The 71,818-nt window shown below is 40.3% G+C and overlaps 2 protein-coding genes, 1 long non-coding RNA gene, 7 other non-coding genes and 1 pseudogene across 11 annotated transcripts; 7 read left to right on the top strand and 4 right to left on the bottom strand.

The window, feature by feature from the left end:
- Positions 1-12,295: 12,295 nt before the first annotated feature.
- Positions 12,296-22,111, top strand: LOC146661045 (uncharacterized). Its single transcript, XR_014913470.1, has 3 exons — positions 12,296-12,409; positions 18,002-18,149; positions 20,682-22,111. It is a non-coding gene; the product is annotated as an uncharacterized LOC146661045 (long non-coding RNA).
- A 20,112-nt stretch (positions 22,112-42,223) lies between these two features.
- znf346 (zinc finger protein 346) lies at positions 42,224-49,684 on the bottom strand. 2 transcript variants are annotated; one of them, XM_085421141.1, is made up of 7 exons: positions 49,407-49,684; positions 47,667-47,770; positions 46,897-46,992; positions 46,016-46,163; positions 45,699-45,926; positions 45,471-45,570; positions 42,224-43,891 (listed from the first exon to the last, which is right to left on the bottom strand). In XM_085421141.1, the coding sequence occupies exons 1-7, from the start codon at positions 49,462-49,464 to the stop codon at positions 43,690-43,692; spliced, it is 936 nt and encodes a 311-aa protein (XP_085277267.1). In that variant the 5' UTR covers positions 49,465-49,684; the 3' UTR covers positions 42,224-43,689. The 2 variants fall into 2 exon arrangements, with proteins under 2 accessions (XP_085277267.1, XP_085277268.1); XM_085421142.1 differs by having other exon boundaries at positions 49,478-49,684.
- Positions 49,685-50,284: 600 nt separating this feature from the next.
- Positions 50,285-50,357, top strand: trnav-aac (transfer RNA valine (anticodon AAC)). Its single transcript has one exon. It is a non-coding gene; the product is annotated as a tRNA-Val (tRNA).
- Positions 50,358-50,953: 596 nt separating this feature from the next.
- trnav-cac (transfer RNA valine (anticodon CAC)) lies at positions 50,954-51,026 on the top strand. The gene has a single exon. It is a non-coding gene; the product is annotated as a tRNA-Val (tRNA).
- Positions 51,027-51,725: 699 nt separating this feature from the next.
- On the top strand, positions 51,726-51,798 carry trnav-aac (transfer RNA valine (anticodon AAC)). The gene has a single exon. It is a non-coding gene; the product is annotated as a tRNA-Val (tRNA).
- Positions 51,799-53,407: 1,609 nt separating this feature from the next.
- On the top strand, positions 53,408-53,480 carry trnav-aac (transfer RNA valine (anticodon AAC)). Its single transcript has one exon. It is a non-coding gene; the product is annotated as a tRNA-Val (tRNA).
- Positions 53,481-53,961: 481 nt separating this feature from the next.
- Positions 53,962-54,880, bottom strand: LOC146661039 (uncharacterized; annotated as a pseudogene).
- A 2,393-nt stretch (positions 54,881-57,273) lies between these two features.
- trnav-aac (transfer RNA valine (anticodon AAC)) lies at positions 57,274-57,346 on the bottom strand. Its single transcript has one exon. It is a non-coding gene; the product is annotated as a tRNA-Val (tRNA).
- A 2,613-nt stretch (positions 57,347-59,959) lies between these two features.
- LOC146661037 (15-hydroxyprostaglandin dehydrogenase [NAD(+)]-like) lies at positions 59,960-63,747 on the bottom strand. Its single transcript, XM_085419680.1, has 7 exons — positions 63,626-63,747; positions 62,175-62,298; positions 61,979-62,085; positions 61,601-61,697; positions 61,400-61,476; positions 60,354-60,511; positions 59,960-60,242 (listed from the first exon to the last, which is right to left on the bottom strand). The coding sequence occupies exons 1-7, from the start codon at positions 63,716-63,718 to the stop codon at positions 60,107-60,109; spliced, it is 792 nt and encodes a 263-aa protein (XP_085275806.1). The 5' UTR covers positions 63,719-63,747; the 3' UTR covers positions 59,960-60,106.
- A 5,912-nt stretch (positions 63,748-69,659) lies between these two features.
- Positions 69,660-69,732, top strand: trnav-cac (transfer RNA valine (anticodon CAC)). The gene has a single exon. It is a non-coding gene; the product is annotated as a tRNA-Val (tRNA).
- A 976-nt stretch (positions 69,733-70,708) lies between these two features.
- On the top strand, positions 70,709-70,781 carry trnav-cac (transfer RNA valine (anticodon CAC)). Its single transcript has one exon. It is a non-coding gene; the product is annotated as a tRNA-Val (tRNA).
- The last annotated feature ends 1,037 nt before the right edge of the window (positions 70,782-71,818 follow it).

Genomic DNA, 71,818 nt, shown 5'->3' with positions numbered 1-71,818 from the left:
AAGTGATTCAGCCGCAGCGCTCTGTGGACATGGGAAGCACAGCGGGTGAGCAGTTTGTGGTGGATAGATATTTCAGCTTGCAGGAAATCCAGAACCGCTGTAGGGTTATTTTGCGATTCAACCGAATCGCTTGTCAGTCAGATCACGCAAAGTCAAAATAATTTATTCGATAAATACATTGCTTTGACCTCTGGATACATACCTCTGTTACTCACAGGCATGTTTGAGGGATTGAGGAAACTGAATATTGACGTCTGGTATCCCTTTCACCCTTTCCTAATTCACTATAATTCAGTCAATAAAGTTTAGAGGTAGATTACAATGTGCCAAAATATTTTCTGTAATTCAAGGCAGGAAACACAGCATCAGTATTTCAACATTAAGTGGCTTTCAGTCTAAAAATTACACAGTGCTCTTGGGTTACGTCTCCGCAGACTTACACATTTGTTCAAGCAAGCCTTAGTGTCATTTTTTTTGCTGACTGAAATTCCCATGTCAGAGTTTTCCCCTCAATTATTATGGATTGTCTTCCTCAACAGATGAAGATTTTCACATGCTTATGTTTTAAAGCAATAGCATTGTGCTCAAAGAAAAGTGTGACTCTCAAAAACCCCTTCATTTAAATCCTGTGCATAGCAAATACAAGTAAGGTAATAAGCACATCAGATGACCACATGGGGTACCGTTCCTGTGAGCTAACAAAGACTTTGGAGTAAACAACATAAAAGCTTGAATCCATCCTGCCTTGTGTCAGTGGTTCAGGCTAGTGGTGGTGTAATGATGTGAAAGAGTGAAATCAAATCAAAACATGTTATATTTTAGATTCTTCAAAATAGCCACCCTTTGCTTTGATTACTGCTTTACACACTCTTGGCATTCTCTCCGTGAGCTTCATGAGGTTGTCACCTGAAATGGTTTTCCAACAGTCTTGAAGGAATTCCCAGAGATGCTGAGCACTTGTTGGCCCTTTTGCTTTCATTCCACGGTCCATCTCATCCCAAACAATGGGTTTTGGTTAAGTGACTGTGGAGGCCAGGCCAGCTGGCCCAGCACTCCATCACTCTCCTTCTTGGTCAAATAGCCCTGGAGGTGTGTTTTGGGTCATTGCCCTGTTGAAAAATAAATGATGGTCCAACTAAACGCAAATCAGATGGGCTGGCATGAAGCTGCAGGATGCTGTGGTAGCCATGCTGGTTCAGTGTGAATTCAATTTTGAATAAATTCCCAACAGTGTCACTAGCAAAGCATCCCCACACCATCACACCTCCTCCATGCTTCACGGTGGAAAACATGCATGTAGAGACCATCCATTCAGCTTTTCTGCATTCTGCGATCTTTCAATTTGGACTCATTGGACCCAAGCACTGCTTTTCCTTAGTAGTGATTTCTTAGTAGCTATTTGACCATAAAGGCCTGATTCATGTAGTCTCCTCTGAACAGTTTATGTAGACACATGTCTGCCACTCAAACTCTTTGTGGCATTTATCTGGGCTCTAATCTGAGGTGCTGTTAACTTGTGGTTTCTGAGGCTGGTGACTCAGATGAATTTATCCTCAGCAGCAGAGGTGACTCTTGATATTTCTTTTCTGGGGCGGTCCTCATGTGAACCAGTTTCATCTTAGCGCTTGATGGTTTTTGCAACTACACTTGGGGACATATTAAAATTTTTAGCAATTTTCCAGACTGATTGATCTTCAGTTCTTAAAGTAATGATGGACTGTTGTTTCTCTTTACTTAGCTGATTGGTTCTTGCCATTTCAGGTAACTACATCATGAAGCTCACTGAGAGAAGACAATCTAAAATAATGTAAAGACATATTTATTTATATTTATATTTTTTTTCTTTGCTACATAATTCCATATATCTTGCTTTAAATATTTGATGTCTTCAGGAGGTCATCTGCCTCCATCTCATCCTATCCCTTGAATCCTCCTCTGTCACACAGTTACAATCTGCATGAGCAGACTGTGTGAGCTGTGAATTGTGGACCCAAACACAGACACAAAGAGAAGCGGAGCTCGACTTAAGTTTCAAACGGAAAACGGGCCTTTATTATGGCTGATTACAAGAAGGCAAAACTAGACCTGACAAAGACAGACTAAATACACACAGGAGGTGATCAGGGGAAGTGGAAACACATGGAGAAACAGCTGACAAAAATGAACATCATGACGCCACAGGGAAAAGTGACAATTATGCACAATGAACATAGAAATAAGACTTTCAAAATAAAACAGGAAACATGACGAGATGCAGACATGACAACACAAGCTAGATAACATAAGACATGTAGACATGAAACACATGAAGGGAGACTTAAACACAGGGGTGAAGACACAAGGGAATTTAATGAACAATGAACTATAACAGCAACCTAGGCATAATAGAAATGAACTAGATAAGCTAAAATGAAACTAGAACATAAATGAACAACAAAATACAATGAAACTCAAAACACTGGGTCGCACGACCCAGGACCATGACACACACCAACTTGCATGCCCTCCTTCACTACATCTGTGAATCTTCTCTCTGGTCTTTCTCTTTTCCCTGACAGCTCCATATTCAACATCTTTTGTCCAATATATCCACTATCCCCTCTCTGCGCACTCCTTCCTCTCTCATATGCTTCCTCTAGATTCAGGAAAACGGTGCATCTTGTTCTGACCTTCTCTATACTTCTCCATCAACACTCTCAAAACAAACATCCCATCTGTAGAGCTCTTTGCTCCTTACGGATTGTGTTTATGGTTTACAAAAAGCCAAGATCTATAACAAGGCACCGACCACTCCAACTTGAGCAGGAGACATCATTTTTCCTATTGACTTGGCTCAATTAAATGAATCCATGTTGTAATTTCTAGTGAAATGGAGCACACGTGCTTTCTCAGTAGTGTTAATAAAAGTGAAAATGTTACATAGTGTGATTTGAACCCTGCTCTGTGCGTTCTCCTTAATCGCTCTCTCTCAGGTAAAGCGACTGTGACTGTTATCAGGCTAATTATCAGATCTGATCTTCCTCTCCACCTCACTACTCCTGCAGGAAAACAGGAAGGCAGGATTAGAGCGACGCGCTGCGCTGAGATCCGGAGAGGCCGGACGAGTCCCCGAGTGGAATGTGCTCACTCTCTCTTTCATTCACACACACACACACACACACACACACACACACACACACACACGGAAAAAGAGAGACTTTTAATCACTTGATTAACAGTCTAAACAATTGCTATCAAATGCAATCTCTCTCAATCTACCGCACACCCTCATTAAATCCATTAAGTGTTCATGAACAAACAAATAGGACAAACAGCTCGAGGAAAACTCTGAAGGACTGTGAATCTAATAAAAATCATGGGGTGAGGAGGACAAAGAGAGAGCCAAGAAACAATAAAGACCTGAGTTTGCAGCCAAGAGCACCGCAGTAATGTTTACGACCTGCATTAGGGTTCAGACCCAGTCATTATAAAGAAGAGGTACTCATTATGGCCCTTTATGGGAGGAAACAAATAGTCTCCTGTGACTCACATTTTAGTTGAAATGCAAAGATGCAAAACAAAGTGTAAAAAAAGTTGTGGCCGCAGTTGGCCGAGAAAACATGCAAAGTTATCTTGGACAGATATCTGTGACCTTGAGCACGGTAATTGAGCGGAAAGGGGGATGTAAAACATCCGCTGGTGGGGTTTAGTGAGACTGTGTACACATACACAGACACACACAGCCACACACACACGCACACACAGAACAGCAGTGGCAATAGTGTTAGTCCCAAGCTGGCCTCTGTCTGGCATTATCTCATAGCCTGAGCACTCCCGCTCCTCTGAGGCCGGCCAGCTCTGCACACAGAAGCATTACGTGCATCTGCCTCACATTAATCGGCAAATTATGGCAAAACTGCGCGTCAAAAGACATTACTGAGGGTGAGGTGGTGGGATCCACACACACACCCACAAGATACAGCCTTACACTTTTCTGCACTCTTCTTTGCACCCACATTTAAAGTGGCTTTTTTGCAGTTGAGATTTTGGTTTATAATGTTTTTATTATATTTTGATTAATAAGAACATATCTTTCTATATATGTTCAAAAATAATAGTAAAATAAAGCCACAAGTGCAACCCCTCCACTCTCCATGTTCACAGCCACCTACTTCACGGGGGGCCCTTGTGACGCTTGTTGTCATGGATACCATTCAAAGCTATGACCACCACGTCCATGGGCAGCTAATAAGAAATTCACATGACCTCATCCCCGTGCAGGTGTTTTCTGTGCCATTTCTTTACACTGACTGCAAAGTGAAAACAGTGAGCAGGAAGCTACAGATTAGTCCTGGATAATGATGTCACTAAATTCAGTGAGGGATGACGTTTCTGCAGAGAAGTTCCTAAAAAACACTGTAAGGGATTCCTTTTCTCACGTGGGCCCTTTAGAAAAGTTTGCATCAACAGCTCCAGGGATTTCCGGGGGACTTCTGGACTCGGTGACTATAAACCCTTGTGGATTATCATGAGATTCATTGTATCACAGCACACGCAGCAGTCAAAATAAAAATATTACAGCTATGAACTCAGAGTTCTGTGTTAAGGTGTTCCGCTTGGCACTGTGGGTGGTGACATTTAGTCTGGCTATTGGGGCTTTCTCTGAGACCCACAGAGTGTGTATAAAATGCGTGAAGTCACTCATTGGTTGGTGACTCCCGTCTTGCAACCTTGAGCTGCCGCTCGCCATCTTGATGTTTTGAAACTGAAGGTGAAGAGAGAGGTGAATCTAGCTGTGAAACCCAAGGACGCTGCAAGTTCATATGGTAGCCACTTGCCTCTTGTACTTTACACTAACAGTACCATATTCTGTATTAGGTGGGACTATGATTAGCAAATGAAACTCATGTGGTATTCAACAACTGTGAAATACTGACATTTGGTTAGGAACTGTATTTTATAAAATTTTAATATCCATCCATTAGCACTTAGATTCCCGCTACAACCTCAGCAAGAGTTACCCAGGAGGGATCCTAGTCAGATACCCAAACCACCTCAACTTTCAACAGCGTGAACGAGAAGAGGCTCTACTATGAAGGAGAGAGAGCCAAGACACCCTTTAGAGGAATCTCATTTGTATTTTGATCACATTCTTTCAATCACTCAGCCGGAGCTCGTGGCCAGAGGTGAGGGTTGGAACCTGTAGATAAAAAAAAAATCTGCAGGTTTAGGCACTGAAAGTAGAAATTCAAATTGTGCATTAAATGCACACATTAAACAGCAAAATTCTCTCCAATTGCAGCAAACCTCTCACACGCTCTCTGGTTACCATGGTTACATGCATATCATGCTATGAAATTCCCAAATGTGGCACAATCTGTCAATCCTGGCTCTCTCCTCCATATAGATGACATTTGACGTCTTTGCCCCCCCCCCCCCCCCCCCCCCCACCTGCCCTTAATGATGAATTTGACAGTATATATATTAATAAAGATGCAGTCTGACAACAATTTGAATAGGTTTCAGATTTTTCTGAAGGTATACCTAGCAAGCTCTAAAGGCAGCAATCACCTCTATAACTTCAGATGCACAATCGGCCAATTTGTCCTGCAAGCAGATCTGAAATATGGTAGAAACCACTCAGTTTAGAAAAGAGAAACAAGGATTATCCCAAGAAGGCATTAAGGGGTGAAAAGTTAAACTTTGAAAAGGTGCACACTGGTTAATAGTTCAACTATTTGTAGTGCAAGTCAGTTAATGATTGTTTGGGGCATTAATTTTAGTTTCATTAAAATGGTATTTCTTTACTACTATGCTAGAGTCACGATGCTGCATTGCTCTTTAGTCGAATTTTTGGTATTTCGTTTCCATCTTTGCCACTTTTCATGTCAAACTTTGAAGGGATTTTAAGTGCAACATGCAAAATCTTTGTGTTATTTATGTGTATACATCTTTAAATTTAATGCAGCAGGCCGTGGTGTCTTTTCTGGCTTTGCCTCTGCTCTCTCATCAGAACAAATATCCAGTGTCTCTGCCTAACCGCTGAATGTACTCAGTGGTCAGATCCCCCCCTATTCCCTCCCATTTCCCAGATATTTCTGTAATGAATAAACTTTCTCGCTTCTGACATTCACGCTCAGTTTGTGTTTGTCAGCACTTATGGTTTACCCAGCATCCCCCAGGGTCATGACTCACTGACTCATGTAGGTTTTGAAGCATCACTTTGTTGGGCAAGTTTTCGGATGACACCAACCGACCCAAGAGAGGCTCTTTGTTAGCATGTCAGAGTTTAGATATTAATGACTTGAGGTGGAGGGTAAACATGAGGACGTAACACATTTCAAAGAAACAGGTGTGGTACCAACATAGAGAATACATAATGAGTAAATGCAACTGTACATGTAACTGATCATCTTTGTGATAATTTCTCTGAGAACTGCTGTTGTTAAAATAATTTATTATATTGTTATATAATATGTTCTGTAGAAATGTTATATAATAAGAAAAATCCCTAAAAAGAAAAGTACCACATTGAAACTTGAGCTCAGCATCTCTCTTGCTCCACATCTCAGTTGTTGTATTCATAGACAAGTATTTTCACGTTAAGGCTCTCTACATCTTTTTTAACACCTATTTTGCAGATTCTTCCTCTTTTTTTATTAACAGGCTTTTTTGGCGCTCACAAGCATGCTTTCATGAGGCTTTGTTTTAAATAGGAAACATAAATTCTAATCCTATATGCAAAACTAGAATTAATGAACAGACTACGAACAGTTCAATCCCATGAAAAACTAATTATACCCTTACTGCTCCCAGTGTTGGGGTTGATTTTATTTTTAAATATATTACACATTACTTGTTGTTTCTCTTGAAATGAATGTAGTACATTACTCACCAGAGAAAGCTTTTTATTACACTGCTCCTTTTTACCTTTTTTGTCACATAATTACCACTTAACAATGTAAATCTGAGGCTACAGCCCCACAAATTCCTATCCTAATGAGGACACATACAATATTTCTTTTAGTTTTTAGGTATGACCATAAAACAATGTTGAAAACCAGTCTAAAGAGACAGTGATTTTGTTTTAAAAACATGAACTGAGGCTGTAGCCTGACTACAGCCTTTGTTACCTGTTGAAGGTCACGATCTGGCTGTTTGACTGGGATCAGCATGGGTTCTGGGTCCTTGGCTAGGTTTGTGTTAGCATGCTGTCTGTGCAGAGGCTTGCAAAGAGCCAAAGTTGTTTCTGTCATTGGATGCAGTTTGCATTTCACCTTCAATCAAATAGTAATGTCCTCAACGTCACTCCTCAAAAGCTGTAGACCACGCCATCCTCTTGCTCACCAACTGAAATTAGCTGGCTGTAGCACAAGAGAACAGAAGGAAAAATACAGTTTTTTGATTTCTTTGTTACTGCTGACTTTGAACTTTTCAAATATTAAGAAAACTTAGTGATGAAAAGTGCAGTTAAACGCCTTTAAACTGGTAGAAGGGGGAGACACAGTGGTCTGGCACACTCAAGATCAAACTGGGCTGTCTGTGGCCCACAATGTAAAATGAATTTGACATCCTTGGCATAGCGCAATACATACACTATACATCTAGTTAGTACAGACGTGCAGTGTTTTTATATTATCACTCCACAAAGTTATAATGCTAAAATGCCTTTTGAAAAGAATGGAAATGTCACCAGCTTAGCCAAACTTAAGCTAAAGTCAGTGTTAATTATTTGGTATCAATACTGATGTAATATAAAACAGAAACACATGATTATTTCTTAATTTTTTTTGTTGTATGTTTAACTTTGTTTTCTATTTCTGTGGGGTAGTGCCACTGGTGTTTTCTTCATCAGAAAAACTTCACTTCCCTCTCCTGCCAACTTTAAAGATTATAAATCCAGACCTACTTGGCTTCATATTTCACCCTCTCATTTACTCCCCAACAACACTTGTTGCTCATTTCCTGCAAACTTAGAAACGAGCTTTAATTTGCCTCGTAAAGGTTAAATGTGGAATGTATGCAATGCATGCGTGCCTGTTTGGATGTTTTCATGCCATCCAAGAACCGCAGTGAACACAAACTGCGATAATGATTTTAAGAGAGAGTGAGACAGGAAACCATGGAGAAAGTGAGTGCAATGAGTGAATGATGGACTGACAGATGTGGAGCAAAATAGAAAACTGGAGAGCAGCCAAAGTTTACGCTCTTTAGCTTTTCCTGATGGTGTTCTTCAGGAAGAAAACATTAAATGGGACTATTATTTTCATGAAAAGTTCCACATTTTTATTGTGTGACTGCACTAGAGTAAGTTTAGAGTAAGTCTGTTTAATGACTTGTTGCTAAAAGCTATTCTAGCGCCTCCAATCATGTAAGTGTAAACCTGCTAAGTGACTAGTTTGTCTCGTCATCAAATCAAAATTCATACAGGGAAGCACAAATTGCAGTCATTACACTATTTACACCTCAGTCAAGGTTCCATTAGTGATATAGGCTGTTTACATATATAGTCGCATAAAATGCAGTCATTAAGGAAACTAACATGGCCTCATTTGCCTACTTTGGCAATAACTAAATGCAAAAATACTGTATGAGGATAACTTTCTTCACCTAAACTCTGCTCAAAGGTTATTTGGTCCCATTTTTAATACTAGGCAAAAATAATTGGAACAATGTAATCTAAAACACATGTGTTTCTGACTTTACAAGCTTTATCTTTTAGCATTAGCCTAGCCAAAAATACAGCCTTATATTGGGCTTTCATCAAAAAACGTTCTCTATGAGCTGCATGAACAAACAAACACTTTAGAAAAGAAAGAAATTTGATCTACTGTTGTTTGTATTTTGTGCTGTTGTCTTTAGGAAACCAGTTTTAACTTTTTCTTCACAACCCCCCCCAAACTTTTTTTGGCTAGCTAGCTTCTTTTTTTTAGCAACCTCTAAAATTCTGCAGACCACACTTATGGATAGCTGTGGAGACATTTGAATCTGAAGGAGCAGGTGGCCCCACAGTTATAGCTGTGTGACTATATAAAGAAACCACTGCCAGTTTTTGTAAATCAAACCCAAGAGTAGAAAAAACTACCAGAAACCAGATTTAGAGCAGTCTTAAATTTTAGCTATTACTGAAGATATTTCTAGATACCCTGAACTCCATATGTTCAATTTTGGCCTTGTAAATTTACTGTAGATAGTCATTTTAATGACTATCTACAGTAAATTTATATCAAAAAACAATAACAATGCACAATTTCTACACTGAATACTGTCTAATCTATCTAAATAGCCACATGCCATGAAACAGATATTACAGTGACAGCTTTGGTTAGTTTCCATTAAGACACTAGGATGACTATATGTTTTACTTTAAAAACAAAAAAACTAGTGCTGTCAAAATTAACACGTTAGCACAAATTAATCCACCATCACGGTCAACGCAATTAAAAATTTTTAATGCTATTAATGCATCTGGAGCAGAATGACTCAAAATCCCTGAAATTTTTCCGTCAACTCATTTCGGGCAGTTTGTCCAAGTAGTTACCTTCGCACTTGCGCAAATGGGCAGTTGATCTGGTAGTGACAGGGAGCTGAACCAATCCACTCAATATGGAAGATGATAAATGCACATTGGTCCTCTCGATGGGAAATTTGAGTATTAAAAAAATAACAAGACTGAACAATAAATCTGATTAAACATTTTAATTGTTTGACAGCACTAATATATATTACCGTATATATTAGTGTATATGTACCTATTTGTCACGGACCCAGTTCCAGGGATTCGGTGTCCGTGAGCAGTGTGAACTACTATTGTAGTTATTATTATTATTATTATTATTATTATTATTATTATTATTATTATCATTATTGTGGTTGTTGTTATTATGGTTGTGTCTGCTGTCCTGTTTTTCCGTGTTGGTGTACTGTCAGGTGTTTAGGGGTGTGTGCTTGTGTATGTGAGGGTGCGGTCGTGGCAGGCACTTTTAGGCCTGGTGGGTGTGGCCCTGCCAGCTGACCGGTCCCACCCAGGAATCCACACACACCTGGCGCCGATCAAGCCTCGTCAGAGGAGCTTCAAAACAGTGTGGCTGAGAGCTCCTCGACGCTGGATCGTTGAGTGACTTCCCGTCAGTCTTAAGTGTATTGTGCAAGGTTAGTGCAAGTCTACTGTTAGGTTTTGTACTCACGGCTGCCTTTGGTATGCGTGTTTCCTCAGGAGGAATTGTGGCGACCAGGAGGCAGCACACGGAGAGTACACAGGGAACGGAGACAGAGCACGGAGCACGGGATAAAGGAGAAGACACGGAACGGGAGTTGGGATCGCACGGGGGGATTTATTGTTGTTCGGATTGTCACCACTGTAAATAAACACTGTTGCACTGTAGAGTCCTGCATTTTGGGTCCTCCTTTCCCCACATCCCCACGGTCTGCCAGCGAGACCGTGACACTATTAGTATATAGGTTTTATAAAAAGTTGTATTTCACAGGAGAGAACCTGTGCTAAAAGATGGAAGAAAACTATTCAAATGCTCTTTGAATTTAAGCACACATTCTTTGTGTTTATTCTGCATTTACTTCATTATATTGCATAAATCTCAGTTACAAGCTTAAATACAAAGTTGAAAAACTGCAATTGCAACCAGGCTTTTGATCAGTTAATTGCGATTAATTACAGAAACATGTGCAATTAATTAGGTTTTTTTTATTATTCTTTTGACAGCACTAAAAAACAAGTGGAAGCCTTGTGGCTTGAAAAGAAAAACTATCTATCTTCATCTATTGACCTCTTGAGGCTTCCCACAAATTCCCACAAACTAAAATGCTAGCCTTTACACACAAAAAAAGCATACAGTTAGGTTAATAAGGTTTTGCACAATGACATGTTGTTTTGTCATTTTGCCTCTGTACACCACAATACGTTTTAAATCAACCAGTCGAGATGTGGTTGAAATGTAATCAGCTTTAATCAAAGGGCTTTAACAAAATTTTCACATGAACTATTTTGGAATTACAGCAATTTTCTTCTTTAGACATTAGAGCATTCTTGATTTACCAGGATGTTTAGAAAGCGGTTTTCTTCACCATGGAAACAATTCTGTCATCATCCACTTTGGTCATATGCCTTCAGTAGTCTTTTAGGCCTTTTGATGTTGCTGAGTTGGGCGGTGCATTTTAAAGAATGTACCAGATTTTTTTTATTTGGTCACTTCTAACATTTTTACTATCAGCTTTTATCTGCTTTATTTGTCATCTAATAATGAGGACTTAAATGCAATTTCAACCAGGTATCAAAATCTCACCTCAGAATATTTACAAAAATCCAAATTGGCCACATGATAATCAGCTCTTAATAGTTGTTTTTTATTTAATATACTGAAGACCATCTGGTAACATAGGAGTGTTGATTTTGTTCCTATTTAAACTTGTTAATGGTTAAAACTTTGACTGTTTCCTGTATCCTGGATAATGAAAATGTCATTTTAATCTAAACATATGAAATTTAATTTGACCTTTTTTCACAAGTTATATATTCTGTGTGGCCTTCAGCTCCTTTTGCATGCAGACAAACACACATCTACACACAATTGCATACACAAAACCGTCATTCATGGTAAATCGTCGGGTGGTGTAAACTGATCCCACCCAGATACACTCAGCCTTTTAGGAATTTAACAGGACTGTGAAAGTCGCAGTGTGAGGTTTAACATCGAATGAAAAATATCACTCAGGAGGGATTGAGTTAAATAAGCCCTACAACACAGTGCCTACACAAACTAGCTATGACGTGTTTGTTTTTGCCTCTGACATGTGAGAATTTGATGGAGCATTGCAAAATTTAGGGCATCACTTTGGCTCTCGGACGGACGTCAGCAAATAAATCAATGGTACATTAACCTGCATGACTTGCAAAAGTTGGTGTGTATCTGTAAAAGAATAAAACACTTTAGGAAAGCAAGATGAGAAAAAAAAAGCCAAAAAATTTAAACATAAGCAAAATGCATAATGAATAAGACCCCTCTGCAACACAGCCCCTTCATTGTAGACATTAAACCAACTAATCACATTCTAGCAAAGTTAATGAGCTTGAAAACATAACTGCTTTTAATCAGATAGCTTTATAAGTGCACACATTCATCCATTATAACTGAATGTCTGTTTTGCAAATTGGAATGAAATCTTGACCAAACTTGTTTCTGAAAGTTTAATTGTGCTTTGACTGTTTTATTACCTCCTGAGCTCCAGGTACTTGGCTTCCCTTAATTCTCTCAAGTGGTGTGTTGACAGTGAAAACAAGCCCGGCGAACAAACGCCAGGAGGGATCCAAGGATCTGATTGCACAGCCTCAAACCTCCTACTTGGCTCAGGCTGCGGTGGAGGCTTGGAGTGAAACATGGACAGCTATACAAAAGATTTGGAGTTATTCCAATGTGTGAGTACACCAGAGGTTTCTTTAAATATGACTGCTGGAACGCCGCCTCACAGAAAGCATTCATATTCACATTTATAAGGAAGTGTGGCTTGATAATTTTCCAAATTAAAACTAGGAGGATGAAGGGCTAAATTCTGACTTATGTTAAAATAGCGCTTATATTTCTGAAATGTTGGGACACAATTTAACACGTTGTTGTTTTTTTATTTTGTACTTTAAAAAAATATATGCATAATAATAATACATATGTTTTACCATTTTAAATTGTAAATGTAGTGACTTGCCTGTTGAAAAATGAAAGATCTGTTGCAATTTCTTTAGTTGAATCTATAAAAAATGATATGATGGTTTGATAGGTACAAACTGCTTTTCACCATGATGGGGATTCCCAAAGAGCTAGTATTAGCCACAATCTTGGAATATCACAGCAAGATGTATGTTCTGTATATGAAAGCCATGTCCTCAACAAATACGGAAAAAAAAATCCAGCAAGGACCTGACACAGCACCAGAGGGATGGTTCTGGCCCTTCAGCCGATCCATCTACTGTTCACTGAAGCGTAACCAGAAATGGTCTCAGTGCACGAGTGGATGTCAAAACAGGCATTTCCCATGTTCTTAGCAAAATATAAAGAAATCAGGAGTGGTTCTAAACTTTTGCACAGCACCCTACATATATGTCTGATTCAGTTTCTGTGAAATAAGTTAACAGATACGCTGTAAACCATTTTAGCTTGTGGTTAATCGTACGCTAACGTGATGATGACTAACTATTGTTTTCACCCCATGATTTTGTGAAAAATAATCCACAATGCATTTTCGCAAGCAGCTTAGTTTTAAAAAACGTAACTTTTTTTTAAATGACGTCTAGCAGAGGCCCAAAACTTTACATTAAAGTGACATCGCCCTCTAGTGTTCATAGACCAAAAGAAGTAAGCCAGGCCCCTAAGACTTCATAGAGGGAGGAGGGTGGAGTGGATATGTGGGTTTGGAAAAATACAGGATTTTAACATGGGAGATATTTACTGTTTCAAACCAATAGACGATCGCTGTTTCTTTTAACCATGACCATTACATAACCCAAACTGTATGTTTATTTATTGTTGCTATGTTGGTCAAAACCTTATGATCACAATGAATAACCCAAAACATAATCTTTTTAAAATCTAAGTTCAGTACTTAGAGTCATTTTGTGGGAAGAAATTTTGCCTTTGTTTGGATAAAGCTATATTGTTTTTTATTCTTAGGATTACTGGGAACGAGATCTACAGCCATAGCTAGTTTTGATATTTTTTTCTTTCTTTTTTTGCGGACAAAATTAAAATGTACAAAAAAAGAAGAAACAGCTACCGGAGGAAGTGATGGATGATGATCAAGATTATCCATTTAATTTATGCTTTGAAGACCTTGCTGTTGGCACCTTACACCACATTGCTGCAATTTTGTTCCTGATTTATAATCTGAGTAATCTGGAGTCAAACCAGTGATCTAAGGATTGCTACTGTTTTTCTACCTTCAGTCATCCACTCTTGCAGCGAAGGGAATACATGGGATGCAGCATTCACTGCTGATGCAGTGGATAGATGATAAGTAGCTAATAGCCTATAGCAGCGGTCCCCAACCTTTTTTGTGCCATGGACCGGTTTATGTCTGACAATATTTTCACGGACCAGCGTTTAAGGTGTCGTGGCTAAATACAACAAAATAAAACCAGTACCGGTATCAAAAAAAAAAGGAGATTTATTCAGAACACACGGGAAAAGACCCAAGGAAACAGAGTTAATGATAAAAACAATTTAAAAAATAACGAGAAAAACCGATAAAACCCCTCAAAATCATAAATTTCACATCCGAGTCTCAACTCTCACAGCCCAGTACCAAACTATGGCAGCTAAGGTAGGCACTAGCCTCCCTGCAACCCTGAAATGGATAAGTAAAAAAATTATAAACAGGTAGGAGATTTCGTTTCACTTTTACTGACATTTCAGTGTCACGAAAAGTAACAGAGGATTCATTTGTTCTTGTATCGTAAACACAGATATTTTTCATTTTGCAACTTTAGCATTTGGTGTGGAATTTTCAAGTTAATAAATTTTCAATCTAAAAAAATTTCGACATCATCAAGCAGGAGGGGTGGTGTTTGGAAGGGTTAGGTACACTGGTTAGGGCATAGGCGGGGGTTGTTAAAAATGGAGATAGGGAGGTAATAGGGGAGGAAAAGGGGAAGGACGAAAAGCTCAAAAACTCTTAGGGAACAAAGAGGCACTTATACAGCATGCAGCAACAGCTGAAAACATCTTTAAGCTGGGCTAAGCTGAGAGTTTGGTCTGTTTGTGAGTGTGTGTGGGGGTGTGTGGAAGTCTTGAACCTGCACTGATTTCAGTGTTGCACTTGGAGCGTGCGTTGGCAGCACTCCTGATTTTAATTTAGGAAATGCAACTTTCTGAAGTCTTAGACAAATATGCAACCAATTAACAAAAGAGAGAGAGAGAGCAAATTTTTATGACAATTAACCTGTCAAATTCAAAAAAGTATCTTCTGTGCAACCTGATCTGTTAGCTTCACAGTGATCCAATAGGAAAGCTCACAAAGTTGCCATATGGAAAGGCTTTAATGTCATGGGATTACTATAAATATAAGTAGTAAATTCCGTGACTAATTCAAGACATTTATCTATTGAGGGTAAAACTAAAGCAGTTGTTCAGAGGAAGTAAACAACAGTAGAATTTGTCCTGTGGAGACAAAGAATACATTAAAATATGTGTATTTATATTTTTTCACTCAACAAACTCAATGCAGCTGACTCAAAGTCAATATGTAATGTGACCCTGAGCACACAGTGGGAGCATTCTGCATCCAAGTGTGAAACAGAAAGTTGGCGTCATAAGCAATGTCAGGATCATGTGTAGAACCGATGGTATGATGTAGCAAACACATGGATCATATACCGTGAAGAGCTCAGATATTCATGGGAAGCTTGTAGTAGAGCTGCTATTTCTTTGTTTTGAAAGCAACCAACATAGCTGGTTCATGTATATGACTTGGAAATCTCCAGGGTGCCTTTCTTTGGAGGGTTTACAGCATGTCCAGTTGGGAGGAGACCTTGGAGTAGACCAAGAAGCTGCTGGAACAATTATGTATCTCATCTGGCCTGAGAATACCTCCCCTAGGAGAGCTGGCAGTGAGACAGATGTCTGGAATACCCTCCTTAGCCCGGAACCTGAAATCAGATAAGCTGAAGAAAATGGATAAAAGTCTTTGAATTAGGAAGACTGAGTAAATGTGATCTTTAAGAATGTACATTGTATGTCTTTAAAACATGTCTATAGGGGAACACTTCAGCTGGTCAGAAAAATCTCTGTCATCCACTCTTTCACAATTCATAGTTGCATAATCCCCCCTTCCCACTTTCCATTCCCGAACCTTTCCTCCTCTCCTATCTACATCTCTTCTTCACTTCTTCACAGTCCCTCTCTCTCCTTCCGTCCTGCCCTCCCTTATCTCCCACGCTTCCTCCATGCCAGCTGTTGTTTTGAAGGCTGTGAGTAGAAGGTCTGTAGGTCAGGACCTGGGCAGGACCTCTACAGTCATCAGCCTGGATATAAGCAGCCATTGTAAGCGGAACAGAAAGTGCATGAGTCATTCTAAAAGATTACTTGTTGTTGATGTTGTTGTTGTTTTTTGTTTTTTTAATTTATATTGCATTCTGATTATTCTGATTTTCTTTTGAGGGTGTTTTACACATTCTAAAAAGGGACTAAAGGTATGTTGTGATTCAGGTGGTGCATGTTTTAAGGTTTGGGTTTTTTTTTTTTTTTTTAGAAAGCAATTTAGAAAGCATTTTATTAAATATACTACCATTAATCAAGCATAGCATTAGTGCAGGTATGCCAGAAGGTGAAATTCAGCTGCAAACCCTCTGATTAGCTTCCAACATCTGCTTATGGCTTAGATGATATTGTTCTGTACTTCCAATTGGCAATGTTCACATACTCCATACTATTTAAGGTTACAGTATACAGTTACTGTATATCTGCAAACCACATTGCAACCCTCCTCCGTCCCAGAGATAATGCTGCTGATACCTGCTGTTTTCTGGACAGCTTTTACATCATATGCTGCTACCTTAACAGTTTGAAAGGCAGGGAGGTAGGGAAGCACTGAAAAAGGAGCAGTGTTTACAGTGTATAACTAACAAGACTAGACTGTAACTACAATCAAATACAACTGCCTTCAATCAACTCAACTGTGAAACACACATACAAACCACTACACAACAAATATGCGCCAATTTCTCTCAGGAGAAAGGAAGACGTGTTGGTGTACAGGAGATAGTAGTCCACCACGTTACATGACAATACTTTGATATACAGAGGAGTTCATAGTCGATTTAATGACAGCAACATGGTCATATCCTGTGGTTGCAAAACAAACCCAAACCATTACCCCTCCAATACTGTGCTGACAGTTGCTTTGAGATGTTTGTGCTGATATGTCATGTCTGATTTTCTCTAAACACTTGGTCCACTTTAATATCGTCATTTCAAAGAACATTGTTCCAGAAGTTTTATGGTTTATTCCGCTGCAGCTTAGCAAACCTAAACCACTCTGCTCTTTTTAGAGAGCGGAGAATTCTGTCTGCCAAGCCATACTTGCTCAGTCTTTGTCTAATTGTACTGTCATTAACTTTAACATTTAACATGCTAATTGAGGCCTGTGGAGTCTGAGATGTAGTATTTAGGTCTCTGTACAGTTTTTCTGAGCATTGCACAGTCTGACCTTTTGAATTTGTACTTAGTGTTTTTCAGGATTGCATATAGTCCTATTTTTTCTGTAGTGATGTTTTTTTAAGCTAAAGGTGAATTGTCCCAACAGAAAATCACTATAGCCTGAAAAGGCACTTTCTGACTCTCAATGTGAGCTTTGTCCTCAGCATCAGGGTAGAAAAGGTGAGCCTGGCCTGTCTGAACATTGAACTTTGAACCTAGGGTCACATGTCCCTTGAAGCTATTTGGAGGCCCAAATCAACATATAGCAGCTGGAAGGTCTCCATGTCAAAAAACAGTAAGAGTACAGAACTTTTGTGAAAGTTATTCCTTGGAGGTCTAACCCCAAAGGTGAACAGAACAATAATGTGTTTCCCCTTAATAGCATTTTAGTTTGACATGGTCCCAATTTTCCCATCCATCCGGCCTCTGCTCGATGCTTTCTTCTTCTTTGGAGAGGTCATAGTTGCTATTGAGACCCAAGATATGGCATTGTAACTGAAAGTCCTGAGCTTACAGCACTTTAAAAGGCAGAATTATAAGAACTAAGAAACAAAACATTAAGAAAAGTTTCCATCCAGACTGAAAAAATGTCTTCCTCACTATTTGAACATTTTATGTACTTGACCAAATACATCTGCCTAAAATTAGTGGTAAGTTCAGAACAGCAGAGGCATGATTTTAATGTAACACTGGCATATCTTGAAAACTGTGACTGTGACACATTGAGTATTTGAGTATTTGTCATAACCTAACAGATAAACTGGTGAAAAGTCTGACTCATCCCCAGTGGGTGTTTGTCACGATTCTGTTTATAATTTTTATAGGCAGAATTTTAGGCGGTGGAGCATCTGCACTTTGATGTCTCCGTGTCCCCCCAGATGAGCTGAAAGAGGAGAGGGACATCGCGGCTTCTCTGCTTTGGTTGGCTGGCTGGTGAGATGGATGGAGGATGGCTGGATGGATGGATATCAGGTAAGCTATGACAACTCAGAAAGACAAATAGTGGCCTTAAATGGTGAGAATCTGAAATGATGGAGGATTGAACTGAGATGCTGCACCAAGGGACAGTATATGACAGAAAGCCAGAGTCCACGAGTGAAAACGTGGAGCTGGAAATGAGCGTACTAGGTCCCCTTTAATTCGGCCATTACATAGATGCAATGAAAGAGGAAGCTTCCAACACACGACCCAGAAGCCTTCACTATAATGACCACAGCCTGAGAGTTCTGAATGGGGCTTAGACTTAAGTCACTGAGCACAGTGGTATGGCTTTGCTGCTTGGCTTGGCCATATCCTGACGCAAAGACTGCTAGGAAAAAGGCATGACAGAATCAAAACATTATGGGGATCTGGGAGGGATTTCTTTTTGTTCATTGTTCACTCTGGGCCCCGTGGCTTGACTTAACAGCTTGAATTGAACTTTTTCTCGTCACTTCCTTCCACTGGTTATTGGACCACCCAGGCATTCGATTGATTATGTTTAATTGCCTCTGATTTCCCTTTTAAATAAACAGGCAAAGTCAAAATTATTTTGTCTTCTGTTGGTCCAGTCACACTTTGACATTTTCAAAATGAATATAAATTCCTTTTTTTAATGCAGATATCACCAGACAAAGAAATGTTTGTCAGAAGACCTTAGCATATAAATGCATGTGACTTCTAGGCTAAGACGGGGTTAAAGGTCAAGGCTTAGCTCCCTTTGTCTGACAGAATGACCTCATCATCAGTGCAGCTCGGGCTTTAATCTATACTTCAAGAAAGACAGGATCACATGGAGAGCGCTAAAGTTCACCAGAGCTAACGCTGCACACAAAAACAAAACAAAAACAAAGCACTGGATGTTGCCATTGTTTATTTCGATCATTCTATTATTTCTATCATGACAGCAATAAATAAGAGCTGTTTATTTAGAATTAAGCTTCTCCTGTGTAGTTTTGGGCACATCCACCACCTTTCTCACGATCATCTTCACACCATGAGGGAAGATTTTGCTTTGAGCTCCAGAGTGAGGCCGATTGATGGTCATTTTCTTCCATAACTGTTGGCATGCTGCACCAACAGTTGTCACCTTGTCACCAAGTTTGTTGCAAATGGTCTCGGTTGAAGGTTGAATGGAAGAAATTGATCGATTGCTTGAACAATCTTCGACATGTGCTGAAAGTAGCTGTTATAAATGCACTCTGAGCTCATTTAGCTACATAAAGAGGCTGCAGCTAATTTAAAGAAGGTTGTAGATTTCAGCTTAACCTTTATGACACTAGTGTTATAAGATTAGCTGCCCAATACGACCAGTTAAATAGGCCAACTGAGTCACGAGGCTTTAAAGCGGATGCTGCGACAAAATGACACCCTGATGTGTAAGGTCGCAGCAGATGGAGGTAAGCAGAACTGATAACACACTGAGCAGTTCAGCTTTTTGTAGTTGCCATGGTTTTGCATTCAGATAGATATATGCCATCATGTAGTTGTCAGAAAGCCTCTATCTGGTGTATTTACAAAATGAATATCCCGCAGGAGGAGACGCATTTTTCAGGAAACCTTTCTGCAGAGAAACCTGCTGGCTAATTTAACTTGTTTCCTGTAGTGCACCATCATCTGACAGCAAAAGGGTCAGCTGGGGTGTTTGTGCTCCTTGTGCCTGTGTGAGTAACTCCAGGTATTCTGGTTTCCTGCATGTTAAATTAAACGGTAATTCTAAATTTGCTAATTTGAGTGTAAATGCTTGTCTGTCAGAGAGACAAGCCTGTCCTGGCTGTACCCACATCCCCCTGTATGTTTTATGACTGTAGGGTAATTCCTAATAGGCTTAATTGCCTTGACGTCTTAGACTGATGTCATGGAAGAATAGACATGGTACTGATGCCACAATTCCAGTCTCAGGTGCACAGACTTGCACCTGGTGGCGCCACCACTGACATATTTTGGCTTCATTTATTACAAAGTTTAGTCATTCCACAAGCAACACTCAGACAACTATTAACTGTTGTACAGACAAGTTAAACATCTACAACTCCACTGCATTAGCTGCTGCAACTAAAGAACAACTAACACTAATGTTTCTGTGTTAGTCTGTTTTGATTTCTCCAGCCGTACATCTGGTTTCCTCGTTTTTGGTTTTTGTTTTGCTTTGTATTGTCTCTTATATCAATCTGGATATTCCAGAAGTGTTCAGGCTAACAGTGTGAAAAATGTCTCACCAGACTTCTGTACTACTGTGCTACGTTAGCTGAATAACACACAAATATCCTACCAAGCTGCTAGCAGTGGAGTAATGTAGCTGTCAGAATGTGACTGGGAATTTCAGATTATAATTCCTGCAGGAGAAATTCAGTTATATTATGAGGGAATTTGAATTCAAAGCTCTTACTGTAAAACAACTTTAGACTTTAGACTAAAATGAATGTGACGTACCTCTGGTTTTCTCAAAATGTTATTGTGTTTACTTTCAAAATAAATTGAAGTTGTTTAGATTTCAGTACTGTGTCCTTCTGGTTTTTGTTACAGACTTTAGAATCATCCAAGACAATACAAACACTCTGACGCGTGATGCCAAGAGACCATCAGTTTTTTCCCCGATGACCGATACTGTGGCTTGTACTGAAACTCGAGGCTGACATCCTGCTATGAATAATGGTGCTAATTAGATTTAGCCTCTGGTTGTTGCCGTAATCAAATCTATCCGGTGCTGCGGGCCGAGAGGCTGAAACTTAATCTCAAGTCCAAAATATGCACTCGGACTGTTTCTTCAGTCTGTTCCCTCTCGGCTTCTGGCATGCTGCACTTAATTCCCACTGCAAGTGTGTATGTGCAAGAATACTATACACACGTATCTGTTATTGTGAGCGTATGGGGACTATTTGGGGGGGTTGGTTTATAAGTACAGAGTTTTATTCATGTGTACTGTGGAAAAATACTACTGTGTTGTACTTTGTTAGCCATGAATATGTTAATCAGTTCCCAATAAACTATATTGAACGTGAAAGAGTTTATCAGAGAGAACTTTGGAACTATACTAATGCTTAAAGGTGGACTCAAATTTTAATATGTCTTGGTTTAATAGACACAAAATATAAAGGTTACAACTATCAACAACTATCTGTCTGTGTCTCTGTCCAACCCTCCTCCAAAGTTTCTTAAAGTTTCTTCTATAGCCTTACGCTCAGCTCACATGCATGCATTCCATTTCTCTAACCAGTTTCCATTTTTCTTTTACATTAGAACAAGTTGCTGTTTTCACTCATTTAGAAGTAGTTTCTCAGTCTTAAGCGAACACGCATTTCCTCTTCATTAAGGTAGTTTTAATCATCTTCGATAAAAATCTGCAGTCTCTTATTGGGGACTTTGAATTGTCCCCGTTGGCCGCAGATTCAACAGGCAGCAATAGAGAGTGACAGTTTACTTTGTACTTTCCTCTTCCTAGTCATTTGATAAAAGACAGACTTCTTTGTCAGACAGAGGTTTATGTTCTGCAGTGTTTCCTTTTACAGACTAGAGCAGTTCAGTGTGCAAGGCACAGTAATGCATCCAATAGTAATACATCCAGTATATATGTAGTTTTTTTTTATTATAGAATTATTATTATTATCTTGGGTGAAGACTGGAGTACACCAAAAGCAACGAAGAAGAAGAAGCAATGACTATAACTGAGTAGAGCTGGTTAGAGACAAGTATATCAGAGCAGAAAAACTAAGAAGTTAGTGGAGTAAAGAATAAATCACAGCCCTCTGCAAAGGCCTTCCCAGGCCTTCCACCTGTTCCTCGTGCACAGAGCTGCTTCCTGATCCGGATGTGGGAACGTGAGAATATGGATGACTCTGCAAGGAAAACAAGTTCAGTTTTTTTAATGTGTGGAGTCTCTCTTATTATTCTCCGGATGGGTTTTGTGGTGGAATGCAGCAGAGCTGAAATTATGAAAAGACTTGCTATGCCTCTAATATCCCAGAACAAAGCGTGTGCTCGCTTTTTGTGTTTTTGTTGGCTTGTATTTTCTTGTGTGTTTTGCTGTCAAATGCAGTTTTGGGCTTCCTGTTTCGAGGACATAAAGTAGACCTCATAAATTACCAGTTTCTGAAGAACAAATAAGTCTATAACAAAAATGTATCAAACAATGCAGAGAAAAGGCAAAAATGATTATAATAAAAGGTTCTACATAAACTTTCTATGAAATATTTAATTTTTTGGGATGTAACTTTTGATATTGGAGTGCGATGAGGGGCTGTTAGGAATGTCACCATCAGCTGCAATTAAATGTAAAAATACTGTAAGATATTATATGTCCAAAGCTGCACAGTTATCCATCAAAACATCCATCCTTATCAGGGTCATGGCCTGGACAATTTGCAGAACCATTTGGATTCACACCTATGGGCAATTTAGAATCACCAATTAACCCCACTAACTGCATGTCTTTGGTATGTGGGAGGAAATTGGAGTAGCCGGAGAGAACCCACACAAACAAAGGGGAGAACATGCAAACGCCACACAGCTGCTAACTGTGATTTCCAGTTACAGCTATATAAGCTCTATTTTTGAAGAAAGGTTTATGTGTAAAGAAAGATATTGCAGGGCTTTCAGACAAAGAGGGGTAGATAATGAGGGACAGCGAGCAGAGGGTTTCTATTTTTTTTTTACTGGAACTGGGGAGGGTGAAGGGTTGAAGGTGGTGGTGGTGATGGTGGGAGGACCAGATTATGCAGAAAACCACTTCCAGAGGAAGTGTGTTTTAATGCTGACAGGGTTCCTGTGGAGGCTGTTATGCTAATCTGACCCCCTTGTTAAACACTGCAGAACGTCTCCTATGGAAGAGGGGAAATGCACTATGAAAACCTACAGCTGCGGCCCACAGAGAGAGAGAGGGGGGGGGGGAGAGGACACAGAGCACTGGAAGCACACAGGAAGCAAACGCGGCGTGTTTTTATCCCTTCAGTGCCAATGCTTCTATACTCTTACCCACTCTGACCCATCCGAGGGGGGGTTACATCTTGTTTTCAGAGTGAATTGCATCCGCCCTCATAACACCCACACCGCTCATAGACACACACACACAAACATGCACACTTAACCACCACACCAGATTTTACAGCTGGATGAAGAGTATCAATGGGTGCAGTGAGTGAGCAGCCAGACAATGGACACCGCGTCCAGGCCAGCACGCCAGCCCAGGATTTCCTGGCTTAAACCACAAAAAAAATCAGACTTTTCCGGCTGCAGAAAAAAAAAGAATGAAACTCTTGTATGTACCAGAAAAACGAGCATGTTGGGTAATCCCCACAATCCAGGGAAGTGGTGTTCCTATCTGCTTGGGGGGTTTAAATGGGCAGTTAGCGGGGCAGATATCGTAGGTAGTTTGTTTTTGACTGTCACTGTGAGTTACTGGATCGGTTTGCCTGCCCCAGCGCCGGTCAGATAGGGCCGTCTGACACAACAGGGCTTAAAAAATCCAAACAGAGCTGAAATGAGCGGTGACTTCAAACTCAAGCGCCACCCCAACATCAAACGCTTTGAGTCTGACCCGATCCTCGCTTTCACTGTCGCATGAGCCTGCATGGAAGCTGTCAGGCCTCGTTAATGGAGGGACACCCACCGCCAGTCTGTCTGCCGTCCCAGCCGTCCCAGCCGTCTGACTGTCTGGTACCAGTTTTCTGTGCACGCATCTTGTCCCTGAAGTTTCTGGAGCGCAAATGTCAGCATGAGGGAGGCTGGAGCGGGGATGAGGGGAAGGGACCAAGCATAGATTATCAGTTTGTCCCAGAACAGATTAGAGCACATTAGCCAGCAATGTCATCTTAAAATCTTAAAACCGTACTAGCACATCTGTATGACTGGGTTTGGCATTTGAAGAATTTACTATGAGGTCATTTGCATTTGCACTTCATTGCACTAGTAAGATTACAAGCCTTTTTTGAGCATTTGATCAAGACTTAAGCTGCGCAGACACTTTGCCGATTAAGCCCGATTTTAGCCGTAGATGGGTCACCCCCCACTAACTTTAGAATCCGGTCAGTCTGTAAGATTAGTTGATGGTCATTTTAAGGATGACACGATTGTAAAAATGCGCTGATTGCCTTCTCCTCAGGTGCTTCCAACTACATATTTTCCTCTGACAAAACTTATACTCACTGCTGCAATCACCTTTCTTTTCCTGTAAAGTCCTGTGATCTCCTGATGAGCATGACATTGGGATTCCCTCATCCTTCCTGCCCTCTCATTCTCTCTCTCTCCAGCCCCTTATCCTTTACTTCCTTCTTGTCTTTGCAGGGGAAGATAAGCCTCTTATTGAGGGGGTTTAGGGAATTTGAGTGGCCCACAAACTGTTTACAACATACTGCTTTAAAAAAAAAAGTTTGTGTCTGAGAAGGAAACAACAAATCTGCCAAAAGTCTGGAGGATTTTCTCTTTTCTCGTGTCTAAACTATAAAGAAATCCAAAGTTCTTTCCTCCAAAACCTGATACTGTTTTTTTTCCCACTTTTTTAAAATAATGTTGCAGATAAAGGAAGGAGTGAGTAACCAAAGAACTGCTGAACCACATGACAGCTGACCGGCACTGGTAAAAGCTGAAAAGACCAGAGCAGCTTCTTCCTCCTAGAGTATAAATCCAAGCTTACAGGTGGCTCAGTCTCACCCCGGGGAGGTGAAAACTCTCCTCTGAGAATAAGGAGGCAGACAGGGGAGGTTTTTGTGCTGAAGGGAAACGAGAGAAGCCGCCGATTATCAGCACCAAAGGCAAAAAGATCCCTTCATTCCTAAAACCCTCAAACAAGGCTCTGAAGTCTACCATGCTCTTTTATCCCTCCTGATTTGAAACACAAAAGCGTCTCATGAGTGTGACTCCGAGGGAGAGCTGGAGATGTGGAGAGGTATATTGTGAAAAAAAAAAATCCTACTCTCGCTCTTAATTTCTCAAAGTACAGTTGAGTGTTTTCCTTTTTCCCCCCTACCTTCATAGAGACTTTTTGTTGAGTGATAACGGGAATTCAGTGTTAAAGATAAATGCAGGAATTCAAGTTGACTCGCTTGTTGTTCTGGGATTTGAAAACTCTTTCAGACGTAGTTTAATCATCGAGTCTGCAGGTGATCAAACAGGTCTGACAATATAAAAAGTCAAATCTGGCAGGAGGACGGAGAAAAATCCGACTCTAACCAACCAGAGTGAAAGCTGAGGCATCGAGTGGACCTGTTTTCTTTCTATTACTAAGCCAGATTAATGGGTTAACAAGGTAAACTAAGCATAAAGTCACAGTTTTCAGTATCATGAAGGTGGCTCTTTTTTCACATCCTACTTCACCATGGCAACATATGTTGAAGACATAACCTGATCGGGACCACTGGGTTTCCATCCATTCATCCATCTTTTTAACCACTTAAATTAAAGGTCATGGGGGGTGTTGGATAGAAGGCATCCCAGCTGTCTTGAGGCGAATGGTGGGATACAGCCTGGACATGCCACTTTTCAATCACTGGACTAAACATCCTGTAGCATATCATTACAGCTCAACTTCAAGAATTCAAAAACACTCCTGCGACTTTAAAATGACTGTTTACCTTCATCATTCTTTCCAAACTGTGTTTTTGAGTTCCTGAAAAGACTCTGCAGGTTTACTTGCACTAAGAATCCATTCATCTCTAATATGGGATATTCGATATCTGCGGTATCATAGGTATCCATTTATGTAAGGGGAAAAAAGCAAAACATCTGCATTTAAAGAACAAGGGTCACTCTATGGAGGGGAATGTTCACATTATGCACTAAGAAAAACAGATTTGAAAGAGGAGTAAAGGAGACCATCTACATCCACTGTGTTGAAGAGAAGAGGCGGCTTATGACACCACCTATCAGCCACCTACAATGCAGTCTTGTGATCAGTTCCCAGGTGCTTCAACCCCCCACTCATACCTTGCCTCAAGTGACCTCAGGAGGCCATATGATGGAGTGGGGCGATGTCTCACAGTGCTTTCACCCTTAACCCCTGGTGATGGTAATGACCCATGCCTTTTTTCACACTTGGCTCATGTGATGACGCACATGATCAATACTGGGTCAACAACCCTCAGGACGACATCCAAGGGGACGACCCCCACTAGGGGTTAAATACCTGGGATTCTCCACCCTTTGTTTTTAGAACTGAAGACGCCCCTTGAATGAGACGGGAAACGTTTTCACAAACTTGAGTTGAGAACCTGCAGAAATCTCTGCATCTGTAAAGTTTTTCACAAAGGAGAACTTGCTTTGTTTGTTTTTTAGACATATTCACCAGATGACTTTAAAATCATTTTACAGGACTACACATGAAGGACTGTGCAGTCCTTTTCATATATTTAAAAGTTCCAAATCTCTAAATTACATTTTCATGTGTTAGCTATAAACTGTGAAGTCCTGCTTTCACTAAAAAAAACCTATTTATTTAGATAGGAGTCTTTTTCTCTCATTTGAACAGTTTAAATACTTCTTCTACAAGACAAAACAACCTGCTTATGTTACTTTCCACAATCTAAGTCTTGTTGAACTGAGGATTTGATTCATAAGTGGCATCTCCAGGTATTTCGCCGGCATTTAATCCCTCTTCCAGGAAAATATCTCCACCCACAGGTGAGGCAAAGATGCCTTGTGCAGTGAGCGGATGTCCGCAGACCATCGACCTGAAAGCGGGGAGGGAAGTGAACCATGGGTCTTTAAACACGCAGAGGTCAGACAAAACAAAGGTGTTGTATTCAGGTGAGGCTTCATTTCACCACAGCATGTTTAGGGCTTGACTAAACTCTGAGCTGCTGCCTCCTGAAAGAAAGCCATTGTACTGTATGACTCGAGAAACCTGCCTGCCTCTCCTTGTGATTGTTTTCACTTTCATCTAGTACTAATCAGTAGGATGATAAAACATGCCGATTTTGAAAACCCAAAGTTACAACTCTGTAATATAAATTACCCTTCTTTAATACAAAAGAGTCTGTATTTTAAGTTTGATCTACAAACTAAGTAAAGTGAATTATATATATATATATATATATATATATATATATATATATATATATATATATATATATATATATATATATATACTGTAAAAAGATTTTAAAGTAAATTACTGGAATCCGGGAAGTTGCTTAGGGTACAGAAATAATATCGGTATGCTGCTGGAAAGCATACTTTGTCTTTTGTTTTTTTGGTGAACACATTTTAATGCTGTTCTCTTTTTCACTCTTCATGCACTCACTCACTCACTCACTCACAGGAATGGACATATATTTTCACGTATTTATCCTCAGAGCCTCACTGGTCATATTAACTGCCGTTCAGCCTCGCCTGGGATCTGCTTCACATTGAGAAGATCAAAGCCTGCAGTTGGGGGGGAGAGCTGTAAGGCAGTAATATGTTTCCACAGGGGAGTCCTCTCTCTGGGAAAGTGCAATAGGTTAGAATATCAATGAGACGTGCCCGAGAGCGTAACCGCTCACCTGTTGTCTGACTGCGGCTTTGGCACTGTTTCTCTGCGGTCAGGAGGGCGCCTCAGTTTCCTCTTGACTTTGTCTGCCCCGTGTTTCCCGGCAAACAGTTTTGACACTGAATAAATCATGAAAACAGGGACTGAACTGACTGAACAAGTGGAGCAAAGTGTATCTTAGGGAAGGCAGATCATGTTATTAATGTCTACAAGAAGAAAGAGAAGCAGATAATTAAAAACAGTCCCCAACTATACACAGTCAGTTAGTACATAAAGTGGTGTCAATTATTTAATTAATTAACAATTTATTGGAAAATTAAAATGATTAAAACACACATTGTGTAAATAAAAGCAACTACAGTTAAACACTGATGTTTTTAAACTGCTTTTAAATTGACATTAGTTGAAGCGATTACTATTTCAAATAATGTTTTTTACAAATAAAAAACATTTTGGCTGTTACCAAGTTTTGTAGCAAAAAGTGATAATAAAAAAAGATATCCACTGATGCGTGCTAACTTGGTTATTCAGATACATTACAATATTGCACTGACACAAATATTTGCTAATTACTGCTAACAAAGTCACTAAAGGTTAGTTAGAATTTTACTCGCTAAAACTAAAATACAAGCTTCTTAGACTAGAATCCTATTTTATTTCGTATTTGTCAGATATTCCCAATGAGGGAACAAAAGCACAAATGTAGTGGTTCAGTGATTTTAGTTAGACGAGGTCAGACGAAGCAGACAGCTGCCAACCACAGCTGCTTTTGTCAGCATACTTAAGTCTTAACAAAATTCAAATCAGTGAGTTATTGTATGATGTACGGTTGCTATGGCATTTTTCTCCTTTACCACAAGTTCCAAAACATGTTTTAATACAGAGGCATTTTAACACAATCAACCATGACACAAGTGGCTGTTAGAGGAGCTGCACTGTTTAGTCATTTTGTTCAAATAAAATGTACCTATTTAACCTTTAAATCAAATATAGGTGATTTAAGCTGAGAGATGTCTATTAAATGCTTATTTTAGCAACATAGTATCATTTTTGGGACCTAAACATCTTTTGAAAAGTTATAGTCTGCAGGCTAAAACTTTCAAACACACATTTTTGCTTCAGATTTCAAAATTTACATATTCGGCATGTACATATTCAGCAGATAACTTCAATTCTGGCTATAAAAGGCTCTAAATCTAAGTCAGAAACCTCAACATCTGGTAGAATGTAGCACGGCATGTCAGTGTTAATCATCAACCATCCTGTGGTGGACAGAAGTTAGCAAAACTCGTCTCCCCCTCCTAGAAACAGTCCTGACAAATCTGAGACAGGAAACAGAAAACGGAAACATTCAGTTGATCCAGCTGTTTTCTCCCTAGCTCCCCTTCCTCCTCCTCTATCTACATCTGTCTTACACCCTTCTCCCTCTCTCTACCCCACATATCAAGTATCCGGGGGGGAAGAATTGGGCGAAGAGGAGGAGGAGGAGCAGGGGGTCGGGGTTCAAACAGGTGTCTGCTGACAGCCCCAGCAGCCTGTTGGATGCAGGTTTTACCTCGTGCTCCCAGCTGCTCTCTCATGCACACACAAACTACCACCACCATTTGTCCATCTGTCACAAGAATTAGATCTAATCCACAGGAATTTTCTGATGCCATAGAGGGAGAGAGGGTTGGTGTGTGTGTGTGTTTGCATATATGTGTCTTCTTGTGGAGATATGAATCTGTTTACTGAGTCACCATATTGGAACAAAAAGAATGTTCCCATAATACCAATCACTGATTATTTACATAATGTCCTCTGAAAGGAGGAAAAGCTACTCTGTTTGTGTGCGAGTGTGTGTGGTTGAGAGAGAGAAAGTGTGTGTACTGTCAGGGGGGTTGTAACGCGACCACCCAGCCACCTGCAGTAGATGGCTGAGAAATCTCAAGAAAAAGAGGCCTGACTGTAAATAGAGATTTCTCACGTGATGTCATGCGCACATTGAGAGTTGCCTCCCATATTTGACAGGATACAACCAACGGGAAAATGTGTATTCTCCAGCTGGCTGGCAAGCGGTTGCCGAAAGTTTCTGGCTATCACTGAGTGAAATAAAGTCACAAAGAGGGTGCTGCACTACAAACCTTTCTTGTTATTGCTTTGGTCGCTGGAAGATTGCCACAGTCACCTGTAGTTTGACTGGAAGACGTCAACTTGTCTGCAAACACTTGCCAACCACCAGCCGAGCTGTAGTAAAACCTGAAAAAAAATGTGCCAGAAACCGGAAACAAAGAATATTTACCTTAAAAAAAAGCCAACACATTTCAAAAAGGGGTAGCTTTTACTTTGAAGGCAAACTCCTTTGTGTCACGCACAGTTTCACTATGCTTAGAGAGCAGCTGGGGAATGTTTGTTGACAAGTTGGCCTGTCCATGCAAACTACAGGAGACTGCAGCAGTCTGCAAGCAACCAAAACTCGTGCAAGGAACAATCAAAGTGGTCATGACTCAACCACAATGTAACCATCTGCAGGAAGAGGCAAATTGATTTCCCAGCAACTTCTATCAACCTCCAGCAACCACTTACCAGCTGGTTGGGGAATACACCATGATGTGGACAAGTTATTGTCACATGGCAAGCAGTCACATGTCTGCAAAACCTCAGCCAGCTTGAGTAATTTGGATGAACTGCCCCTTTAAATAAAGCAGAAGGAGAGATGACACTGTATAATTTCCGTGAAGCCTAGACCAAGTCAGACTTTTAATTCATTTGAAAGCCTGATGCTTAGCCTTGTCCACCCCAGCTGTAAAACTCAGAAACCAGTCTTACTTGCTATCATCTATCGTCCACCTGGGCCTTACACAGAGTCTCTGTCTGATTTCTCAGACTTTTTATCTGATTTAGTGCTCAGCTCAGATAAAATAATTATTGTGGGTGATTTTAACATTCATGTAGATGCTAAAAATGACAGCCTCAACATGGCATTTAATCTGGTATTAGACTCAATTGGCTTCTCTCAAAATGTAAAAGAACCCACCCACCACTTTAATCACACTATAGATCTTGTTTTAACATGTGGCATAAAAACTGAACATTTAACAGTGTTTCCTGAAAACCCTCTCCTGTCTGATCATTTCCTGATAACACTTACATTTACAATAATTGATTACACAGCGGTGGAGAGTAGACTTTATCACAGTAGATGTCTTTCTGAAAGCGCTGTAACTAAGTTTAAGAATATAATCCACCCACTGTTATCATCTTCAATGCCCTGTACCAACACAGAGCAGAGCAGGTATCTGAACGCTACTCCAACAGAGGTCGATTATCTTGTTAATAATTTTACCTCCTCACTACGTACGACTCTGGATACTGTAGCTCCTGTGAAAACTAAGGCCTCAAATCAGAAGTACCTGACTCCGTGGTATAATTCTCAAACACGTAGCCTAAAGCAGATAACTCGTAAGCTGGACAGGAAATGGTGTGTCACAAATTTAGAAGATCATCATTTTGCCTGGAGAAATAGTGTGATGCTTTATAAGAAAGCCCTCCGCAAAGCCATCTTACTATTCATCACTGATTGAAGAAAATAAGAACAACCCCAGGTTTCTCTTCAGCACTGTAGCCAGGCTGACAAAAAGTCAGAGCACTGTTGAGCCAACCATCCCTTTAACGTTAACTAGTAATGACTTCATGAACTTCTTCACCTTCCTTAACCTTAACCTTCCTTTCATATCAAAAATTCTTGAAAGAGTAGTTGTCAAACAGTTAACTGATCATCTGAAGAGGAACGGCTTATTTGAAGAGTTTCAGTCAGGTTTCAGAGCTCATCACAGCACAGAAACAGCTTTAATAAAGGTTACAAATGATCTTCTTATGGCCTCTGACAGTGGACTCGATACTGTCGACCATAATATTCTATTAGACCAATTAGAACATGCTGTAGGTATTACAGGTACTGCACTGCAGTGGTTTGAATCATGTCTATCTAAAAGACTCCAATATGTTCATGTAAATCGAGAGTCCTCTTCACACACTAAGGTCAGTTATGGTGTTCCACAGGGTTTGGTGCTAGGACCAATTCTGTTTACACTATACATGCTTCCCTTAGGCAGCATCATTAGAAGACATAGCATACATTTTCACTGCTATGCAGATGACACCCAACTCTCTGTCCATGAAGCCAGATAACACACACCAATTAGTTAAACTGCAGGAATGTCTTAAAGACATAAAGACCTGGATGGCCGCTAACTTTCTGCTTCTTAATTCAGATAAAACTGAGGTTATTGTACTCTGCCCTGAAAAGCTTAGAAATATGGTATCTAACCAGATTCTTACTCTGGATGGCATTACCTTGGCCTCCAGTAACGCTGTGAGGAACCTTGGAGTAGTTTTTGACCAGGACATGTCCTTCAACGCACATATTAAACAAATATGTAAGATGTCCAAAAAACTCCCTGAAAAGCCTTCAGTTAATCCAAAATGCTGCAGCAAGAGTGCTGACAGGGACTAGAGAAAGAGAGAGCATATTTCTCCTGTTTTGGCTTCCCTTCATTGGCTTCCTGTTAAATCAAGAATTGAATTCAAAATCCTGCTCCTCACGTACAAGGTCTTAAATAATCAGGCCCCATCTTATCTTAATGACCTTGTAGTACCATATCACCCTATTAGAGCACTTCGCTCTCGCTCTGCAGGCCTACTTGTTGTTCCTAGAGTATTTAAAAGTAGAATGTGAGGCAGAGCCTTCAGTTTTCAGGCCCCTCTTCTGTGGAACCAGCTTCCAGTTTGGATTCGGGAGACAGACACTATCTCAACTTTTAAGATTAGATTAAAACTTTCCTTTTTGCTAAAGCATATAGTTAGGGCTGGACCAGGTGATCCTGAATCCTCCCTTAGTTATGCTGCAATAGGCGTAGGCTGCCGGGGGATTCCCATGATGCATTGAGTCTTTCCTTTCCAGTCACCTTTCTCACTCACTATGTGTTAATAGACCTCTCTGCATTGAATCATATCTGTTATCAATCTCTGGCTCTCTTCCATAGCATGTCTTTATCCTGTCTTCCTTCTTTCACCCCAACCGGTTGCAGCAGATGGCCCCGCCCCTTCCTGAGCCTGGTTCTGCTGGAGGTTTCTTCCTGTTAAAAGGGAGTTTTTCCTTCCCACTGTCGCCAAAGTGCTTGCTCATAGCGGGTCATATGATTATTGGGTTTTTCTCTGTAGCTAATATTGTACAATCTACTGTACAATATAAAGCGCCTTGAGACGACTGTTGTTGTGATTTGGAACTATATAAATAGCCTCCACAGACCATCTGCCACTGGTATACAAACAAACTTTGAACTGTTATTTAAGCAACACGTACAGAATATGGGGCACTTGAAGCTTTATCGGCACAGAAATTGGCAGCTTCAAACTCACACTGGGATCACAGCGAGGATAGAAGAACCTTCCAAAGAATCCACAACTGCAGAGAATAATCAGACAGCTTATCGAAAAGGCTACAAGCTGATGACGCGAGATGGCAGCTGGAGTCACAGCAGTTGCATCAGCAGTGGTGCCAAAGTGATCAATTAATATTAACTTTTTAAATGAAAACAATAACTGAATAAACAAACAACCCTTTCAAAGCAGCCAAGACGCTCGTGTTGCCCTTTTCATTTCAAAATTTGCCTTTCCTGGTTCATTTTGGCCCATTCATGAAACATGTAGTCCAAGTATGTGCACTCTACAGCTGCACTGTCACAGTTATTAAGTCCTGCAGTATCAGCCTGAGCATGAGAAGGATCTGCTTACTGCATGAGCTGAATATGAAAAAAGGAAATCGTGATGAACAGCTGTTTTTATTTTGCTCTCCTTGGGTGGGGGGGGGACACAGTATTAGGTTTTAATGCACAATCGTGGCTTTAAACAGAATTAACAGCAACTGTGTTGTTGGGATAGCTATAAAAATTATTCATGTGTGTGTGTGTGTGCAGGACCTCTTTTTAGCTCTTTTTTTGGCGAATGAATTAGCCACACTTTTTGGTGTCTTATTGTTCAATGACATCGTGTTTACGCTTAAATATTTTATTTATAAAATATCAAACTTATTATTTCACACCTTTTACTTTTTCACTGTTACTTCTCGTCGTCGCTTCTATCAGTCACACTCAGATTAACTGTGACAACCTGACAACACAGCAGATGATCTATAATCTATAATCTGTGCACGAGCAGCTGTCATGAGGTATCAGGTGTTGAAGTGTTACATAATTGAGGTTTTTTCACATTAGGGGGACTCTGTACATCGTGGGTACTGGTCACGTCCTTAAAATGAAACTGCCATGAGAAACAAAGTCCAACAAGAAACGGTGAATCTCTGTAGAGCCTATGACCGACGTAACCTAGCACAACCTATGTTAGTGGACAACATCATTGCTGATATTTATGCTTGTGCTGGTGCACTATGTGCTAATTACTGTGTGCTTATGTCCCAGTTTTTATATTCGTTGCCAGCTGATAGAAAAAATAAAAACTGGGACTCTTTCTCTTCTGGGTCGTCGCTCTTTGTTGTGAATGTGTCATTTTTCAGGGCCAAACATGTTTGTCTCTCAAACTTTTCTTCTTTGGATAGTTCTAACAATCTACCCCCGCCCAGGAATTTGCTGACATTTGTGAGTCCTTATATTGACATTGTGGCGGACCACCAGGTGGCTCCACTCACACCCAAGTTTAAGGGAAGTGTTGGGTTGGAGATTCTGGCACTTTTTGTATGTGGAGTTCTGGTGAATCCGTTAATAAAGTTGGAGTGAGACACTGAGACCTCTCCTGTCGTCTTTACATACCTCCACAATGTTATGATTATTATTCCCTATGACAGTGACTTTTTTATTTTATATTCAACTGCTGTGAAAAACAGCCAGAAATGCACAGGAACAAGAAAGTTTTCCAATCACAGCAGCATGATGTGTAGGTGCATTTGCATGTCAGGTTATGTCGAGTATGTTGCTGGAACAGACGCATAACTCCAACTAAATGATACTGAGAAATTCAGTGAAAGCTGGTTTAAATCTGGAAAACCACACTGTGTTTGTAAAGGATTCATAAACAGTCACACATAGAGAGTTGGTAAAAGAGACAAAACATCAACACAGAGACACAAATACACACCTAGACACATGGATGAAGTGTTGAAATTACTACCGAGCAGACAAAACTTCACACACTACACCTGTGTCCCACAGCTTCTTCTTCAAGGCCAAGACCTAGATGTGGGTGCTTCCCGTCTGTCAGTAATAGATTGCCTCACTGACTGATGGCTGATGGGAAATATGCCTGGTGCATGCTGGGGAATGAGCTGCTGAAAGCCTGAGCCACCCACCTCCTTTGATTGGCTGTTTTCTTTCTGCAGTGTGCACGAACGACAGTGCAGCAATACAGGGGCAAAAAAAGAGTCCCACATGACTGTGCACAAATATAATATGCAAAAGTGTGTCTGAAGTGGCAGAAAGAGTTGTGTACTCTTAAATACTGTCAACTTGTAAACCTGTTATAGATAATAACCACTGGGTGATTGGTTGATGGTTAAGTTTAAATATCCATTTAAAGTTTGATCATTATTCTTTCTTATGAACATTTGATTTGAGAAATCGTCTAAAGGAAAAATCTGGCTCTTCATTTTCTAATGTCTGACTATGTTTACCAGCCACTGCATGGGAGGCCGTCCTAGCAGCTTCTTTAATATAAGAGAAAGTTAGTAATAAACTAGAGGTGCATCTACACAAACAGTGTCTCAATGTCAAGCATATGTAACCTATTACTTTTTTACTATGGCTTCTAATCCCATATAAACTTATAACAGTCCCATTGGTTAAGAAGCTGAAAAACACCCATGGTGCTTGAGTTTGATGACAGCAACCAGAGCCAGTTGTTGCGAGACTGTTCAGTTTAACTTCATGGTACCAAAATTGTCTGAAACTAAACTATTTAAACCCACTTTAAGACAAAAACCTCAACCTTTATTTTATCTTTTGCAAAATGCGAACAATCGGTCAGACTTGTTATGAGAGAATAGTAACGATGTTTAGTTTTTGCCATGAAACGCCAACATTGTGCTAAAATCTGCTGATTGTTTGGGTGAGGCTTAATGACTGAATCCAACAGGATCCCCTGAAAGAATACCTGAAGGAACATTTATGGATCATAAGAATTTTTATGTTTTTATATTTCAGTAAGATGGTTTCAGGCATGGGGGCTGACTCAGTGAAGTCCTATTAACATCCCATAAATGAGCGCTTATAATTTTTCCATGTAAAACATCCTAAGCTATCTCCTACGCACTCGCAAACTACAATAGCTGGATGTTAACTTTGCCTGGCTGCTGTGTGGTGCTGATCAGCGTGCAGTGTTCTGAAAAAGATTAGTGAGAATTTAAATAACACTTCAAGATTTAGTTCATGGGTGGTAAAGCTCTCTGAAGCGCTGAGCAGATCTGGTAAAATTATGAGGGGAGTTGTCATTACAAGCTACTCCTTTTACATTCATTGTTAAATAATTGAGTATCATTTTAGTGCATTAGCAAATTAGATATGTTAAAGGGGGCTGGTACTTATATAGCACATCTCCACTCAATTTGAGCACTCAAAGCAGTTTTCTTACCACAAGCCTCATTCGCACATTGACACACACATTCCAAGTCCTTTACCTAACACTCACACACACTCACTCACACACACAGATGCATCGTGATTCAGTATTTTGCCCAAAGAAACTTCCCGAGCTGCAGAGATTAGGATCCAGGATCAAACCAGTGATCATACATTGGGTAGATGACCCGCTCTGCCTCCTGAGCCACAGCCACCTGGTTGAGATAATTCAATCAATTTTCTTAATGGATATAAAGACTAGGCTGAAAGCCTCACGCTTGAATTGATTAGAATGTTAAATACCAAGTGGAGCATCAACTGCAGAGATAATTATTTTATAGCCTTGGCAGTAATAGAGGAAAAGTACAATCTACCACCTTATCTAATAAGAATTCATCACCCTAATGCAATCCCGTTATGTGCAGTGCAGCTCCTGCACCTGTGCTTCAAAAAGAGGATTTTTTTCTTTTTTGTTCGTTGTTCATTGAGATGCATTCGGCCTGCGGATGGCTCCATTTAAAAAATCTTCCGAAAGCTGTTACAGAGTGCAAGCCCGCAGTCTGCCTCATTCTGCTCTTTGACACTTTTTGGTCTCTTTGTGCTTCTTTTTTATCATTTTCTCTATTCTGCTCTTAGAAGTTTAGTGTTTAAAATTTGAAAAATGATTACAACAACATAATATGCTCACAAAAACTCGCAAACAAGCTATGCAACAAGACATGTAAAGCCATGAAATACAACATTTCTGTCATAGAACAAACGGACTTTAATGAAGGGAACAATAAAAAAATAAATAAAAGCAAATCTTTTTAGTTATGGTGCTTGGACCTTCCTAAAAAGCTCTACAGTGACGCTAAACATGCAGAGTATCTCCTGCTTCACAGTGTCAGAGGGAGGGAAAAGGGGTCTGTTTTAAATATCTAGAGTTACATCAGGATTTTGGAGGTTTATACTCTTCCTTCCTGAGTGTGTAGTTCTGCGTGATTAAATAAAACAGAGTCAGACACTGATGTTTTCTTTTGTATCTGAGATGTAAATCAGAAACCCCCATCCTGCAAACAGAGGCAAAGATCCGATGGCAGAAAACCTTCAGCAACTTTGCCGGATTGATTTTTCTTTTGATCCTTTGAGGACACGGCTTACACAGTGCAGGAAATGGAACAAGACACCAGATTGGGGGGGAAAAAGCCACATACTGTACTTTCTCCCTCCATTTTAACCCTGAGACATGAGCTGCTTCTCACTGCATTATTTAAAAGAAATTATCAGTAATCAAAAAGTTATTGCTTAAATGCAGTAATAAGCAATAAATACAAAAAAGTCCACATAGATAAACATTAGCCTTTTCTGATTGGACACCTCTCTCAGTGACGCACAACCATATTTGCAGAAGAATAGATCTATTTAGTGATGTCACATTCATTTGTTTGGAGATAAATCATCGTTTGGATTAAAAGACTAGCCCACTTTTGCCAAGCAAGCTTTTGCCATTCTGGATATTGCAAAAATTTAATATCTTATGTAAAATAAAAATTATACAGGAAACAGGAAGGAAACAGTAAAGTTTTGTTTTTAGACAATTAAATCCACCAAAGTCTACTTGAAATCTAATTTATGTCCTGACAATCAAATTACATTAGTCAGGTGTAATCAGAGACTGTATATAAAAAAAATGGATGAACATCAATGCAGAAGTGACTTAAAACATCAGCAGGGGTCACCGCTAATTTTACCAATTCTCCTGAGTAAAATGCTTTTGCGCTGTTAGACCAGCTGAGAGTTAAATGGGATCAAAAAGACCACTACGCAATCTTTAATTTAACTTACCTGCTAATAAACACAGAGTTGAGGGGAGCCACTGATGCTGCAGGTTTTTAAATATCACCAACAAGCTCAGCCAACTCATATCTTGAGTCTAAGTATATACCTTTACAGGTAAATGTTTTTGGTATAATAAATAAAGGAAACACAGAATTCCAATTAAACATTAATAGGACTTCCACAATGACTTTTCTCTACCACACTACTGATAGTTACCCTGACCATGAAAAATCAGGCTCTATATTATTGCAACCAGGCAAATTATGAAAATATTGTATATATTTTTTTTGTTTGTTGGATTGGAGATGATATGAAATGTCAAATGTGAGTTGGTCTTGATAACCACCCAAAGGTACACGCACCACTAATATGCCAAAAACTACTACTAGTGTCATATTTTATATTCCCTCTGTCATCACATACCGAAGCAGCATCAGAATAGTCATTTCTGGGTCATGTAAAAACAAACCAAAGGGCGCTGTGTCCGCCCCTATCAGACTTACTTTGACATGCTGTACGGTGCTCTAATTGCATTCACCGCACTGTTCTTCTCTGACGCTTCGATAACTGGAGCAACATGCAGGGAATTTCTGTTCTTTTATTCTCATCGCTAAACAGAAGACAGTTTTATGATACAATGAGCACTCTATTTGTAGCTTGCTGATGCTGAACTCCTAATCCAATGCATCTGTTTCTCTCTAAAGCAGAAGCAACATCTGGATGCAACATATGCTGCACTTAAAATGCAAATCAGTAGAAACCCGCATTGTGTTTACATACAGACAATGATGAAATTTAGAGCTCCAAGGCAGCTAAAGTGTCTCTCAAACACAATCTGGCAACCAGAGCATTTTTAGGGCAAGTAGACAAATTTAACTGACAATAAAACACAATTTATTCAGCATTGTCTGTTGGCGGATGCTGTAAAAAAAAGAAAGAAAGATACAGATGCCATATACAAACCAGACTGGGAGCATTTTAAACTGACATTCCTCTTTTAATTGAATTACAATGCTGGTGAAACCCATTCAGCCTGCAGCGGACCAAGACAAATCATCTTGTCTGGCAGCTCTTAGACATTATCCCGATGTCACCCTGTGTGCTCCACATATTGTATGCGAGACACTCATACGTACTGTACAAACAGCTGCAGTGCTGCACTATGAATGCCTTTCTGAGCATCACATTTACGCTGGTAAAAATGATACAAATGCACAAAAGGGGAGAAGGTGATGCTTCTTGTTTCTGCATTGTTCAGACGCTGAGTAGCAGAATTGCATGTAATAAATTATTTGATATTTATTACATTAATAAGTGATTAATAGAAGATTAGTAAGACTTGTGATATTCATCAACTTAGGCCACTCGCAACTTTGTTTGTTTGTTATAGTTGTATAGTTTCCTTAGGCTTTCTGTAACTTCCAGAGTGCAAACCTTTATATTTCAAATGTCTGTCTGAAAGGACTTTGGAGACATGCAGTGCATGATTTTTGTCTTTGTAGAAGCATTAATTTACATTTATTTTACTGCAGGAAAATGTTTAAATTTGTGCCAACCTGACCTCCTTTGCATCAGGACCAGGTGAAAAATAAAACAGCATGCAGGTGTTTGTTCAAAATGTGTCAGTGAAGTGTCCTTTCTTTGGGATACATTCATGGCAGGTCTCACATGACATAGCTGTACAAACCTGTCCTTTTTTGACTGGGTTGAAGTGTGAAAAATCTGGATTTAAACCCAAATAAAATAATTATTTTGGGTTGTTTGGTTATAGTTTTATAGATTCTGTCAAACGATATGCAAATCTACAGGCTGCATAATCAGAATTTGTTAGTTTGTGCTTATGCAGAACCAGGAAATTGCATAAAAATCCTGCGATGATGTCAAATTAGAATTGAAAAGAAATAAAACAAGTTGCAGTGCATTAAGGAAAACATTCATGTTTGTTTTTAATTTCAAGTATTTTTCTGGAACCACTAGCATTTTTCCTTCTTTTTTATGGAAAAGTGTCTCATCTCATTCTGACCCAGCACTAGCGAAGAGCAAGTGCGCCACCAGGTGGGTGAAGTCTTGCATATAATCTTGTAGGAAGCTTACAAAGGTTGGGACACAATTTTCTCAAGTTATAAACACTTGATCAGTTTTGAAGCACAGATTCTGTTTGGCCTTTGGTTTTTTACCTTAAATGTTTCAGTTTTATTCTCTTTGTTTTTATTATAATCCTTAAAATAAATCCACCCATGTGTGAGAGCTAAACTTCTCCTTCCAAAGACAAATCTACTGTCTCAACAACCACACAAGTGTGAGAGAGGTCAAACTGCTCGAACCGCTCTGGATCACAGTTTCTGTGGAGACCGGTCAAGCTCTTTCACATCAAACTGGGAAATTATCAGCAATAAAAGTTCAGCGGGTGTCTCATTGTAAGTTATGGAAAGCTATGCATTGAGAAAGATAGGAGATGATCTTCATCCAGTCTGTTCCACCTCCTCAATGTAACACAAAGGATGTAATGTCAGTCTCCTGAAACCAGTTTATTTTTCACAGTGATGGCCTTTAAACGTCTAAAAACAATTTAAACTTTATCTAAATATACAAGAGAAAGGCCTCTCATCGCCTGGGTGGACTTTCATCACACCCCAAATGAAACCATGGACTTTATCCATGCTAAAGAGGAGAATGAAGCACATGATCAACCCCTGGAACAAACTTCACCTAAAAGTATGTTTTCCTCAAGGCCCTGCATGTTTGGGTCCTGTCGTATCTTAAAGGCATCATATTATATTACCCACTAAAGTACTTTTCTCTCAGACTGGTTCAGTAGAAACCCAAAAAGATCTTTAACACCATCTCTATGTATAATTATGGCAGGTTTAGGTGACCCTGAACTAGTCCTTAATTTATAGGCTCAGGCTACTAGGGGACAGCTATGATGGACTGATGATTTCTTCACCTCTTTCCACTCCCCTTGTGTTGACATGTTACTGCTGTATGTCATTAACTGTAATGTATTCTGTTTTCGGTTGGTTTTATCCTCTTTTAAGCTTGTGGTCTTTTTTCTGTTTTAGTGGCCCAGCTGAAAACTAAAGGGGGAAGGAGCATTTGCAGTCAGGGCTCAGAGGCTTGGGAAGAGCCCGTCTGTGGAAATCAGGTCAGTCGACTTGTTCGCTTCTACTCAACCTTGTTTCTGCCACTGAAAACAAACAAAACAATTTGTGCCAACCTAGAGTCAAAATTTCAGATTCCTATTTCAAAACTGTAACTTTTGGAAAAAATGACTTAAAAGTTGACTTAAAAAGAATATACTTTCAAATTTTGAGTCATACAAGTGTGTTGTGTATTGTCAACATATATCACATTTGATCTGGGATCTGAAGGTCAAATTTTTATCTTTAAAACTGCACCTAAAATTCTCCCGTTTTCACTTTTGCGGTTCAGATGTGCCTTTCTTTCAAGATGACCACAAAATGTGTGACATCTTGAAAGAAAGGATTGTCATGAGCTGCCTAGTTAGAGATATACTGTAGTCTATTACATAATAACTTATTCATGTCAGTATTTACAAACCAATACCCATTATCCATTACCTACTCCTACATATGTTTATATAATCAAAATAAAAGTCATGTCATGCTACCCTAAAGTAAATACTGGCCACAGAGTGAGCTGCCTTGGCAAAAGTTCGCGATCTCGGAGTGCTTCCTGTTACTACTGCTTTATTCTCTTGCCCTTGTAAAGCACTTTGTACAATGGAATTTGAAAAGTGCTTTATAAGATAAAGACTTTCTTTTGACATTCATCTGTTAAACAGATTCATATAAACTGATTGAGCGTGTGGGTGCATATAAACATTACAGACCTTTTTCCTTTAATGTTCCCGCTCTACTTCATAGATATAAACTATTAAACTGAGCCTGAATTAAACTCCTTCCTTCTTTTAGAGTGGATAACAGGGTGCGAGCCACACTGATGCTGCCGGTCTGTGAAGTCTCCAGACACTCGTCTCCCTTGTGATTTTGTTTTTCCCCTACCTCACCTCACACCTACATGCACATTTCTCCACTGAGCCGTGCCCTCACACATCACTGATTTTGCTTTTTAGAAGCAGATGCATTTAATCATTTTATTTCCCGACATTAATCTCCTTTGTGTTCCTCCTTCTTGAAAAGACTCATGAAACTGTGAGCTCTTTTAAAACATGTCTCTACTTTATACACACCTTTGCAGCATTTTTTTGTACCCTCAGCGATACATAACTTATCGAAAGCAAATCTTAATCACAAAAACACAGAACACTCAAACGATGAGGGTAAAAACAAAAAGCCCACGTTTGTTGTTTTCTTTTTTGCTAAATACAGAATGTACTGTACAGTATGCACAAGCCCTCTTGGTATAAATTACATCCAAACAAAATCTTTTTTTCCCTTTAGCCAAAAAGTTGAAGACATTCATTATTAAAATATTGAACCAATTCTTTATGAGGAAAAGCAGACTAATAAAACGTTATTGTCATTCTTATGTTGACATCACTTCCTAATTTGACATCACTCTTTTCTTCTCCGTGGTAAATACTGTGATCTCTGCTACTGACAGTAGTTACAGAGCTCAGAAAGCATCTATCAGTCTCTACAGAGTTTGGACACTTGGGATAATTAATAACATCACACTCTTAAAGAAAATTAGACTTTAACTAAACAGTACAAAAAAAGAAAATTATACTTTGTTTCAAAAGTCAGTGATGATGTTCAAACTTTGCATGATAACATTTGTATGCTTAAAGTCTAGAGAGATAATGTTTTATAAAACAATAATAATAATCAAATACTTTGAATACAATGGTTGTTGTTGTTGACACATTTGGATACCATTTGAAGTACTAAAATTATCTAATTGAGGCTCACCTACTCTTGTGTTTTTACAGTAAAAACTGCAGCTACCAAGACAAGGGGAATAAAAAAGAAAAACTGTGGGCCACTTGAACAATAATATCAGCTTTGTCCAGGACATTAAAACATCAGCTTTAGTCTGTTAAATCCAGACATAAAGCCTCAGTTTGACTAAGTTACTGTGTCTTGAGACATGAAAAAGGCGCGTGTCTCAATAAATGCATTTACAGGACCTACAAACCAAACCGAAGAGGTGACATGAGAAGTATGAAGCTGCTTTGCTTTGTAGAGTTCACTGCTTGCATGTGGCTCAGGTATGAGATGTTAATACGGGTTAGTTTAGGGATAAACATGGGATGACTGCTGCCAACCCTTAAGACAAAAATTTCAAAGCAGACTTTCCCCTGTTAGTGTTTGGTGTTTGTACACTAAGCCCGGATGTTGAACTACACTTCCTTTATCACGCACTGAAGGGTTAAATAACTTTCCACGAGTGAAAAGCTTCTTTTTTTTTTCCATTTAAAGAGAAATAAATAAAAACAAACAAACAAAAAGAAAAAAAAAAACCTTTTCGGTGAGAAACTCAAAATGTTGTTCCAGTATCCAAAGCTACATTACTCTGTTCCAGGGAAACACCTACTCAGAAGAGACTGACAGGAGCTGAAGGTTCATAGAGGTTGATTTTTTGTTAATACGTTAAAGGGGCTGGTTGTTGTGTGTCATTCCAAGTCCTGACTGAAACCTCTTTAGTCCATCCCAGTCCAGCCTCAAGTGTACTGGTACTCCTCTGTGTACGCCGTGTCCTCTGGAGCATACTGGTTATTTCCGCCTACGTAGTTGTCGTCTCTGCCAAACTGCTCCTCCTCGGGCGGGTACTGGTCATCGGGGGCAGCATACTGGTTATCGCTGCTGTACGATTGATCTGCCGGGTGTTTGTTCTCTGTGATCTTCAGGCTCGATTTCTTCACTCTTTGAAATAAAAGAAAATTATTTTTAGGACATTTCTCTTTTTCCAGAGGATGTGTTGTCTACATGTTTTAGCTGTGCACCATCAACTTGGGTCTCAAAAATGCACTTCTTCATGTGGGTGTTGGTGCTTTAGCTTAGTCCCTGCCACAGAGAAGACAGGGTCCACAATATGTAAAGAACTTCTTTGTGGTCAAGTAAAGAATGGAGACTGTCCACTGTCTTCCATCTGTGGTTTGATGGTTTTGTATTTATTTTTATTTTTCAGTTTACTTTTAATTTCTGTGCCGGCTTTACTCGTTTCAGTTTTGTTACTATTGTTTCAAAGGGTCAGATAGCCAGCCTCAACAGCTGGATCAGGCTGCTATGGCATCCACCCTCGGCTGCCACCTGACACACACTGCACCCTACCCCTACAGCGCCCCCTGTGGGTGGTGGGGCTTCAAAAGGACGGGCCAGGCCACCAGATGCTGCTCCCTCCCCTGGCTGAAGGGTGGGGTGGGGGGCTGGTAACCCTATCCCAGGGAGGGTTACACTGGTAAATTTGAAAGGAGCCAGCTGAGATGGATTGGGCATCTAACAAGGATGCCTCCTGGGGGAGGCTCTGGGGTAGACCAAGGCCAGCCGAGAGCTGGAGGAGGTGGCTGGGGAGAGGAAGGTCTGGGCTCTTCTGCTTAGGCTTCGGACCCCACAAACCAGATAAGAAGAAGAAAATGAATGGATGCTATTATTAGGCAAGAGGCAGGGTACACCCTGAAAGGGTGTCAGTCTATTTCAGGGTTAACACAGAGACATATCAGATCTGGTAAGTTCGAACCAGAAACATTCTTGCTGTGAGGCTGCAGCGCCAAGTTAGTTTCCTATATTAATATTAGTCTCACCGGTGCCCTGATTCTATATCTGAAATTCCAATGCAAAATACAACGATATATATCATTTTGTATAATATGTTTCTATACGCCTGGTTTCGGGCTCAGTTTCAGTGTCTGTAACTTTAACTCAAACTGGAACAGCTGCTTGCCTTCAGGTCTGTTTGTAACCCTGAGATGCAGCCAACGGGAGCTACTCAGCTCTTTTAGTATATACTGCCACACTTAACTGCTATGGCTCCAGCTCCATGGTGTGTTAACTTTCTCTTTGAGCAATAACTTTAATTTTACATACAGCCCAGTTCTCAGCAGTCTTTGTTTTTAACACATGTGAGTGTAGGGTTTGTCTGATGTCACAGCAGAACAAAGTGGACTAGTCAGTGTTATGGCGCCCTGTAGTTTCTGGGCTGTGCTAAAATATAAATAAATAAAAGAAATCAATCAATCAGCATTTCATTGTCATCTTGTTTTCTGACAACAGGAACAGAAAATGTGTATGTGATAAAAGATTTATTGTGAATTCGACTATATCAAAATGCAGAATGAGTGAGAGTAGAGAGTAGGAGAGAAGCAAACATGTACACAGCCAACAGAAAAGTAGCTATGTTATGTTCTGTTTGCTCATTTGAGGACTCTGTGGACTCTTTGTGGTAACCACATGGTGCCAAAAAGTTCTGTTTTCAAAACAAAACTAACCCCAGTGTTGTACTTACTGATTCTTATGCTTGGCTCCGCTGATATGCGACTGATACTGCTCCACAGAGTTCAGTTCAATGTTGCAGATGGTGCATGGATAGCCATTTATTGTGGAAGCTGTAGATCAATGAAAAGTAGGGAATAATTTCAAACAATGTGCTCTTATTGCATATTGAAAGTTTAGTTGTTGTTTTTTTTAAAAAAACAAAACAGAACTGCACAAACTCATGCTTCTGCAATCGGACCTGGTGCTGTGGATGGCCCGTACGTCTCCATCAGTTTAAGCTTTGTCATCTGTTTTCTATGCTTCTTGCCTACATAGTGCTGCTGGGCCATGAGCGGGTTGTTGAATGAGGCCTGACATATGGAGCAGAAACGGTCTGGATTGTTGTTGTTTCCTGTCACTGGAGTGCCGCTTGAATCATCTGCAGGTTTCTTCTTTAGTTGAGGAGTTGGCGCTATTTGGGAGTTTACTGCAGAAGAAGACATAGAATTTAAAAAAAGACTTCATAAAGGGTAACATAAAGGATACACACAGGAAATAAAACCAAAAGCTAAATACCTAGAGCTTGAGGTCCAACTGCTTTCAACCTCAGGTTCTTGGCGTGAACTTTGCCCTGATAGTGAGACTCAGCCACTACTGGAGCAGAGAAGGTCATGTTACATACATGACACACCTTAAACCGGTCTGTGTCTCCATTGTTACAGTCCTGCACAGGAACATAAATCAATCAAATATTACTGCAAAAAAAAAGCCTCAACCTTCAGTAGATTATCAGCAAGTTTAATTTCCACAACTTGTATGACTTAATAATTGATCTCTGAATAAAAGATCCACCTATCTACCCATCAACCCTTATACAGATTCAGGTTGTAGAGGCAGCAATTTAGGCAGAGATACTCAGATCCTGTACCCCAGCAACCTGAGCATTCCCAAACCAGCCGAGAGACATAATCTCTATAGAGTGTCCTGTCCTGGGCCTCCTACCGGTGGGACATGGCTGTAACTATTCCCCCAGTTCATGAGGACATCCTAGTCTAGTCCTAGTTTAGGCATCCTGATGGTGAATGAAGCAATCATGAAATAATTCTCAGTGTGTTCCATGACTGCTGGGGAGCTTTTCAGGATAAACTATTTAGACTGTGTTAAATTCATCTGAATAATTTCATCACAATTTTTGAAAACCTGACAGCCCCAGCTAGCTGATGTGAGCAGGTTTTATATAAACTGAAGAGCAGGCAGATATGACTGGAACATTCACTGATGGTCTTAAAATACACAAACCTCCCGCTGAAAAAGTGCAAGACACACTGGGAGAGCCAACTGCTCAAGATCAAAGATATCTCTAAAAGTACTTTGTTTCAGATTTATCGTTGGCGAGGTAATAGTGACTCATAAAAAGTTTTCTTCGTGCTGGTTTGAGTTCTCTACTTTTTACTCACGCTGTCAGACGTTAAGGGCTTCAGCTTTTTGAGTGCTGGCTCTTTTTCATTTTGGATGGAAAGATAGCGCCGCACTTTGTTAGCATGCTTCTTGCTCTGAAAGGACAAGCACAATGTTTATTCCACAGTGGACACAAACATTCACTGCACATTTCTAACACATTTATGTCTCCAAACTTTAACATATCAATATTTCAACTAAAATATAACTGTATTTAATATAACCATTTCAGTGTTGCATTTATGGATCGACATCAATCTACTACTGCTAATTTACTACACAATAAATGCCAAACACTGCAACTACACGGTTTTAGATGTAAGTATTTCCTTCTTTTCTTCAGTTTGGTTCTTTGCAATGAGAGCCAGCAATCACAAATGAACGTATAAATCAAACAATGTCCAACCATTTTACTTAAACTAAATATTAGTATTTGAAAAGCTGTTTACATCTGCAGGTTTGTCAAAATTTAGAATAACTTAGAATTGTCTCCTCTTCATCATCCACTTTACAGCAGGGAAAAAAAGAGAAGTGCATCACAGTAAACATCTGGTCAACAGTGTGGCCAAAGGTCCACTTACTCTCAGCTGGTTGGACAGCCCTTCTGCCCTCTTTTGCTATATTTGTGATTTACTGGACAGCCTTATGATGATGTGCTATTACAGCTTAAATAAACTTTTAATGTAGTGCCAAGTCTATTCAATAATAACACCTTAAAAAGTGATAAGTGTGCACTTTTTCTCTCGCAGCAGACCGTGGGCTCACTGACCTGATAATGAGTCAACTTCTGAGATTCAGAAATTAGGACAGCACTGCAGACTTTACACTGGGAGTCAGAAAACAGGTCGCCATGCTCCTTTATCATCTTATTTACTGCAAAGGAGAGGAAAGGGAGAGAGAGAAACTTCAAATCAGGTTACATCATCTGGGAAAATGCAATTATAACACAACGTGAAGAGACTATTTGTGGCAGCAGTTCAAACAACATATCTGCTCGAGCTACTCCTTTTACTTACCAAGGATGTAGGAGCTTAAATGCACTATTTTGTGTTGGTTTTATTTAATAGTGTTATGGAAAATACAAACAATTTTCTGGATTAACTATTATCTTGCCTATGGGTTTATGGCAATGCCTGTGCAAACATCTGTGAACAACATTTTTAGTCTTAGTCATTCTTGGCTCATACCAAGCAGATCACTAATTCACATTGATATCTCAAAAGTAAAATATATATCGTTAGCTTCATAGCATAAGTGCCTAAGTCATTGACTTAGTCAAATGACTTAGGCAATTATGCTATGAAGCTAACGATATGTATAAATAATTTTTTTTAAACAGGTGGTGTATTATCGTGACAGGCAGCCGAATTGGTTGGTTACAGCTCTGTAGGAGGATGGCATGACATGTCACGTCGTCTTTACACATGTAGGAGCACAGTGTATTTTTAAGCATTTACAATCTGAATGTGTCACATTAGAGGATTCGGAATCCTGTTAAAGTCACAGCTTTTTGTTATTCAGACTTGGGCGTCTTGTTATGCAAACACTCCTCACAGCTTTGAACATGACAGGACCTCAACAGAAGACGCTGCAATGCTCATGTGGAATTTGGAACCAAAATGGAAAAAGGATCAGAAGGGGAAAAAATGCAGTTTTTTTTTTATTATCATTTCATAACCAAACTGTGGAAAGGTTTTAGGAATTACAAAGCCAGTCTTTTTCGAGGCATCAAAATTAAATGGACAATTGAATCTGTGGTTGGATCGCAGTCACAATTTCCATTTAGGCTGCAAAGAGTGTATAGTGGGAAGATAAGTCGCCCAATCAACGATTTGATGTATTCCGAGACTGAAAGAACATACTGGAGAAAAAAATCTGTATGTCCACCAAAGAAAACACACTGGATGGTCGTGGCATCCTTTCCAAAGTAGAGGGGGGGAAACAAACAAAACAGACTCTCCAAGACTAACATAAAGAGTATGTACACTAAGGTCTACACCCTGGATAACTATCTGGAAATACATCGAATCGGATATTGACACGCATAAATTTAAAACAAATACTTTTACATAATTCATACACTTGCGGTTATGACACTGTCCCGAGCTGAAATCTCACATGTATCTTGCTTGCATTACTAAACACACAAGCAAGACCAGCAGAAGTGCAATCCGCATGGCGTGAAAGACGCATTTCAGTTGATGCCAAGCCAAAGATGCCTCCCTCTGTCCATATTAGTAACCATTCAGGCGAAATGTTTCACAGTCACTGAAAAGCAACATCGGATGCAGACGTGCTCTTGTCGACCTTGGAGCCGAAACGGCTACAGCTAGCATAGCACATTTTAGCAACTCGATGCGCTTATTGCTTAAGTACCGGCTAACGTTAGCTTTGCGAAGGTAACAACAGCGCCGGTATTTTAAGCTATAACAGGGAGGGCTTTTACACAGTGCAACCGCGCCCTTTTCTTCTAAAACACACGTCAAACTGTTAAATAAACAGCACATACTCTCTGCTGGTCCCGAAGGTAAGTAAGGAAAATCGTCGGTCTGCATCGCGACGGCCATAGATTCTACTCACAGCCAGCGGCGTCCTACTACGCATGCGCAACTCGCAGGCAGAGGAAAAGGACTTCCCACTGTGGTCTGTTCTCTATTTTTTTTTTTTTTTTTTTTTTGCCTGTCCCGTTTGGCTCTTTTACCATCAGAATTATTGTCTAAAGGCGAAGAAAGGTTGCCTCCTCTTCAACCTGGTGACACACCCCTACTCCAAGGCCCTGCATGTGTGGATGGTTGTGGTGGAGCAGGAAGAGGGAGGCAGCTGGAGATGGGGAGGGAAGGAAGGAAGGGAGGGGCAAGTGACCCCTCCCTGGGGCCAGCTCCCCCGCTGACCCCAGTAGGCATCCCCATACTCCGCGACCCGCCAGGGAAAGGGGGCCCAGGCCCATACGGACCGGGGCCCAGTGCAGCAGCGCCGCCCGGCCCCACATAGCCCGGGACAGTCCACCCAACCCCACCACAGAGAAAACTTCACCCACCCCATCATCCACTCATCTTCCAGACTACATAAGACACATAAGTGGTCTGTTCTCTAACAGGCAGCCAGCACAGACAGTTTTCAGTGCATTTGAGCCTGTTTCTTAGCTGTCACACTCAGTTTAGACTTGCGTATATCCGTACTGGAGTACCACTTGTAGAAATACCTTTTATTCACATCTCATGTGGGAATATTTCCCCGGTAGCATACAGACCAGGCAGTGGTCTCCACAATGGAGAATGATTTGTTACAAATGACAAGGCATTCGATGCTTTTTCGGGCCATTAAAAAACAAAATTTCCGTATGTAGTATTCGTTTTTGTGTGTTTGTTCAATGTCTACGTAGTGGAGGTTTCCGTAGTGTAGTGGTTATCACGTTCGCCTAACACGCGAAAGGTCCCCGGTTCGAAACCGGGCGGAAACATGTCAGGTCTATTTTTTTTGTGTGTGTGTGTGTTGTATCGTTTCTACGCAAGAGGATTAGGGCCCCAGGGAAAAGAAGGAGTGGGAATGTCTTTTTTTTCTTACCAGAATTCTGAGATTAAAGTCAGAATTCCGACTTTTTCTCCCAGTATTCTTCTCAGAATTTCTCTCAGTATTTTTCTCAGAATACCAAAAGTCAGAATTTTGACTGTGAACCGACAGTTCTGACTTTAATTTGAGAATTCTGACTTTTTTTCCTCAGAATTCTGCGAAAAAAAAGTCTGAATTCTGAGATTAAAGTTAAAGTTCTAACTTCAGGATTCTGGCTTTTTTCTCAGAATTCTGGAAAAGAAAAAAGAGGTGCCCACCTTTTTTTCCAGTGGACCTAATCCTCTTCTGTAACGACTTGTATGACTTGAATGACTTTCCGGTTCGAAAATGTCTATATAACATGTCTTTTGGACTGTATTTTCGCAACAGCAGGCCTGTAACTTTATAAAAGTGAGTATTTTTGCTTGTCGCCAAATCATGTGTGACAATATTAGATCGTGACATGTATATATATTATTGTAAAATGACAAAGTCGTATCATAGCGAGTTTCCGTAGTGTAGTGGTTATCACGTTCGCCTCACACGCGAAAGGTCCCCGGTTCGAAACCGGGCGGAAACAGTACTGCTTTTTCTTTATAATTCTTCACATTATCAAGAAAACACAAAAATACTAAACAGCCACCTGACAATTTATTAGGTACATATTGCCTTCAGATCTCCCTTGGTTCTTCATGACATCAACAAGTTGCTGGAAACACACCTCGCAGATATTGTGTCCACACTGGTCCTAAATTGTTGCTAGGACAGATCCATGCTTTCCATCTGTGTCACAGCAAATACTGAGACTACACAGTAAGCACAGTTTATATCATATCTTATTGTCTGATTTTCTCCAACATTCAACCATTTATACGATTTGTTCTTAATGATCGCAGTCACACGTGTTTCTGTTGAATCTGAGTCAGTCACTAGGTGGAGACAAATAACTATTAACAAAAAACTCAGCGGAGACGGAAGGAGAGTTGCTGTAGAAATATACTGGTTAATGGAAACTGCATTTGGAAGTTTCCGTTGCATAATTTCTGCAGCATCGTGCAGCTTTACGGTGATATGAGTTTTAGCAGTATACAGTAGTGTATTAACTCTGCGAGAAATAAAGTCAATTTGCGCAGTCCGTATGTGCCGACGAGATGAAGAATGAATGCTACAGACAGGGTATGACTATGTAATACACAGGTTTAGTAGATAATACTTTAACTGTGAGCTTTTATTTTTATACTGACCTGTTCCCGGTGACCTCTTGGAGCTTTTACGAGTGGTTTCCGTAGTGTAGTGGTTATCACGTTCGCCTAACACGCGAAAGGTCCCCGGTTCGAAACCGGGCGGAAACATATTTATTTGGTTTCCCTGAGTCACACTTTTCATAAACATTACGTTATTAACTGAAGTAACAAGCCATATTTGACCCACGGTCACCCAGTGGGGATTTACTGAATTCAATTCCCTCATGGAAGCCTTTTAAAATATCCTCGATATTAATATAGCACCCAACGCCTGGCTATGAGAAACTAAACATTAATCTTTAAACACATGCAATACAGCACAATCCAGTATACTCCAAGCACACCCCCCAATCTTGCATAAATAGGAAGGGTTGTGTCAAAAAATCATATCCAAAAATCTTAGCCAAATCAGACATGCAAATCATAAAGAAAGATGCAATCTTGAACAACAATAGCCACTATTGCTGGCTAACAGGGTGTTGTAGAAACTATACTGCTGGTTAAAAATAGGTAAGAGGAGAGGAGGAAGGTATGCTAGGAGATGGTAAGAAAGAAGGAAAGGCAGGAGTGTGAGGTGCGATTAGGGACTCTAAATTTAGGGATACAGTCCCGAACAAAAGTTCAAGACCATTTGAAACCCATGGTTGGATCATAACGAGGTTCGAAGTAGAGCTTCAACATGCAACAAGAAGAAGTGGAAGTGAGACTAAACATTTTTTGAGCATGCAATTTATTGAAAATGACGCTTAAAATGAAACGGGTTGTTTGACAGCTGATCAAAAGTTTAGGATCGCATGCATTTGAAAGGTCAAATCTGTTCAAAAATGTGGATTCATTGTCATTTTCTTTCAGGTAGTCACACTGTCATGACATTCTGATGGCAAGGCAAATAAACCTTTCCTTTTTGAACGTACGTTGTTGAACACCATATAGTCTGAGTGCTTTTTCCTTCAGTAGAGCCTCAAGAGGTGCAGGGGCGTAAAACGGCCGCTGGCTGTGTCCAGATGTTGCAGAGAGCATCACTCATGACTGAGGGCCCTCGCCTGTGTGGTAACGACTGGGTTTTTAAACAGGACAATTCTACAGTACACAAGGAACTTCTTTGAAGTGAATAACATCACTCTTTTGGACCACCCTACGTGTTCCCCTGATCTAAATCCAATTGAGAACCTTTGGGGGTGGATGGCAAGGGACGTTTACAAAACTGGACAACAGTTCCAGACAGTAGATGCCCCATCTTTAACACGAATTGTATTCCCTCTCACGTCATGGGAACGCAGATACTCAGGCTATCACAGCACATCACAGTTCGCAGTCACACGTGTTTCTGCTGAATCTGAGTAAGCCACTAGGTGGAGACAAATAACTATTAACCAAACACTCAACGGAGACCGAAGGAGAGTTGCTGCGGCAATATACTGGATAATGGAAATGCTTTTGGAAGTTTCTGTTGCATAATATTTTCTGCAGCATAGTGCAACTTTACGAGGCTATACAGAGTTTTTATAGTGAGGTGATTATTATGGCCTCCTACTATGATATGCAGTGTATTAACAGAGCGATAACTAAGGCAAATCTGCGCAGTCCGTGTGTGAGACGAGATGAAAAATGGAAAATGAATACAGCAGACAGGGTATGACTATATAACATACAACTGATCAATTTTCTTTAAACGTTATTCATTTTCTCAAAATATCCCTTCACGAGAGCTAAGCTGGTTTCCGTAGTGTAGTGGTTATCACGTTCGCCTAACACGCGAAAGGTCCCCGGTTCGAAACCGGGCGGAAACATATTTATTTGGTTTACTTGAAAGAACTACAGTAAAGTTTCAGTCTTCATAAGTATTCCATGACGTGAAATGGTAAATCTCCTAAGATGTTGTATAGTTATTAGCCCCTAAGATAAGGCTTAGAGTTTTCACAAGATTGTTGGAAACCTAAGGTATCAATCTGGTAACTCTCCTAACAAAAACTTGTCTCAACCCCTCACTGAAGTCAGGCCAGTTTCTTCCACCTCTTATTCTCTTCCTCTTTTCAATTTCCAAAGTCATCCTACAGCTGCCTACATACATTCTCACCCATCTCTTTCACATTGCACCTTCTGCATAAGATATCCTCCTGTGTACACCTTCAATCACTCTTCTGTGTCACCTTGTGTTCCTTCTTCTTCATAAAGGGCATGTTCACCACAGTAATTTCCATCCTTTCTGCAAAATACAACTGGCCCAGCTTGACTTCTCCACTGAAGGAAGAGCATTCACCCCTTCAGAGATCAAGACCTCAAGACCCTCACAGCCCCCCTCCTGGACCCCTGCAGTTTGCATACAGAGCCAACAAGTCTGTAGATGATGCTATCAACATGACTCTACACTTCATCCTGCAGCATCTGGACTCCCCGGGAACCTACGCCAGGAGCCTGTTTGTGCCTATTTGTTTCAAAACCATGCTTCCAGACCATCTCCAAGACAAGCTTTCCCAGATGAATGTGTCTGATCCCATCTGCCGGTGGATCATTGACTTCCTGACAGACAGGAAGCAGCATGTGAGGCTGAGGAAGAATGTCTCGGACTCCTGGACCATCAGCACTGGCTCCCCCCGGGTCTGTGTTCTTTCTCCTCTGATCTTCTCCCTGTACACCAACTGCTGCACCTCCAACCACCAGTCTGTCATTAAGTTTTCAGATGACACCACTGTTATCGGACTCATCTCGGACGGGGATGAGTCTGTCTACAGGAGGGAGGTTAAACGTCTGGTGTCCTGGTGCAGCCACAACAACCTGGTGCTGAATGCCCAGAAGACAGTGGAGATTACTGTGGACTTTAGGAAGCACACAGCCCCACTCTCCCCCATCATCCTGACTGGCACCCTCATCACCACTGTGGACTCATTCCGCTTCCTGGGTACCACCATCACCCAGTACCTTAAGTGAGAGCCCACCATCACCTCCGTCATAAAGAAGGTCCAGCAGAGGATGTACTTCCTGAGACAGCTGAAGAAATGCAACAAGCCAATACGGACGATGATGCAATTCTACTCTACAATCATCAAGTCCATCGACATCTTCTCCATCACCATGTGGTCGCTGGAGGGACAAACAGAGACTGCAGCGTGTTGTGTGTTCTGCTGAGAAGGTGATTGGCTGCAGAATCCCATTTCTGCAGGACCTGTACACCTCCAGGACACTGGGGCATGCAGCTCGGATCACAGCTGACCCTTCTCACCCTGGACACAGTCTGTTTTACCTGCTCCCTTCAGGCAGGAGGTTTGGTCCATTCGGACCAGAAACTCTTGCCATAAGAACAGTTTCTTCTCCTCTGCTGTTGGACTAATGAACAATAACCATATGACTCTTCCCACCACAAGCACACAACCCTATACTGTGTTCTCTGCATCTGTTCCATTTTTGCACTGATCATTACCTGCGTACATGTATATATCAATCTGCTTAGCACTTTTAATTTTTATTTTTATGAGTTATTTAAGTGTTTGTCTTACAGTATGTTTTGCCGCAGCAATTTCCTAATGTTGTAAACCTGCCCAACATTTGGCAATAAAACCTTTTCTGATTCTGATTCTGAGCGATTCAAAAGTAATAAATCAAAAAGCTGAAAATTGCATTTCTGGTTGACAGAAAAAAAATGTTTTTCTTTTTTTCTGTGATGCAAAACTCCATTCTGCTTTTTAAAAATGTATTTTTATTGGGAGATCTGTCTTCCTCTCCCTCTCTAGATCTCTCTATTCAAGAACAGAAGCCACAAGAAGATTAAATGGAGCATAAATAGAGTAGTGGTTTTCATGCTTGCCTGACATGTTAAAGGTCAAAGTTGAAACACACTTTTCCTTTTCTTCATGCTGGGATTAAACGGTGCGGGTTTCCCAGAGCTCAAGCAACATGTTCAAACTTGATCATGCACACAATATACCAACACCCACAGATGTAATGCCTGAGTAGACTTGTAGTCAAGACCGCCTAATCCGAGACCAAGACCAAGTTGAGGCGAGACCAAGACCGAGACCAAGACCAGGACAAAAAAGACTAACTTTTGTGTGCTTTTGAGGGCTGACATGATGGTACTGACTGGCCCCAAAGTTATCTGACAAAACAGCGATCACCTCCAACAACTGTCTAAAGAATGGGAAATATGTAACTGGTTTCAGTTATACTTTATATATAGATAAAATTGCAACATCAAACTGAAGATTATAATCCACAATGTGGAGGGATTTGAGCATGGCTGAGCCACTGTGTGTCGCTGCGTGACAGCTGAGCAGCGCAAGGAAATTAAGTGAGGAGCCGGCTCTTGCTCAATGGGAGTCGACTATTCTGATTCACTACAAAGCACTCTCTAAGCACGGCTCTTAGAGCTAAAGCTTTTGCGCATGATGCATTATCGAACGTTACGCTGTGTGTCATGGATACTGTTGACTCCAAATCTCCTGACCACTATGTTGATCTGAGACAGCAAGACCGAGACAGCGAGACCAAGACAAGACCGAGACCAAAGTCCGTCGAGACCAAGACGAGACCAAGACCACGTAAAAGTGGTCTCGAGACGGGTCTCGAGACATCCAACTCTATGCCTGAGTAACGTAATACATCAAGATTCTTTATTACAGGATGGTTTCTATTTACACTCCGGACACTTTTTTTTATCTGCACCCTGCTACCTGAACCTCCTCTTGCATTCAGAACTGCATTAATTAACCAGACTTGTAAGGCGAACATGATACCACACTACAGACACTGGTGGAGTGTCACTCTGGGGTCAGTTTCTGCCACAGACATGGGTTATAGTTAGACTGGTTTTGATGTTGTAATGTTTTTGTAGCAGTCCTTTAAGCACAGTTTGAAGATAAAAGACATTTTATGAAAATTTGGCCTTATTTGACCTTGAAAGAGGGGTCAGAGGTAAAATGTGACATGATATTAAAAATCTTTATGGGGTACTTTCTATAAGTGTTTACATACAGAATAATGAGACACAATACCAAAAACATAACCTTTTTGGCAAAGAAGGCAAAACCAAAAGAAAACATGATTTGAGGAATTTTTTGTTTGTTTTATTTGTTTGGGTTTTTTGTTGCTGTTTTTTTTTTCCAAGCATCTGCCAAATACCTAAATAATGATATCAGATATTGACATGAGGCTTAGCTGTCCCACTCCCATCTCCCCATACTCACACTCCAGACACTGAACCAGTCCCACTGATATCTGAAGAAGCAGGTGAGTTTATTTATGTCAAAAAATGTGTCTAATTGCAGGAGGATGCTTGGGAATTTAATATGTTTTTCTACACACTATTTATTTTGTAGTACTAATACCCATTGTCACTAAAACTTAGATAAAGAGAGAATTTTTGGAGAAGTATGTATTGCTGTCTATCACTGTTGTACACTGTATCAGACTTGCAGGTGATGAGAGTAAAATCAGATTAAAACCTAAACAGAATAAAAAAAAAACAATGGTTTTTGTAAATCTCAACACTGAAACAAAGTTTACAATATTTATACACTGCATTCTCGCTGTACATGTGAAGCCATGTTTGAAGAAGAAGAAAGAAAAAGAAAAAAGAAAAAAAAAACATGTTTCCGCCCGGTTTCGAACCGGGGACCTTTCGCGTGTTAGGCGAACGTGATAACCACTACACTACGGAAACTACGCATGCGCCACTAAAGGGTCAATCGGAATACAAATGCAGCACATGTAAAGAAACAAGCGAATATGATGCATGTTTTAATTGTACAATATTATATTATATTAATGATATGCAAAATTGTCATATGTTCTAAAATAAATATGATTTATGACAGCATCCGAAGAAGAAAATGATTAGATAACATTAAAAATGTCATGTGTTCTAAAATATAAGAATAGAAGTCGCAAAAATGTTCTCCCAACAATGACAGATAATATTTTATTGAAAATGAGTCAAAAGAATCTAGTCTTGGCTGTTTGTTTGTATAACTTACATTATTTTCCCATGATACTTAATAGTGTATTAGTAGAGGATTTTTTTTCTGCCTGTCCCATTTGGTTCTTTAGCCGTCAGAATTGTTGTCTGAAGACCAACAAGGATACCCAATGGATTTATTTTGCCAAATGGATCATCGTGGCATTGCCGTATTGGTCCATTTGATCGACCTTTGTTTTTATTATTTATTTTATTTTATTTTCAGATGTTACAGACGGGACAGACATGAGTGAGGGATAGGAAAGGGAGAGAGAAAGAGGAAGGAAAAGAAAAACAGAAGGGGAGAGGGACAGTGAGAAAGGGATAAAATAAAATAAAATCTCCTGGATCACCTGTTGAGAGAGAAAGAATAGAAAACAAGCAAAAAAAAAACCAAAGCAACATACTAAACACAACACCATCGCATTAATCTAGCTAAGTGTAAACAGCAATAAATACTAAATATTCAATGTTGTTGTGCAGCACGCAGGACAGACAGCACACAATGTGCTTTGAAGTAGCAGCCAAGAAAGGTGTAATTTAAGTCTACAAAAGTGAACACGCGTGTGCACACCTGTGTGGATCAGCGTGCTTGTATTCAAATGGTTTCCACATGTAATGGTCTGCAAGAGGATGTAGAGAGCCATAGCCCCGTCCCCCAGGGCATGAAGCAGACATGGAGGAGATCCAGGCCCCAGACATCCAGAGGCCCCAGAGTGCGAGAGCCCAAGGAGGACCACCGGAGGGGCATCCGTGCCACCTTCATGGGAAGGGCTGAGGATTCCCAGACGAGGCGTCACCCAGGCACACACAGACACAGACACAGACAAACAGGCACACACAGACACAGACAAACAGGCACACACAGACACAAACATGCATTCCCACCATCATGCACACATATACAAACACTCAGCACTCACCCAACGTAAGGATTGACATAAATGGACATGTACACACAATCACACTCCCCAAACATACTCTATACCCCAGGTCCAGGTACCCTCGCCCCCAGAGGGGGAAACAGAACCCAGACCCAAGAGATGTTACCCTTCCCCCCGGGGTGGAGGCAAGCAGACCATCCCAGGCTCCGCAGCAGCAGGGAGGCCAATCGGAGGACTTTAAGCAGTTGTAGAGATGAAATATTATTTTACTGTTACTATTCATAATCATTATTATTATTGTTGCATCACTTATGATTTATCATTATCATTTCATTGACACATTTATTGAAACTGTTGATGTTACATTAAAGTCTGTATTTCAGGTGTTAGCATAAGCACATAATCTTTCATTGCAGGTGCAACTGTAATCATGTTATACACATATTGCTAATTAAAGAGTTGAAGCTAGGTCAAGTTAATTAATGGTTTGAAGCTACGGGCAGCGCGATGTCTGGCCGATCAATGGAGCCAAGTACAGCTATTGAAAGGTTGCCTACATGTTTACAGTACAATTTACCACATATTATACATGTTGTCTAGAGATGGAATAAAGGCCTGTGTGGGTGCATTCAGCAGCCTGCTGCATTGGAGTTTGCCTGGTAACAGATGACTCAAACGGAGTCAGGAAGTATACTTCTAAAAGGTCTTTGTTGAGTGAGGTCATGTACTGAGGTTAAAACACAGACATACGTCTGCCTGCACACAGACTTGTTTTGCTTGTAAATGGCATGCTCAAGTTCTGTTCTGAAGTGCAGAGGGTGGAATAACAGGAAGCATCTGGAGAAACAAAGGAAGTAGCTGTTCTTTTTTAGAATATCTCCTACCTGGAATTACTGGAACATGCATCTGCAGTGATGCAGATTACTGGTCATCATATGTTATAAAAAGAGCCCATCTTCACCACATATATGTGTTTTAATAAAATCATTCTTTTGACGCACTATGGACCTTCAGTTATATGTCTCTTTTCTCAAATAGGAATCAGGACACAGTTCAGAAGCCTCATTGTTCATGAAGATTGTTAGTTCACTGATCTGAAACCAGACTTTCTTGTGTAAGGTGAACATGATACCACACTACAGTCGTTTAAGCATAGTTTAAAGATAAAAGACATTTTATGAATATTTTAACCTTATTTGACCTTGAAGGAGAGGTCAGACATCAAATGTGACATGATATTTAAAATCTTTATGAGGTGCTCTAAGTAATAAGGATTTTTGCCCATTTTTAACCAACAAATCGTTAAGTTGACCATGAAAACCTTGTTGGATGTAAGCCAAATTTTAATAGGTTGTTGACATGACCCCACTCCAAACCCTTACAAAGTTTTACCAGAATTCATTCAAAACTTTTCAAGGTACAGAATAATGACACACAATACCAAAAGTCTTATGAGGGGGACAAAAACAAAACAAAACATAGTTTGAGCAGTATTTTTTTTGTGTGTGTGTGTGTGCGCGCGTGTGTGTGTTTTAACTTCAAGTATACTTAAAGAATGATATCAGATACTGACATGATGATTTTATGGTTTGTCACTGCTCTTATCCAGTGTTGGGAAAGTCACATAAAATTTTGAGTCCTTTACGACCACGAGGGCCTCTCCATTTTTGGTCTCATCTGTTACCAGCTCAAGGATGCACTCTGCTACCTCGGTTGCACTGCGTCAAAAAGATACAATATGCATTTTAAGATGATTTTAAATCCAGTTGTAGAGGGGGAAACCCCCCAAAATGTTGATGTTGTAGGGGTTACTACAAACAAAGACTTACGTTAACACCCCAAGATTCTCTCGCATCTGAAGTCTTGCATCTACCAGGTGGGCAAATTGGCCCGTTTGAGATTTCATTTCAGAGATCAGGTTTGTTTGAACAAAACCTGGGCAAATAACATTGACCCGTATACCATAGTCTGATGCTGCAAAGGCAGCCTATTGGAAAAAACAACAACACATAGTTAGGCTTTTTAAGTTACATTTCATCTACATAGAAAGCGTAGTGTGAGGATAAACAACAAGTGCTCTTTGTTTCAACATTTGCATTTTTGAAGTTCAGTGTCCAAAGATTCCAAATTTAAAGATGAAGTCTGAAAGATTCTGCACATATCGTGCACGTGCACAATGTTTGCACATTTTTCTAATTTTGCCTCTTACACCTCCACACTGGATTACAAATTTAACCATCCAAAGAATTGTAGTAACCGTTTAGGAACATTTTCAGACAAAAGTAATTAAACAAACTACCACAAACTGTTTGCCAGTGTAGACGTAAAACCAGAGTCAAATTTCAGGCTGTCTGTCCAGAACCAGTACAGGTTTGTTTAAAATGTGTTCATGGAACGGGACAATGCTCCCAAGCAGCAAATCTACAACAGAATGGCCCAAACAGAAAGTAATGAAGGACTTGCAGTCAAAGAGATCAGTGCATAGACAAATACCTGCAAACTTCCATAAACCTGAAAAAATGTTGTAAAGAAGAGTGAGTTAAAATTTCTCCCCAACAATGGGAGTCATACGTGGATGGTTACTGGATATTATTGCTGCTACACGGTGGCTCTACAAGCTGTTGAATAATGTGGTGTTTTTCACTGCAGAGTCCTGTGAACGCTTTCTTTTTCACTTGATGTTATGTGCGAGCGCTGCCTCAGACTGAACTGTGAGGTCAATGTGCAGGAAATGCCAAACAATAAAGTTAAAAATGAAAAAGTAAGGCAAACATTTTATTAGTATTAAATTTGCTCTAGTTTCAATTAATTTCTGCAGAAATTTGATAGATTTTTTTTAAATCTTCTTAAACAATCTCATGGGAGAATCTCTTACTGCAATGGATCGAGTGAATCCGACCAGCCCGTGTTTAGTAGCCGAGTAGACAGGAGCTGTAAGCAAAGGTCCAAGATCTGTAGGATGGGTTATATCAATCATTGTACAGGGTTTAAGTTTAGTGTTATTAATGTAATGACATTTACAATCCTAGTCTGGTATGTCTCCAATTTGTCTCCAATTTGAATTTACAGTATTTACCTGCCAAGGATGAAACATTGATGATGACCCCTCCTTGACCTCCCTTCAATTTGTTCATGTGCTCCAGAGCCAAATAAGTTCCCCTAATAGAGCCCACCTACAGGAAAAAAAAACCCCGTCATTTTGGCATCAGTTCATACAGTGAAAATCTGTTTTCTCTCTGTAAACACTTCAAACAGTCATCTGCATACAAAACATTGTGATGAATAACAGGAAGAATAATGTAACCCAAGCCTACTAAATTTGGACTTTCTCAGGTTGCCAATTGTTTATTTCAGACTAACTAATAAAAGGAACAACATCTTTCTGAATGAATCAGCAATTCATAAATTTGAGGTATTAGAAATATAATTAATTGTTGTGCTTTCTCTTTCTCACAAGGTTTGTGGAGACCATATTCTCCCACTCAGACTCATCGAACATGCCGGCATTGTTGCACAAGATGTCGATTCCTCCAAAGGTTTCTACGGATTTCTGAAAGGCAGCTGAGAGAGGAGAAAACAGTGCTTTACAATTATGCTAACCTTTGTACCTCCAACATTTATAATCTGATTTCCAATGTCATGTGTTTTACCTTTGAACTCCTCATCTGATTGTATGTTGCATTCCCTGAACAGCATTCGATCTGGTTCGTACTCTTTGCTCAGGGCTTCGACCAAACTCTCCCCTGCGGCTTTATTCTTATCCAGAAGTACAACCTGTTGACAGAAAGGACAGATATGCTGTCAGTTTGTTAGGTACCCATCTAGGCTATTTGAAAACATATGAACTACTTTGACAGACTTGCAGTAATTAAAGGGTGTTGGTAAGTTCCGACACCGCCTTGTGAGGTCGACCATTTTTTATAAATCTTACTTTATTTTTGTGATTTTGCCTGTAGCTTGGTGAGCTGTGATGAAGCCCGGGTTGGGCATGCAGGCCACTGTTACTGTTGCTCGTAGTTTAATTCTGCACGTACACATAGTTAGATTTCACACCTACATCTCTGAATCTTATTGCACACATATATTTGGCCACGCTATGCCTGAGTATATTTAGAAGTTGTTTGTGCAGACCAGTGCGAGGCCGGTACAGAAATGGGGAACTATGGGCTGGGAGGTAAGTTAATATGCCAATTTTCATGACAATTGATCTTTCACTATGCAAATGTACTGTTTGTAGGATTGGGAAAAGATCAGACTGAAGAAGTCACTTGGATGAGTGACGAAACGTGTCTCCCACTGATACGCTACGTCCAGATGAACAGAATCAATTCTTACTTTCACATAAGACTTTAGACTTACGTGAAAGAAGCACAGTTCTATATATAATCCTGTGTAATAATAAGTAGGTTCATCTTTCAGGAAGTTGGCTACAGTGAACTGCTTGCAGACTGACTGGTTTTCTGATTGAAGGAGAATCCATGTATTTGTTTTGTTTGAACTGCTTGAGGCAAATAAAGATTTAAAGACTAGATTGAGGCCATGTCCCTCTTTTATCTCAGAAGTAAAGAATCACATTCAGCCTTTTAGCCTTTCTTTTAGCATGATATCATAAAAAAAAAAAAAACTCTTGTTTGGTTGTTTTCTCTGGGAAAATCATTCAGTTTAATTTAACTGCACCACAACTCCACCACCCCCCACCCGCACCCTCGCAGGTTGACAACCACTAAATCAACTTTTTTACTTTTCACCTCGCTTTTGGCATGATGTCAACAACAACTTTCTTAGTTGTTTTTTCCAACTAAAGGGTGTTGGTAAGTTTTCTGTGGAAACGTACACCACCAATAAAGCTGCAGCATCTTCACGTACAGTTGAGATTAGTTTAATAAGATGATATCTTTATCTATGAAGAAAACTAATATTGATCCCCAATGCCCTTTTCCTGAGCTGATCATATGAGCTGTAACTTAGTGTAAAAATATCTGAATCCAGGCAACTTGCTTAGTTATCTTTAGTTATCTTATATATAATAAATATCTCTTCCTACACTGTTAAATGATGATGTGTCTACCTTTTCAGTCAATGCCTACAATGCCACACGTACCTTGGCACCATTTTTTAGAAGAATCTCCGTTATGGCTTTTCCTATTCCCATCGCAGCTCCAGTCACTACTGCAGTTTTACCGCTCAGAGCCATTTCAGTAGAAGAAGGGACTGAGAAGGTCAGCGTCCGTATGCCTGCAAAGAAATAAGAGAATGTGAAACAAAGAGAAGTTGCTGGCTTTTTATTTGTCACCACCCATCAGGAAGACTAGCAGGTTCTAACGTTTGACATGCAAGAGAGAGCAAGTGAATGTACAAGCAATAACAATGTGTCAATCAATCAATGGACCACAGTCAGCAGACTTGTCTTGTTCTGGAGAACACAGCTTGGCCAACTATAGTCTAACTGAGCCAAATATGGCTTGCACTCATTTTGGGGTGGACTTTCTTGGGCTGTTTAGAGCTGCCAGTGAAGAATGTGCTTTGTATTTTAATCCATTTATTCTAAAGCTGCAAGACTGCTAAATAAATTAGACTTCACAATTTCCACAGAAATTACGGTGGGAATGTTGCTTCTGCCACACTTGATCTGTGGCTTGCTGCTGAAAAGAGGAGGCAAACAGGCTGGCCAAACAAATCTGAATAGAGACAGCAGTTGATACTTTTGTTGTCAGAGGTTCAATTAAATTTTAAAAAAAAAAGTAGACCTTTAATTTCAAAAATCTGATACATTAAAGCATCTCCACTGGCAGAACACTTTTATCTTTAAAATTAGACGTTTCTGGGAATTGTGTTCATAAATTAACATGAGATTTTGGTTATATCGCACAGCCCTATCTGAAGGGTTGGGTGTTTTGAGAGTCAGTTCTGTTTTCATCCACATTCTTCGTTTGTCAGAGTACTGTAGCTCTGCTGGCTCGGTGCGGGTCATGATTTAGTTGAAACCGGACTGTGTTTAACACATTAAGCTTTAGAAAAAGGCATTACAGTCACGATATAAAAAAAGTGCACTCTCCTGAGTGAGAATGTATAATGTATATGTAACCGAGGACAAGGGATGAGTAAACGGGGCAAAGAAATAAATTGATCATTTATTTATTACATGAGTTAGACATACAAATTCCCAGTCATTTCCAGACAGGACTTACAACACATCCTGCTGATATCCCAGCTGTCCATGAGACTTACCACACAAACTGTGCGAAAATAACAACACTGCAACCCGTCACACCCCGCTTAGCGACACTGCAATCGTGGCACACACTGCAAACATGTGCCGCGCTGGAATGGGCTGCTGTGTTCGCTTCGGATTACTCCTCACCCACCCCTGTGGCTTGTCATGTCTTCACAATGTTGTGCTGTGGACATTTATGTGCTTTTTTGTGCAGAGGAGTTTTTTGTTTCCTGTTCTCGTGCTGTCCTACCATGGAAGCACAGCATGAGTAGGGGTCTCTTTTTTTCCTCTTGTACTTTCCCCACTGTAGTGTACATTTCAATGTTTTTTTCCCTCTGATTCTACCAATCTCCGACCTGTATCCCCATGTAATGTTTGTGCCATATGTGTAAGGGTGGGTAGGGGTCCCATTTCACTGCAGGGCAACCTGCATGTGACGAATAAAGCTTTGATTGATTGAAACAATTCGGGTCTCAGCGCAGCTGGGAATCAGTGCTATGCATGGCCTGCGATTGGGAAATAAAGGGAAGTGGCACAAACAATTAAACAAAAAACAAAAACAAAAGGGAGGTTAGTCCGCCCTTACACAACTTACTCTCAATCAATAACCGCCTTTACGGCTGGACAGACTAACCAAAACAAAATTACAAATCAATCAAAAGAACGAAAAAAGGACAGCAGAGACAGCACAGCTGAAAAACAAACAACTTTATCAATTAAAATATTACCCAATAAAATACCAATTTTAGGAAACCATTCAAAATCATGAAGCTAAAACAAACACTCAATATACCTACAATATTGATCAGTTTCCCTGCGCGCAGTCGATCTAGGGCTTGATCAGTTCTTCTATTAAAATTCGTGATCACACTAAAAAAGTCCAATGACACATTAAAAATAGGCACATGCAATAGCAAACGATCCAAACAAAAATGGCAAAAGTCTCTTACCGACAGTATACCCACTCGCACCTGAGTGAATTAATTGCCTCTGATTTTTTTTTCCCACACACCCACTACCTTTTCACAGCTCTTCTTTGCCTGTCCCGTTTGGCTCTTTTGCCATCCGAATTGTTGTCTAAAGGCAAAGAAAGATGCCCAACGGATTTACTTTACCAAACTGACCATCCCAGCCTTGCCGTAATGGTCCATTTGATTCACCTTTTATTGTTTATTTTATTTTCACTTACTGAATACGGGACAGACTTGACTGGGGGAAAGAAGGGGAGAAAGAAAGAGGGAAAGAGAAACAGCTGAGAAAAGGGACGGGGGAGAAGGGCAAAAGACAAAAACCAACAGAACGGGCAGAGAAAAAAAATGCATATATCAATCACCTGGATCACCTGCTGAGAAAGAAAAAAGAAAGCAAGCAGAAGAGAACAAGAGTAATAGAATAAACAACATCACAATGATATATGGGAATATGACAGTAAATACTAAATGTTAAACATTATTGTGCAGCACATAAGATCAACAGAACACAGTGTGCTTTGAGGTAGGAGCCAAAAAGGGTGTAGTTTGTGGGTGTGATCACCCGTGTATACACCTCTGAGCATGGACGCGCTTGTTTTTTGTTTTTTAAAAGGTTCCTTCATGTAATAATCTGCTAGAGGGTGTGGGGGAGCCACTGCCCCGTCCTTCAGGGCATGAAGCAGGTATGGAGGAGATCAAAACTCCAGACATCCAGAGGCCCCCAGAACACAAGAGACCAAGGAAGACCAACAGAGGGGCAGCTGCGCCACTGTCCCAGAAAGAGCTGAGGAGAGTCCCAGATGAGGGCTCACCCAGCAGCCGCGGAGCAGAAGCCAGGGGGAGTTGCAGTGACGCGCCCGTGAGCTCCGCCGGCAGCCAGCCGCGCCTGAGTGACCGAGCCCCAGGCCGAGAGGCCGGGGGCACCCCACCTCCGAAGTGGCCCGAGCGAGCCCCAGGCTCCAGGCCCCGATAAGCGGCCGCCAAGGAGTGAGCCGGTGTGTACCTGGACGCCCACCCCCGGACACAAAGAGCCACCAACGCACCGATATCCGAGGGGGACCGCCACTGGCAGGGGAAGTGGTGGTAGGGGGAGATAGGCCTCCATACCTTGGAGGGCCTGAGATGTTCCCAGAGAGGTGGCGCCTGACACCCAACCTGACATATAGACACAGACATACAGGCACACACAGACACAAACATCCATTCCCACCCTCATGCTCTCATATGCACTTACTCCACACTCACCCAACGTGGAGACAGACATAAAGAGACGTTGTACACACGATCACACTCCCCAAGCGTACTCTACAAACCGGGTCTAGGTGCCCTTGCCCCTGGAGGGGGGAACTGCACCCAGACCCAGGTGGTGTTACCCTTTTCCCTACGGTGGGGGGAGGCAGACCGCCCCGACTCTGCAGCAGGAGGAAGGCACCTTTTCACAGCTCTTCAGCCAATCACCTGGCAGAGAGCAACAAACTGCCAGGTGACACTTGTTACATATAGAATAACAATAGAAGACAATGCTGAAAACTAGTGATGGCCAAATGAAGCTTTCTGAAGCACTGAAGCTTGTATTGAAAAACGGTTCATTACTCGAAGCTTTTCAACACAGTCCTGTTTGGTGACATCTGGTGGCCAAAAATACAAAGAGCAGCTTGAATCCACAAAATAAAACCAACTGCTTCATTACGATTGCCTACTCTACAGAGTGGAGTTTTGTCTGATATTGGGCCGCTGTTGTGTTGCTTTGAACGTGTATTTTTTGGTGGTTAAAAAAATGTGTTTTATTTGTTTAATAAATAGTTTTGACCAGTAAACTCTCAAGGTTCAAGGTTCTTTATTTGTCACATGCATAGTTATACAAGTATAACACACAATGAAATGTAGCCTGACACGCTCCTCGACATGTGCAATATATATATATATATATATATATATATATATATATATATATATATATATATATATATATATATATATATATATATATATATATATATATATATATATATATATATATATATATATATATATATATTCACCCAATATACATTGGGTGAATGTGCAGCAGTAGCAGCAAGCAGGTGAATTCTGTACATTAATATGAATAGACATCTGACTATTTTACAAGATAGACAATATAAACATATTTAAAATTAAAGGAATTGAAATGTACATTGTGCCTTGGTTTAGTGTCTGGAAGAGTCCTGACTCAGTCAATTATAGATGATGTGAGAGGGCGGGTGTGTGTGTTTAGGGCACGGATGGCTTGGGGATAGAAGCTCCTCTTGAGTCTCTCTGTCCTTTCCCGGAAGATGCGGAACCTTCTACCAGATTGCAGAAGTTGGAACAGTTTGTTGCCAGGATGGGACGGGTCCTTCAGTATCTGCGCTGCTCTAGTCCGGCATCTCCCGGTGTAGGTGTCCTGAAGCGGGTAGGTGTCCTTGTTTAAACATGCACCATGGTGTGGTCTTCCTTTGCTTGTGACTTCTTGATATTAGTAAATACAATAATTGAAAAATACCACGTTACATATTGTGGCATGCAGAGGAAACTTTACAAAGAAGCTCACAGAGAGAGATTGTTATTCAACCCCAAGCTGGTAGCGGGAGCTCTTTATTACAACACACACTGATGCTACACTGTGCTTCGAGGGTCATCAACAGCATAACAGAACTCACCCATGGTTTCATTCATTCTATAAAACAACAACTGTAAGTGCCTTTGAACCACAGTACAAACACAACATTCAGGATAACAGTTAAAAGTAGTGTAACCATAAACAACAAAACAAGAACATCCAAACAGCAGCACACGTCCCAAGGCATGATGGGAGAGAACTAGCCGCTCCCCCAACACGCCACAATAATGTACAACACATTATGGAGTATGCTTCTGCCCTGAGGTCCTGCCTCCATGTACTTATGCAATTAATCGCTAGACAGGTGTATTTATAAATAATATTATATTAGGGAAATTTTCCCAGACATATTTTTGACCTGTGGGTAGAATTGATTGTGAAATGGAAAGGAAAAATGCTTATGAAATTGCAAATTAAAAACATGATGCATTTAAGGTAACCCTTTTTCATTTTTATTTAAAAAGAGAATTTGTTCTAATGTGCGATGGCCGAACCTGTTCCTTTTGGTGGAGATCATTTATCCTGCCTTAAGGAAAATCCCTTCACATGGCCCAGAGGAGGCTGGAGTGCAGAGAAACTGGTAGAGATGCAGTTTTACAGTCTACCTGGGCCCCACAAACTATCAGCTAAAGAGAATAAATAAATTCAATTGCTGCACATTTGGCAGACTAACATTTTCAGATTAATTAAACAATAAAATATATATTTTTACAACATTACATGTAAAGAGGCAAGTGGAAGTTTTTCTAAAGTTATTTAATGATATTTATATTATGGAGGCAGATTTTTGACATTTTATCTTTTTCCCATTTTCAGATATAATAAACACGCACAAAACAAAAGTAAACGGCCAGAACACAAAGCTGTAAAACCCACCCGATTGACAAAAATCAACTCAAAATTCTCCCACACAACAGAACCTCCTCTATTCCTCGCTGGCTCCAAATCTCTCAGTGGAATGATCAGTGGTTCGCTATCTGTCACCATCAAAACACTCCACAAATCCCGTGAATGATTCGCTTCCTTATAAACCATTGAATCAGATACCGAAGCAGTTAGGTTCTAAATGAAGCTTCGGACGTCACCGATCACGTGACTCTGGCCAAACGAATCAAGCTTCGATACAGTGCTTCTGAAGCAGTGTGTTGATTTTTTTGACACACGCACCGGAGCTTCAGCTTCAAGCGGACCATCACTACTGAAAACTACTTTCGCTCATTCGTCCTTGTCGTTGTAGGATGTCTTTGAGTTCAGTGATCTAGCTATAGTTCAGTTTTTGGAGAAAGGACCCTTTGACATCTCTCGAGTAGTTTCCGTAGTGTAGTGGTTATCACGTTCGCCTCACACGCGAAAGGTCCCTGGTTCGAAACCGGGCGGAAACACATTTATATTACATTTCAGTATATTCATTGTTATACCAATACATACAAAAGTCTTATGTGAAAATGTCCCCAAAATTTCATTCTGTTCATCTGGACGTAGCGTATCATTTGTAGACACGTTTCCTCACTCATCCAAGTGACTTCTTCATTCTTATCTTTCCCCGATCTTATAAACAGTACTTTTGCATAATGACTGACCACTGATCAATGGTCATGAGAATTTGCATATTAATGATCAAGGCACTGACCTCCCAGCCCATTGTTCCTTCAGTGGTGCTAGTTTCACTCATTATGCAAATATACTGTTTATAAGATTTTGGAAACCTGCTGAGACTGAAGAAATAACGTTGATGAGTGACGAAACGTATCTCCCACTGAAAACGCTACGTCCAGATGAACAGAATCAACTTTTGGGGATTTACTTACCTGGACCACTGAGCATGCATCAAGATGTGACGTGCAAGTACTATGAGTTACGTAATCACAATCAAAATATGTACTGTATATGTGTTATATACTACATATGTAACAGTCACTCCACAGAAAAAACAGTTTCTGCTGAATTTTCGTCAGCAGAAACTGGACACAATAATAATGAACATCTTAATGAACGTCTTCAAGCAACTTAAAGAAGTCCAGACGCTTTTCTTTGCAAGCTCCTTTGACTACGATGACCTGGATGACTGAGAACCTTCACAGACAAATAATGAACATCAGCTGAACCTGCAAACACATGAATGCAGCGATATTATTTTATTTAAATTATGCCAATTTCAGTGTAATGTGTTTGTGTTCAGAGGGGATTCAGTCAAACTTAACTGCAGCTTACCGTGCCAGTTTATCAGACGGTCTGTGCCACTCAAACTGTGTGCGTTGTTTCTTCAGAGATGCACTTCATAACTGTAAAATATCGCACACAGCGACTCTCGCACTTCTGAGTCTTCTAATGGTCAGGGATGAAAGCCATCACGACATGGTTTCCGTAGTGTAGTGGTTATCACGTTCGCCTCACACGCGAAAGGTCCCCGGTTCGAAACCGGGCGGAAACAGTTTTGGTCCGGGGTGAAAGAAATGTCTTGTCGATGGGCATGTGTAAAGGTCACTCAGGTTAATTACGGTAAAAGGAGCAACTTAACAAGGAAGATTTACTCAGAAGAAAAGCTGACCACAGAAACTGGGATCCACAGTTAAAGCCGGATAGAGATTGATTACACAAAAAAAATGTTCATTTTCATCGCTGACACTATTACCTAATCAAATCACTTAACGCCAACGGCCCCTCCCCTACCTTCGCTCTGCTCTCATGCAGCTTGTTGAAGAAGTTTAGAGCCATGACAGAAAAAAAAACTGAAAATAAATGCAGAATAAATGTGTGAATTTAACCGAAATGTTAGCTGCTAGGGATGCAGTGGCTCCATGGAGAAGTGCAGGAGGATGGACAGCAGTCCCAAGAAGACAGTGAGGACAAGACAGCGCGAGGTCACCTTAACAAGGTAAGAAAATAGATGGATTCAAGTACAATGAGTGAGTCACCATTAACAGCGTTAATTGTAGCTTTTAATTGTCACGTGCTGCACTGCTGCAGTGCATAAGCAGTGTTGGTCAAGTTACTTGAAAAAAGTAATCAGTAACTAATTACTGATTACTTCCCCAAAAAGTAATCCCGTTACTTTACTGATTACTTATTTTCAAAAGTAATTAATTACTTAGCAGGGCTCTAGAGTGCGACCAATTTGGTCGCAAATGCGACCAAATTTTTCAGTGGTGCGACTAAAAAAAAAAATTTGGTTGCACCTGTGCGACCAAATGTTCGGGTAGCAAAAAAAAAAAAAAAAAAAAAAAAAAAAAAAAAATCTGTAACCTTCCCTGTGGTCAACAGACACACATTTTGCCCCTATCGTGGACTAAACCAATCAGAGATAGTAAGGGGCGGGACCTCTCTGATTGGCCGTGGTCCAGTTGAAAGTGCAGGTGGAAGTGGGCGGTGAGTAGCTTGAATAAAGCCATATCAACTCATTAGATCCTGACTCGACTTTTAAATATAACTGTGTTTTGCCAGAAACGCCAGATTCTCAGATTAAAGCTC

This window comes from Rhamphochromis longiceps, linkage group LG10, assembly GCF_057381845.1.
Source record: "Rhamphochromis longiceps isolate RC_006_pf linkage group LG10, R_longiceps_female_GT1.1, whole genome shotgun sequence".
Lineage (NCBI taxonomy): Eukaryota > Metazoa > Chordata > Actinopteri > Cichliformes > Cichlidae > Rhamphochromis > Rhamphochromis longiceps.
The sequence above is the reverse complement of the archived record's forward strand: the minus strand, read 5'-3'. Positions and strand labels throughout refer to the sequence as shown.

Excerpts from the sequence above, each read along its gene's own strand:
- LOC146661037 (XM_085419680.1), bottom strand. The coding sequence starts at position 63,718 with ATGGCTCTGAGCGGTAAAACTGCAGTAGTGACTGGAGCTGCGATGGGA. Across the intron at positions 62,299-63,625 it reads TTCTAAAAAATGGTGCCAAG|GTTGTACTTCTGGATAAGAA; the intron begins GTACGTGTGGCA and ends TTCTGTCAACAG. Across the intron at positions 61,698-61,978 it reads ATATGGTCTCCACAAACCTT|GTGGGCTCTATTAGGGGAAC; the intron begins GTGAGAAAGAGA and ends TTTTTCCTGTAG.
- znf346 (XM_085421141.1), bottom strand. The coding sequence starts at position 49,464 with ATGGCCGTCGCGATGCAGACCGACGATTTTCCTTACTTACCTTCGGGA. Across the intron at positions 46,993-47,666 it reads AGAAGTTGACTCATTATCAG|AGCAAGAAGCATGCTAACAA; the intron begins GTCAGTGAGCCC and ends TTGTCCTTTCAG. Across the intron at positions 46,164-46,896 it reads AGCCCTTAACGTCTGACAGC|GACTGTAACAATGGAGACAC; the intron begins GTGAGTAAAAAG and ends GTTCCTGTGCAG.